This window comes from Nicotiana sylvestris, chromosome 9, assembly GCF_000393655.2.
Source record: "Nicotiana sylvestris chromosome 9, ASM39365v2, whole genome shotgun sequence".
NCBI lineage: Eukaryota > Viridiplantae > Streptophyta > Magnoliopsida > Solanales > Solanaceae > Nicotiana > Nicotiana sylvestris.
The window spans coordinates 192,895,525-192,965,902 of NC_091065.1; the positions used below are offsets into that span (position 1 = coordinate 192,895,525).

The following is a 70,378-nucleotide window of genomic DNA, read 5'->3' on the forward strand; positions in this document are numbered from 1 at the left end:
TTCGATCAATTTCAGTAAAAATAGCACGGGCTAGCCAGTTTTCGGAGTGGTCATTCAAAAATAGCCAGCATCTGCAAAGTCATTGAAAAATAACCACTATTTTGCTGCAACACGGAAAGTTCCAGCATAATATACTAAAGTTCCAGTATATTATGCTGGAATTTCAGTATATTATGTTGGAGTATTTTCCGAATTTTGAACAGTGTTTTCGTTAAGATTTATCTTTACATGAAAAGTGGCTAAATTTCAATTACTTTTGAAATTGTGGCTATTTTTGAATGACCACTTATAAACCTGGCTATTTTTGAATTTCTTAATTCCTATAACCCGTCCAAATATCTCCAACACACCCGTTTCATGGGGGAATATTTCCGCAATAATAAAATATACGCATTAATAATCTATGATGATCTTAAAAAATAAGCTATAGCATATCAACAAATGTCATTATTGTTATGCCGACCACCAGGTCGTGAAGCCTTCCCAGGGGATGTTTGATTCCTACCCTACACTATAAATATTTCTTATGCCAATTTTGCTTTCGGTTTGAACTAAAATTGTAATGCATTTTGCTTTTATTACAGCTTTCACAATGTTTGTTGGTATTACCTTCCCTTTCTTCAATGGGCTGCTTGGATTCTTTGGAGGATTTGCTTTTGCCCCTACAACCTATTTTGTAAGTGATTTTCAATCTTTTTCTTTTCTTTTTTTCTTTCATTTTTTGCTTTGTGGATGTTGTAATGCATTAATTTTCAAAGCCTCTCTCTTCTTGAAGCTTTAAACATTAGGTTTTATTTAATTTCTATTATATTCAGCTCCCTTGCATCATGTGGCTAGCAATCTGCAAACCAAAGAAATTCTGTCTCTCTTGGATTATTAATTGGATAGGTACAACTTAACTCTGCTGATAATTGCATACGACTTTCGTTATTCAGTTCAGGTTATATAAACCGTCAGTATAAAGAATTTATTACACTGTCAGGTCACCATCTTGAAAATAAGAGAGGCTACCTGCTAGAACAACTAAAGTTGACATGATAATATAAAAATTCTTTGTAGTAAACGGTTTAAATAACTTAAATTCCTCCCTTTATAGCTTAAAATAAAAATCTAAAATGAAATTTTGATGACAGATTTGCATTATTCTTGGAGTATTATTGATGATTATAGCACCAATTGGTGGCCTAAGATCCATAATCATGCAAGCCAAGGGCTACAAAATCTATACAAGCAGCAACATAAAAGCCTTCGTCATACCAATTTCCTGAGAGAAGTCTAATAATATATTACGGGCGCTGATACTGCGTATTGTGAGTTGTGACTATAGTATAGTATTTTTTTTTCCTTCTAATTTATTAAGATGTGAATGGCTCAATGATCCACAGATCCATTCTTGCATTGCTAGTTATAGTGAGAAAAACACTTATAAAGGATAAGTACATCATATTATATTATATTATATAGCAATATTTTAATTATAGTGTATACGAGAGTTATCACATAAGGGTATCGATATAGACTAAAATATTGGTGCCTACATAATGTGAATTACACTTGTTCCTTGTTGAATGTATAGTATATGATTTTCAAAATGTTTAAATCGTCATGAATTACTTCACTGATTAGCTTAAGATTTTGGATTAATTGGATTGGATTATTTCACATTTTACTAGTCTTAATAAGTCTGTTTTTACTATCACATCTCTCTTTGTCATTCAATTACTGAGGATTTTTCTCCCACTCTACTCAGCCCATCGCCACTACCTCTGCTTCATCTGTTTCAATTTATGTGAATCTATTTTTTTTTTGGTCCGTTTAAAAAAGAATGACCTATTTCTAAATTTGGAACCAATTTACTTTAAACTTCCAATTCTACCCTGAGAAGTTTTTATAACCACACAAATACTCTGGATTCCTTTTTGAATTGTTTAGGACCACAAATTTCAAAAGTCTTCATTTTTTTTAAATTTCGTGCTCAGTCAAACAGGTTCACATAAATTGGAACGGAGGGAGTAATATTATTGTAGCCTACTCACTCTCTCTGCTCCAAGCAGTGGCTTAGCCACCGTATGCTAAGGGGTGTCTTCACCGGAAAATTGTACTGTTTAACTGGGTCAATTTTTTTTTTTATGTATATATACTAAGTAATTATATTGACTTCCCTTATTTCTTTCACTGTGTTTTTCTATATTTTGACATTCTTTAATAAAATTCCTGGCTTGATCACGGGCTCAAAGCCCATACTTCAGCCTGTTGAGCCTACTATAGCTCCCTAAACTTCAGATCTATTCTTCAGCTGATTTCTCTGTTCATTTTTATCTTCTCCAAAAATAGATGAAAGAAGAGCAAAAAAGAAAATAATAAGAATTAACCCATTAAACTCTATATATTACTTCATCCATTGAATTGGATGCTCAAATTTTTCACAATTTAATTTGAAGCCTCTCAAGCAAAAGAGATTGGAGATGCGAGGTAAAAGAACCAGCTTCAAACACAAGAAGGCTAAAACATAGTTGTCGATCAGGGCGAAGCTATGTTGGGAATTGACCACCCTTTGCCGAAAAATTATATTACGTATAAGGTAAAATATTACTTGTTATTGATTAAAAATAGACGTTCAACACCAATGCATAGCCCCTGGCAAAGGGTGTTCAAATTTGAACACCCTTATTGAATTTTCTGGCTTCGCCACTATCAATCAAGATAGATACATATATAATTATATGTATATATATACCAAAACTACCATGAGAAAGAACGACAAATATATACATATAGTTGTCATTAATTATACATACAGGTTCAGAGTGTATAATGAGAAAGAACGACAAATATATATATATATATATATATATATATATATATATATATATATATATATATATATATATATATATATATATATATACCGAAACTACCATGAGAGATTATGGTTTTAAATATGATAATATTTTTGTGACTATAAAATCATGCCATTACGAGTAAAGATGAAATTTAAAGTTATACAATTTCCAAACATAAAAAAATTTCATCCTTTTTAAACAAATTAAAACGAAAAGAGTGTTGCATAAAATGGAACAAATTAATTAAGGAGTCCGGGATATCCAAAACTTAAGAAAAAAAGACTGAGTACTCTTAAAGACCCGAGCTAGCTAGAGCATTCTTTTCACAACAAAAAGAAAATATTCTTCTTATGGGGTACATATTTTTTGAAAATAGACAAGTATGAAAATCTTTCCTAATTAGGAAAAAATTAAATGACGACGAATTTGAAAATAACATGATGTAATGAGATAGAAATTAAGTGAAGTGGTACGTTATCAGCAACGTAACGTTCTATTTGTTTCTGTTGAACAAGGCAAACAATTAGAGATATTCATTGTAAAAGGAAGGATATATAGGGTTGTAAAAATTGAATTTTAACGTAATTTTCTGAAGTTTGGGAATAATTTGATTTGAAAGAAATTGAGAAAACAATACATACGAGTATTTAAAAGAAGCTTTGAAAATTTTACATTATATAGGAGTAAATAAATAAATTTGTCGTAATCAACTAAACTATATTAATAGCATAACATATTTATACATCAAGAGTGTATGACTTAATTAAGACTTGATAGTATATTTTGTTACTCTTTAATTTAATTCAAATGGAGTATAAGAAGTGAGGTTAACAGAAATTCAGCTGATCAAGCAACATTTTCTCAGTTTCACAAATCTTGATTTCCAATAATGTCCCCTAACTTTTATAGATAGAGCTTTGAACAAGAAAGTGCATCATCTTGAGCTAAGATAAGAACTCTCGAGCTTAATCAGAAGTTTTGGTTCGAACCTTGAGAATAAAAATTTTCCGGAATACTTACCCTAATATACCTTACGTGGGACCAATCTGAAACAACAACAACAACACAGTATAATCCCACTTAGTGGGGTCTGGGGAGGGTAGAGAGGCTGTTTCCAAATAGACCATCGGCATCCTTCCCTCCAAAAACTTCCCACCTTGCTCTTGGGTAGACTCGAACTCACAACCTCTTGGTTGGAAGTGGAGGTTGCTTACCATCAGAACAACCCCTCTTATCTGTGGGACCAATCTGAATTAGTTGGAATCCCAAACTAAGTACCGACACCTAATGAGAAGGGAAAAGTAGTATTACTATTATTATATGGGGTCGTTTGATTGGAAAACAAGTCATCCTATGATTAATTATTCCGGAATTAGTTATTCTGGAACTAGTTATTCCACTCTCCCATATGGATAAAAAAACGCTACAATCTTGGGATAACTAATTCCGGAATTAGTTATACCACGATTTTATTCCAACTAAAGAAAGAATAAACTCATCTCAAATTTAATCTCGGGATTAATCCCTCGCAGCAAACGAGCCCTATAAGGTTACCTGCGCGTTGGCTTGTGAGTAGTATTCTTTCTTGCTTGGTGAAGGGGTTTAGTTCCTTTAACGACCCAAGCTAAGTGCAGCATTAGAATCAAACCTCCATGCAAACCCTCCAAACTCCATTTTCCACACATCACAAGGCATTGTTCGTGAGTTTTTCTTATTCTTCCATGTATACACTAACCTCACAATGCATGCAAAAGCTGCAGGTAATTCTTCCTCTCTTATTTTCTCCTTCACAACCATCTTCACCACCATCTCCGCCGTCACTCCTCCGTCTTCTAGAGGATTCACCATTCTCCGGTACGCCGGATTCACCCACCGCACCCTATCTGAGCTATCCGACACGAGCCCTGGATACGTGTCCGTCTCCAGATTCTTCATTTTCTCCATGTCCGTACTTCCTAAGCCTTCACTATCCACAAATATGTTTGTTATTCTATCCACCATCACCCAAGACTCTACCATTCTTGGTGTCTGCGTTGTCACCTGTTGAGACATAATTTTATAATTAATTAAGTGAATAAAAATGTGTTTCGCTAACAACTTAAACTTTTTGATTAAATAAACCAAAAAATTCAACATGATATATATCAGCAGAGGGGGAGCTTGGGGCGCAAAGAGGTTCATCTGTACCCCCTTCGCCGGAAATTACAATGTTATACAAGGTCAGAATTATGTTTAATGTGTGTATATATATATATTAGATAATGAATTCTCTTGCTTTTTTGTATTTACTTTTTTATATATTTTGAATCCTCTTAGTGAAAATCATCCTTACGCTAATATATATTAGTGCAATCATAGGTCATATATAGGTTCGAATCTCAACAAAACCCAAACAACAAGAAAATATATATGTTTGACCCACGAAAGAAAATCAGAACATGTAAGGAGGTGTGTCGAGACATAAATTATATAATTAAGCAATAAAGTGTGATATCTGTAACATATAATTAAACTTTTAGACGAGACGATCACACAATTTAACACTACCTTCAGATCTAACCGATCCGTTGAACTGAAGGCGGATATACCATTATTATCATATTCATGAAAACTCATCCATTGGGGTTGATCTAGCTCAGAGAAAGAGATTTCTTTTTGAAAAGAAACGTTATCTGTCGGGTTTGTAACACTGCTGCTACTCTCCGGAAGTAACTGAAGGGTTACAATAGATCCATTATTATCAGATCCATCTTTTCTTTCTTCTTTCTCTGCACTATTCTTACACTTCCTATTTTTCTTAACTCTAACGTACTTTCTCTTCCCTCTTCGTCTGCTAACCGGTTCTGCCTTTTCATTCTCCGGTTTAGAACCCGGACCTGAACCGTCGGCGACCGGTTTCGGTGCAATCGGCCGGAATCTTAACATTATCCGGTTCATTATCATCCTATCTTGTGGTCCAACGTGGCATCCATAGGAGGGCCCACTATTCTCAACATCCATGGCTGTTGCAGAGCGCTGTTGAAGAGTTATTTTTAGATTGATAGAGTGAGATATGACAATATTTTGAGCCAATTATCATAGTTACACAACTCATGTTTGTTTTAGGGCAAAGTTGAAACAGTAGTGACGAAGATGATCAAGGTGGGGCCTAAGATTAAAGCAGCGTATCGAACGAAGGATGTAGTTATTGGTGTTGTACGTAAAAACCAATCAGAAGTTGGACACATATAAAGCACTTAGGAAAAAAGAGGGACACGTATTTACATTGATATAAACAATGTTTGAGTACTTTTGATGGGATGTTCTAGTAATTAGACGCGTGGCTTTTGTTCGAATTTACTGAACTTAACTAACACACGCTCCCTGGTTTGTCGTGAGAATAACTTCATCTTGTTGAAAGAAGCTACTTATTTGACCCAAAGGTATAGACATATTTAGTATAGAAGCTATGAGTCTGAATCCGTAAAGTTTAAATTCTGTCTGTCCCTACGGATCAGAGGTGGAGCTAAGATTTCACGGTGAGTTTAAATCCGTAGGTAGCTTAGTGAGTGATAAGTTATGTGTCTTTTTGTGTTAGATAATTTAACAAACTTCATATGAGCACCACATAGAGAACCTGATACAAAACCTTTCTATGCTCAAAACAACAAGTCAAATATCTGGCACAAGTTTCAATAAAATCAGTTAAGGGAATAACAAAGGGAACAGGTGAATATCAGTTCCTCCGGTCAAAGTACAAATTAACTCTTATAATTGTTAAAGTTGTTGCACTGTTGAAGCATGTTGTGTACCGAACACTCCTTTGTATCATCTTTGATGACCTCACTTATATATTACCAACATGAGGAAAGGGATTACACACACTTGCAAAACCTAAAACATATTTTACTCTCAAGTGTGCAACCGCCTTCATTCACTCCAAGGAATTGAAGAACAAAACAACATAACAAAGTGGCATTTGTAACTCCTAGGCATTTGTAACTCCTACTCAACTTATTTAGAAACATTTCATAGGGCACTTTGTAAATCATAAACCTTGTGTTTGTGTTGACTAGAGTTAGTCAAAGTGGTTAGCTTTGTAATAGAGTTATTACAAAGAGGTTTGCAATATAGTTTTAGAAGTTAATTTCGAGGTTACAATAGGTTGTAATCTAAAGTTGCTCAGTTAGCGAGGTTGAAATCCTACGAGTGTAGGTCATGGTTTATAATTCAGTAAGCTGAAATTTTTTCATGTAAATATTATTGTATTATTTACTTACTGTTGTGTGTTCTGTGGAAACTGATAGAAAACCAGATTCTCTATGCAATTTGGTGAACTCTTAGTTTACGTCACCAAGCATTCATGCTAAGAATTAAATAAATCCAGATTATGTTCAAGTGAACAAAAGAATGGTTCTCTGTAGCAAACTGTTGTGAACAACAATATGTAGACGACTCAAAAGGAATGACTATTCAAGAATGTGAAGATGGTAAGAAAGACACAAAAGTTTTGATTTGTTGTATCACGAAAATAAGTAGTAATAAAATTTCATATAGAAAAAGATAGGTAGGTGCACGAAGCATCTAAAGTTTACACAAGACGAGAAGAGCCACGCCCCAAAAAATATGATATAGACGGCCTATCTCGATTCAAGTATGCTGATTCCACGGCTAGAGAAGGAGGAGAATGATGTTGGGTATGGAGTCACCCAGCGACTGAAGAGAACGCTCTCCCATGTGGGCGTGGTGTTGGGATACTCTGAAATTTAAAGGGGGTGTGTGGTGTTGGGCCTCGTGGATGGTCGGATGACGTTTGGGGCCCAAGAAAATATTGGTTTCTGATTGGAGCATGAGAAAGAAGATCTCAGAGGTATTGAAATGGTAAATGCATTCTTCGTCCTTTTTTGTTAACAAGGGAGTCGCTATCCTTCGGGTACCCACGTATTAAATCACGCTCCTGTATAATAGCTCGCAAATTATAGAGAAGGATAAATCTCTAAATAATCTTCATGCGACGGATTCGATCGATATGCAAGTACGTTTCGAATCATAGACCTCCTATTTGGATAGAGTGACTATTTTCAAATAGATTCCCGACATCGTTCCCTCCAAGAATTTTTCACCTTGCTCTTGAGGAGACTCAAACTCACAACCTCCTGATTGAAAATGGAGAATACAATCCCTCTTGTCCAAATGAAGAGGACATAGGAATTATTGTTATCTTGAATTCTAATTGGTAGAATGTCATAGTAATGATCAAAGCTGAAAACAGTACGGAAGGAAGAAAAGGGAAAGGACTTAATTAGGCCGAGGTCAGGGGCAGATACAGAGGCGCCGGGATCATTTGAATGGAGTCGCATCAGAATTTGAAGTATATGAGTTTGGCATAATAATTATTTTAAGTTACTGAATTCTAAATTAATAATTTATATATATTCAATAAATTTCTTAGGATCAATATAGAATTTGAATCAAAGTTACTAGGTTCGGCAGAACCCGTAACTTATATACCGCCCCTGCATTTGAACCCATAACTTTTCGCGCAGATAAATTTATGAGAAAAATCCATTAAAATTATAACATCTCAAAATTCAAGCAAGGAATCAAGCTAGAAAAGAAAAGTTACCCCACATGATTCATGATTATGTAATACACGTAATTCAATTTTTAGAAGTCAAATTAACTAAGCGTTGAATGAAGGGACACCAACTTTATTTAAAGTTTAAGAAAATGAAGAACTCCGGAAATTACTTTATATACCAAAGTTAAAAATGGACTTTCAGCATGTAATAAGCGAGTATGCATTTGACATATAATCATTAAAGTATGGGGTAAAATTGATTTATAACAAATGGTCGAATGGTAACATGACATGTGAAATCGAAGATAGGCAAAAGACAAACCAAGTAATAACTAATACCGATACAACAAATGTACTGAACATCGAGTAAATCTTGAAGGGAGCGTAGTGAACGGAATCGAAATAATATTTCTATAACTAGACTATTCTTTGTAGATGCCTCCGGCGGAATCGAAATAATATTTCTATGTCATGCGTTACTTGCAAATATCATATTAAGAGGCACGAAGCTGTTAGCAATAATTGCAAGTGGTGTGCCAACAACTATTTTACTGTGAGACCACCCACTTTAGATTTGATATACCTCTTCAAACAACTTAAATAACCATCACAAATATATCAAAGCAGAGCAATGATGCTAAATTTATAAGGAAAGCAAAATTGATAATATGGGATGAAACACTTATGGCTAAGTGTCAAACGACCGAAAAAAATGCTCGGAGTTCTAGAGATATATTGGATATTAATGAACCGTTTGATTATCATTTAGATGATTATTGTATTATTATACATAAAATTTCTTTAATTAAATAAATTTTATTGTTCCTTCATATAAATAAATATTTAAATCATCACGTGTCATTATTAACGTGCAACGCACGTTGATAGATACTAGTACTATATTAAAAGCATGAAGGTCCTTAGCGAAATGCCGTTCGCCCTTTTTACCCTTTAAAAATCTATTTTACATTGGGTAATTTAATTTACTTTCCTAATGTTAGGACTTTAAAATCTATTCAAATTTTGCTTATTAAATTGTTCCATACTTGAACTATAATTCAATATATTTGAACAAAATATTTTTCTAATATTTAGAACTTTGAAATCAATTAAAATTTGCCATACTAAATCCTTCCTTATTTGAAATAAGTAAGAACTAAAAAATCCTAAATTTATTTACTTTGGCACTCAATCTTGGAAATTTTTTCTCAAGATTAGCTCTATTGTAGTACGGCAGTAATTATTCGAGTGTACAAATTTTATTCGACTTTTGTTTTAACAATTATAATATTATGTTCAAGGACAATTAGTACTAACATAAAGACATATATTCTTTATATGTCTACATAACTAGTCTTATGATACGCGCGTTGCGCGTGTACGCTATCTTAATGGGTAATATTTTTTAAAAACATACAATATTGATAAAAAGTTGCTTATATGTCAATTATTTGTCTAATTTTTATATGTTTAATAATCTATAAAGGACAATTATTTGTCTAACATGTAGAACTAAACCTAATTTAATTTTAACATGAATTTTATATTCTTGCTGCTTTTAGAATAGTATTAACGTAGTCTTTTTAGAACCCGTGAATTGCATAAAATTTTATTACAAGATAGACGCGTAGTTCTTTACTAATTTACTGAAAATAATTACTATATTTTTTCTTATTGATTAGAGTAATAGCACAATTTATATTTTCTCAACGAGAAAAAAAAAGCATCTTTTGTCGGTTAGTTGACTTTATTTGTGTTTTTTGTAATAAACTTAAGAATATGTAACTTTTGAAATAAAATTTTATGGAATAACTTAAATATCCAAGAGTTAATGTGTTCTTGCTAAAACTAAAAATGAAGTATAACTTGTGAAATTGAAGTAATGATATTCTAAAATTTGTAAGGATTTTTAAGTTGAATATATTGACTGACATGATTGAGGCTTATATGAGGTATAGTTTCTCTATTTATTTTGTTAGCTAGATAGGTTCAACAATTCCTATTTTCAAGAACTTATATTTTTTCTATAATTTTTATCTTATCACTCAAACATAATTTCTAATAGAATATTTATGTAATATTTTAATAGTTCATATTCATCGATATGGCATTCACGCGCAAGCGTTCGTCATTTTACCCTTTAGAATTAGCTTTTATATTGGACAAAATAGTAATTTAAGTTAGTTTCCTAAATTTAGAAATAGTCATTTAATTATTTCCTTAATATTTAGAATAATCACTGGAGTAATTTTTCTAACGTTTAGGATTTTGATCTAAGAAATCATGTTATTTAATTAGAATACTTCATATAAACTTTATTTAGATTTAAGGTATTGAATTTCAAGAATTCACGAATATTTTTTTTAATATTAGGTTTAGGACAATTTTATTTTCGTTATAAAAGTTTGGTTTAGTAGTCCTTATTTTCTTATTTCATTTAATATACTTTTAGGAGTACTTTTTCAAGGTTTACGAGTATTTCTTTTAAATAATAAAATATGTTGAATTATTTTTCTTATATTTAAAATTTTAATATCAACTAAATTTTTGTTATTAAATCATATTTGGGATAAAAACACATATCTAGCAATCACAGACATAATAATATCAATCAATTCCAATTATTTTAAAATTCAAGTATCAAGCTTAACAAGAAAATGAAATTATAAATTTGAACAACTTTTTGACTGAACATATTGACAAATTATTGAGAACTTTTATGGGGCAGTTTCTTCTTTTATTGAGTTAATTACATAAAATCAACATTTATCATTTTTAGAAAAATAAACTTTTATTTTATAGCTTAGACACAATATTTCAATATAATATCTATACGACTTTTTAGAATTCTTTTATCCATTGAGATAGTGTCCACGAGCAACGCGCGTATCATAAGTCTAGTATAAATTAAACTCATGATGTATTATAACTCACATATATTGCTAAGATTCTTGAACTTCTTCATATTTTTTGCAAATTTTTCAATTACTCTTTTGTTTTTAGTAAATTCTTAAAAACTAACATCTTTTTATATTTAAATAAAATTTACCTTTAAACTTTTAAGTATATCATTAAGAATATGATTTTACATTCTTACAAATATTCTAACATATTATATATCACAATTAATAAAAATATTTGCTGAATTAAAAAAAAAAAGGAAAAAAAAAGATAGCTCCACGTACAAGGTATCCCGCATTCATGCAGGGTCCGGGAAAGGGTCATACCCAAGGGCATACGCAGTAATTTTTATAAATGGTGTCGAAATTTAGAAGTACGAGAATAATAACTTCAATTATCATACTTCTAGACAAGAAATATTATTAGTTTGTTTGTTTTGTTGATTTTCAAGTTAGAAAAGGTTCTGGGTTCAATTCTACTTCATCACAATTTTTAACCATACAGAACAGACTCTCAAATATCTGTAAATAAATGTGCTAGTTGAGGTTCGAACCTCTACATATTAGAGCATCAAGCACATAACCACCACACCAAGAGATAATTTATGTCAACTAGTGCCATTTTCTTCAACTTATTTGTTTTCTCCTAGTAGTACACATATATTTAATAAAAAAATCCAACGAAGCAGTGTCGCGTGACCCTGCTTGGTCAAGCATGCACGCACCCGCCCATGATCGTACCCCAAGAGGTGTGATGTACAGTATATCTTAATAAAAATATTAGTGACTACTTTTATGGCTCAAATGTGCGAGTTATAGTGAGATAACGTTACCTTTGCTTCAATACAATTCGAATATATTGGTCAAACATGTTCCTATAAAGTCCAAATCCATATAGAACAAACCAGAAATAAACTTATGGCTACCACAACAGCCAATTGAAATAGTGGACACCCAACTGTATATATAACCACCACTAATTTAGTTCGAATCTCTAAAGTAATTCCCCGCCGTCGTAATTGGCGGCGGAGGCAGGATCTCCACAAAGGAGGGTTCAAATTTTTTTTTTTTTGTATTTAGTCGGAATTGAACTCATGACCTTACGTATATTTTGAATTCCTTTGACCACTAAACTGCACTTCTAAATTGTGTTAAGGAGTTTCAAAACTTAATAAATAGAGATAAAAAATATATTTTGATTCGGATAAACCTTGCGCCCCCTAAATCCGCCCATGGCCGCAACTACTTCCTCACATGGATACTACAAATTCATCCTCCTCCTCCGACCCAAACAGCGGATTCTGTTCAATAACCAAAACTTTCCACAGTCTCCGGCCACCTCTCTTACTTCCTCCAGAAGCTTCTCCTCTTTCCGCTGCTTCTTACGCACTCTCTCTCCAACAATGCCCCGATTCCACCGCCGCCGCCTTCATCGAATCCGCCACCGGCCGCCGCTTAACCTTCTCCGAATTTCGTACACGTGTCATTTCCCTAGCTTCCTCCCTTCAACACACATTCCGCTTCTCCAAAAACGATGTCGCATTTATCCTTTCACCGAATGCAACTCACGTTCCGGTTCTCTACTTTGCACTACTCTCCCTCGGCGTTATAGTCTCTCCCGCTAATCCTATGAGTACGGAATCCGAGCTGTTTAAACAAATTAAGTTAACGAATCCTGTAATCGCTTTTGCTACGTCGAGGAACTTCCAGAAGCTTCCTAAGTTGAAACACGGAACAGTTCTTATTGACTTACCGGAGTTTGAATCGATGATGACGAATACGGAGTTGAAATTCGAGCCTGTGGAAGTGAATCAATCGGATTTGGCGGCGATTATGTATTCGTCGGGGACTACAGGGGAGGTAAAAGGAGTGAAGTTGAGTCATCGGAATTTTATTGCAATTATTGCTAATTTTTATGCTCAGAGACAAGAGCGGACGTCGCCGGTGCCGGTGATGTTGTATACGGTACCGTTGTTTCATGTGTTCGGTTTACACTATGCGTTGAAATCGGTAGCGTTGAGTGAGACTGTAGTTGTGATGGAGAGATTTGATTTGAGGAAAATGTTGAACGCGGTGGAGGAGTTTAAGGTGACGCAATTGGTGGTGGCTCCGCCGGTTGTTGTGGCAATGGCTAAAGGAAGTGTTACCAGTGGCTATGATTTGAGTTCGTTGGTAGCGGTTGGTAGTGGAGGTGCTCCGCTTGGCAAAGATGTGATCCAAGCATTTTCATACAAGTTTCCAAATACAATATTATTTCAAGTAAGTAAAGTACCTTCATATCTAGTGGCGGAGCCAAGACTTTTACTAAGGGATTCAATATCGCTATGTATACATAAAATTTTGACATTACGTGTATAATGTAATTTTACTATGAAAGGGGCACCCTTGACTCTGCCCTGGTTCATGTCCGTGTAAGAATATGGGTGAAATTCTTAGAAAACCTTACTTTGCTTCAAAGACAATGTTTTCAGTATTGGAATGAGATGTGGCATCATGTAAAAAATGACCACATTTGGCCACATTAAGGATAAAATGAGAGGTTGCTCGAGATGACTTAATCATATCTAGTGTTGGCCTCCAAATACATCCGTCAATGGCTGTGAAATCATAGTCAATGTAGGGAGCTAAAAAGGGAGACTATGTGGACCAAAAATCATATGAAAGTAAATTATCCCGAAAACTCTTGAAATTCCTGCAAACCTAGTGAGGAATAGGAAGACGGAAAGAAAAAATCTATATAGGTGATACCAATTACTTAGGATTGTTTGTTAGATATGTTTGTACGTGTACGATAGGTCATACGTCTTCTAGGAGCCTTTGGTCCTATCAGAAATATAGTACTGAAAATATAAAGAACTCCTAGTACTTTATTTTTATTTGTATAATATTGATATGAGACGAGTCTAAATTAAGTGACATAATCCATAAAGATTTGTATAGCCGAACCAAGCCTGCTTGGGATTAAGAAGGCGCAGTTGTTAGTACTGTTTATTGAAATGAAATGACATCGACAGCGCAATGTTATACTATAATTCATATTGTCACACCTTGATTAGTGTAGCACTGGGGCTTATTTGATATTTAACTGATTGGTGTAAGACCAAATTCTCGATAAGCTAAGGAATTGCTTTTTAACATGTAACTGAACTTTGAGTCTTGATTTGAGGGTTATGGACTAACTGAGACAAGCGGGGCAGCATTTCGAGCTGCGACTACAGAAGAAATGCTTCGTGGGGATTCAGTGGGAAGGCTAATAGCAAATACTGAAGCAAAAATTGTAGATCCAGAAACTGGCATTGCTCTGCCTCCCGGTGAACAAGGAGAGCTCTGGATTAAAGGTCCAACCATTATGCAAGGTACCTTCAATTACAGGACTACTCAGACTAGTTTGAAATTGAGACAGCATTCCTTGTTAGCTATCTGCTAAGCGATCAAATGATATTGTGATACTTTTTTGTAGGTTATGTGGGTGATCCGAAGACAACTTCTGAAACTCTGGTGCCGGGTGGATGGTTGAGGACTGGTGATCTTTGTTATATTGACCATCATGGTTACCTTTTTGTTGTAGATAGGCTGAAGGAGCTAATCAAATATAAAGGATACCAGGTTCCGTTGCTAGCTTCCCTTGTAGTAACATTTAGCTTCTCAGGCATTTTACAATGGAAATGCCTGCTTATTCATGCTTGATTGTTCAGGTTGCTCCTGCTGAACTTGAACAACTTCTTCTGTCTCACCCAGATATAGTAGATGCTGCTGTGATACCGTAAGATTTTGCTTTTTTGTTTTCTTGTAACTTGCCTTGTATTTACTCGCAATCATCTGATGCAAGTAAACTAAAGCTATGAAATAAAAAAAAGGCCCGCCATTTGAAAAGATTATAACTTGAATGTTGAGAAAATGTTAGAAGTGGAATGCTGATGAATTTTATACACAAAATTGACAGATACCCTGATGAAGAAGCTGGTCAAGTGCCCATGGCATTTGTTGTGAGACGTACCCAAAGCTCTCCAGACAAAGAACAAGTGATTGATTTTATTTCAAAACAGGTGCTTTCTTTAACTATTTGATTTTAAGTAGACTACCATTTTCGCTCAAAAATCCCATATTATGCTGTGAATCGCCAAGTTCAATTCACTTGAAATATCATATATCTCACATATGAAAGTGAAACACATGGGATAAAGGCCCATGACCTTTGATCCTTGAACCAATTCCGAAGTGTTTAGTGTGATTGTCCACAACTTGCTAATGTGACGTTAAATTTTTGTTGCAGGTTGCTCCATATAAGAAAATAAGGCGTGTAGCATTTATTAGCTCCATACCGAAGAATCCATCTGGGAAGATTTTGAGAAAAGAATTAAGAGGGATCCATATACCAGAATCTAAGTTGTAATGCAGGTTCTTTTAAGGCGTTTTGCCTGTACATTATTCCATTGCTGCACTGCAAAATTCTCCAATTCAAAGATGAATAATTTCATATGATTTCTCGACAGCACAGTTGGCAAACCACTGTGAATGATTTTAAGAGAATGTTAAGTAGTAATAAGGTTCTACGTTCAAGAAAGCAAAGGTTTTAACGAGCTCACTATGCTAGTCATCCACTTGAAAGGTGGTGAGAAAAATTCCTTATAAACCAGTGTAAAATGTCATGATCATATATGCCTTAACCCAACATTAGAAAACCAAAAACTAACTTTTTTCAAGACCTAAGCCAACTGGAGTCATTTGCGGAAATAATAGAACAAATTTTGCTTTCAATGAATAGCTCTACCATCGTTTGACATATTTACTCCCAAATCTCAAACTGTGCTTGTCTCATATGTTGAATCTCTGAGGAACACTATCAAGATCATCAAAATCATATCTTTGTCTCTCCCTGCCAACCTGTGCAAGCAAATAAACCAAAAGTTAGTAATTAGAACATAATAAATGTCACATTTCTTCCCTTTGAGGCAGGGAGATGAGAGAATTCAGAATTAAGCAATTGGTGGCAGAGGATATTTAAAAACTCTTCACCTTCGCTAGGTACATAGGATCACAAGACATAAGCTCATCCAATGAAGTCAGCTTTTTTGACAGCAACATTATTCTGCAATGTAACAAAAATAGACTTTATTGCAGCTTCTATATGTACTACTTTTTTTCCCTTCATGCACTTGCAAGAACTGAATGCAAGGATGTCACACACCGTATAGGGGTGGGGTGGATGAAGTGGAGGTTAGCGTCGGGAGTCTTGTGTGACAAGAAAGTGCCACCGTTACTAAAAGGTAAGTTTTATAGAGCAGTGGTTAGGCCTGCCATGTTGTATGGAACTGAATGTTGGCCGGTAAAGAACTCACACACCCAGAAGATGAAAGTAGCAGAGATGAGGATGTTGAGGTGGATGTGCGGGCATACAAGGATGGATAAGATTAGGAATGCAGATATTCGAGAGAAGGTGGGTGTGGCCCCCATGGAGGACAAGATGCGGGAAGTAAGACTCAGATGGTTCGGGCACATTCAGAGGAGGAGCACTGATGCACCGGTGAGGAGGTGTGAGCGACTGGCTGTAAGTGGGCACGCGGAGAGGTAGAGGGAGACCTAAGAAGTATTGGGGAGAGGTGATCAGACAGGACATGGCGCGACTTAGGATTACTGAGGACATGGCCCTTGATAGGGAATTATGGAGGTCGAGCATTAAGGTTGTAGGTTAGGGGAGAGTGTGAATATTTCTACAGCACAATAGAGGGAGACTATCTAGTTAGGAGTTAGACTAGGAATGTCATTGGTCGTCTATTGATGCAGGGCTTTACCTTCTAGTTGTACTATACCAGCCATCTATTTCGTATTTCGTATTTCGTATTCTGTATTTCATATTTCATATCTCTTATATATTGTTGTTATTTTTATTACGCATTTTTATGGTACTAATATATCATCTCCTATTGCTTTTTTGAGCCGAGGGTCTCCTGGAAACAGCCTCTCTACCCTTCGGGGTAGGGGTAAGGTCTGCGTACATATTACCCTCCCCAGACCCCACTTGTGTGATTATACTGGGTCGTTGTTGTTGTTGTTGCACTTGCAAGAACAAGTTATGTCAACAAGCATTTCATTTTGTTGGCAATGACAAATAGAATAATCAACAAAAATTTCATCCTTGGTTACAAAAACCCATCCTAAAGTTATTGAACTAGGGTTGAATAAAACTCCAAACATATTCGAAATTCATGCATCATTAGTATGGGGAAGAAAAAGTTTTAACACATACAAATTCATTAGGACTTTGGATTTAAATCCAAACAGTTGCTAAAGTCACCAGATTGGAAGCGAAAGAATGACATAACTAAGAGAAAAACCATGCACATACTTCTTATAGCATTAAAAGTGAATATTTTCATAATCACGTCAGAGAAAATTAAAGTTCTTAGAGACAACAAGGCTCTTTTTTTATAAGTAGACACAAATGGAATTATTAGGATAATTTTACCTAATCAGCTCCTTCATTAACTAAATTATAATCGCAACAATAATGAAAATCTGACCTCTTCATTGATGAATCAATGTGTTCGATCATTGCGCATGTTTTATACTGCTCAGGATCCTCCAGGAATCTAACCATACCATCCTTCTGATTTATAGTCGCATATATTTCACCATCTTCAATCTAAAACCACATGTGAATAATCATGTCAAGCGTCAATTATGAAGCAAAACCCAGGTGCAGTGGTAAAAGAACTGAAACCTCCACCTACCATTTGAAGCACGTGCATCTCTGCCTCTTTAGAGCTACTTAGTTGGACAGTGTTGGCAATATCTTGAAGGGAGAGAGTAAGGTATGTTTGAGTTAATCGTTGAATATTGCGCTTATACATAGAAGAGACTACTTGCTTCACTAATCCAAGATTATTGTCCTGAAAAAAGAGATTGAAATGTAAACCCCTTAGTGATGATAGAACTGTGCCACTTCGACCTTGAAAACAAAGAACTGTGCCACTTCGACCACAGAGAACTTACACTTTCAAACTTCTCCATGTTTGTTTGAACAAATGTTTCAAGCTCAGAGATTTTCCCAGTGCCATAACTATTTGCCAGCTCCAGGTAAGGCTGCTCAAAGAGGGAGTTCGTTAGTAATTTAGTATTCGGGCCTGATAAACCTTAACCCAAGAAGGCAGATAACAAGAAATGTTTGGCAATCATGTCCCAGTTCTATGCTACAAGCCTACAAGTACTGATTAAACATTAAGTAGCCCTAATCATAAGAAATTTATTATTGGAACCTATTCAACATTTCTAACATCAATAATTGCATCATCTTAAATCATACAAACTTAGCAGTCCCTCTTATATTTGGTATGAGCAAATCAAGCAACCTGAAATCACTCTTTGAACAGTAGGAACTTTACCTGAGAGGTGGTCTTCAAATTTCTTTGGGCCACCGATGAAGTGTACTTGGGAAAACTGACGGAGAACTGCCATTAGACGTTAAGCACATTAGCACAATTTAATCAGGATAACTAACACCAGGCAGGATGATAGGTTCAGAAACAAACTGTCAATCCTTTTTTAAGGGAGTGGGGAAGGTCACAACTCACAGCATTTAAAGTGAAATTTAGAATCCGGAAGCATCTTAACAAGGAAAATATAGCAAGATTAAATGCAAACAGAAACTTGTCAGCCAGTGTGATTTGCCACATTTATTCTTTGAAAGACTTCCTTTCTTCTTTGCAACAGTAACTCGACTATGTCACTACCAATTGTTTCTTTTACTCTGCACTGACCTAGCGCTATTTTGAAATAATAAAACTTATTACCCTATTTTGAAAGACTTCCTTTCTTCTATGAAAGATCGTTTATCTAATCTAATGATGAAGTGACATTTGGTTATTAAAATCAAGTCTTACAGCTCAATCATCTTTTATACTGATTGTTCTTGGTACAAAATCATATACACAAGAACAGACTCTTCAGTTTTCACACCCAATTCAATTGCCATGCTTTCCGTATAGCATGTCTTATATAGTCCCAAGCACATATAAAACAAAATATATGGTCCTTTAGCTCTATACAGAAAGTCACTCTGTGTGGTTCACAACTAGATAAAATAGACGGATAATATCTCATCCAGAAAATAAGAAATTTATTTGCAAATGCCTATACATGCATACACTACACTGAAAAGAGATCAAATAAACCTCGCAAGCTGCCTTCAAGAGGTACGCCACTCTTAGATATTAGCCATGTGTACGGGAATAAACTAATTTCACCAGTAAACAGTAAGTTGAAAATGGTGATAAAACATACCTGCCCAAGACGAATGAGGGAAACCAGAATGTACTTCTTGTAAGATTCAACCGCTATAGCACTTAAAGTGGACATAGGTGCTGTCACAACCTTAAAGCAATAGTAGTTAAATCAGAGCAACCTTACAGCTATAAATTACCTAAAGCAAATTAGGAATTGGGAAAATCATTCTAACAAAAATAAAGACACTTAATGAAAGATAGCATAGAAGGTTTAGTCATCAAATTATTATGATTTAAAACATTGACATACATTGTGTAGAAGTTCCAAAGCTTTGCCAAATTGCTTTTGTCCAACGCAAATCATCCCCCTGTTAAGTACCAAATATCATCAGACATAAGCACGATACGTGGTCGATGCACAATCCACAAGACTGAACGATTGGAAGCATTTAACTAGAGGATATTTAAATTACTCTTTGTGATTTATAAGTTTGGTGCATTGCAGCACACCACATGGTTCAACAAGGGGTTAGTTTTTCCTTTACGTAGTCAAAACATTAAAGACAGATGGCACAACAAATGCACATCAAGAACGGTAATTGAGAGTATCTTTATAAAACAATGGAGCAACACCACATAAAAAGAGCATGCTCTGTTAACGATTTGGGTAAGTGAACACAATAATATGTGAGAAGTGGCTGCAAGACCACCATAATAACAATAACCTCAATGCTGAGGAAACTGACCCGTAGTAACAATAAAGAAAGAAGTCCCTTGGCTGATCAACCTCAAATATGTCATCCTCTAGTATAGAAACACCAGTTTTATAGCACTTTGCTAATACACAAAGAAGAAGGAAATCGGGATGCAAAGCTGTCAGCTGCTCAGAAGAGACTTGTAGCTTGCGAACAGCAGTCAGCATAGGAGCCACACCACGAATTGGTGCTTCTAGCAATATAACTTGATCCTTAAACCATCTACAAATAAATATGACTGCAACCACAAATTGACAACATATCTTAATACAACTTGGACCGAAAACCTGAATATTCAGAAGGAAAAAAAAATCTGAAGTGAAGGCTCATACATTTTTCAGGTGCCAAATGTATTTGCTCGACAACACATGAATTGATAAATCTTGCAACAGAAACGAGTATTCCATTAGCTTCCTCCTTTGAAACTGGGCCAGACAAGATCGCCTTCCTGTTATAGCACAGAAGCGAGTTTTTAGTACACCCGGAAGTTGACATAACTAGTTCCATAAAAGTCAATAGCAAGTAAGAAACAATACGAGAGAGAGAGAGAGAGAGAGAGAGATTTAAACGAGACACACATGAGATTGCCTGCAATATAGCTAGATAATATGACCATTACACGATTTTTCCCTTATTTCTTACACAATTAACGCTATGATGGACTACGTAAATTTTAACCAAATAAAGTATCCACCTTGGTCATCATAAACTGTTTCACAGGGTACCTGCTACCTCCCGTTAGTATAGGCATCACGAAACTCTACAACTTAGGCAGATGGGAAGAAATCACCAAACACCCAGTATTTATGTCTTCCTTGGTATTTGAACCCTTGTCACCGAAGTTTGCACACTCCATAGATCACTAGGTTGCACCCTTGGGTGCTACCTTAGTCATCATAATTGTGCCACTTAATCATATTAATTTCAAGCCACCAGAAAGTGCACAATGTAGCTTGTAGCAAAAACAGGGAACAATATATGCATTGTCTAATATCTAGTAACAAAGTTAGCACGAAGGGTTTTCTACATCTACCACAAAACTCCATTTATAGCACTTCGTCGGCATGTGGATTACTCCAAGATTATCAATAACTTGTATTAAAAATCCCCCTTTTTTGGGTCAAATCCTCCTTGAGGCTGCGTTTGCACATTACACCATACCTCAAGGGCAGAGCTAGAGGGGCAGAAGGGGGTTTGCCTGAAAATTACGCTGCATCTATAAGGTCAACTTTTATATATATATATATATATATATATATATATATATATATATATATATATATATATATATATACATATTAAGGACTCAACGGAGTTAAGGTATGTTAAGGCTAAACCTTTAATGAAATGATGTGTGTTTGATAACGAGACATAAAGATAAGTTCATATATATATTAGTAGATGTTGAATCCCCTTGGCTTCTTGCCTTCTTCACGTGATAACTTTTTTTCTATTTTGAATCCTTTGTTGAAAATTCTGCCTCCGTCACTGCCGGACTCATATATTTATATCCAGAAAAACACTAACTTCTTCATAAGATTACTAACTTTTGCACTATTGCATCATTTTTTTTTATTCTCCAACCTCACATGAATATCACAAACCCTAAATTGGATCCGTAAGCATATGAAATAAAGAATAAATAACATGGGTACATGCAAAATAAATCCTTCAAAAGGAACTTACAAGAAATAGAGGTAGCCGAGGGAGTGAATAGAAGGGTCAAGTTCAGCGAGCGAAGAAACTACGCTAGTCGACTCGGAGTGAAGTAACTCTTCAGATTGTTTGAGAAGGTTGTGAAGATGATTAATGTCTGATAAATTTCCAGAAAGCCCTTGGATTTGAGCCACAAGAGATTCAACAGAATCCATGTTCAGATTCATCTCTTTCCTCTTCTTCTTCTTCTTCTTCTTCTTCTTCTCTGAATGAATCTCTGCTACAATGCAATTGATCAAAGGATTCAAGGTGCAATCCACTAATGCGGGGCTCGACCAGTTTTTGTAAAAGGCTTATGATTCCTTTAACACGTGTCTTCTTGGTATGACCGAACTCCGAAGGTTTTACAAATTTTCTTTTTGGTAAATAAAATATTAGAGAAATTAACTTTAAAATATAACGCTTTGGTGCACAAAACATTTAACTTTAAAATATAACGCTTTGGTGTACAAAATATACCGCATTAACGCAAGGTTTGAAGAAAGTTCACAACCCAAAAAACGTGATATAAATAATCTATTCTAATGCAAATACTAGTGATTACTTTCACGACTTTGAACTTGTGATCTATAGGTCACACGAAAAATTAACTTCAATTAGCCGGAAAAATTATATTATGTACAATTAATGATAATATATGTATATTGGATAAGCAATATAAATATTTTTGGTCGGGTTCTAATGTGTAACCTCACCAAGAAATTACGATAAAACACTATATAATATTAGAGAAACTATCAGCTATTCCCATTTATACGTAGCATATTATAAAAATTGGTCAATTCATTAAATATTACTAATGTTAGCCAACTAAATATTGTAGCAAAAAAAAGGTCAAATCTTTGTTTTTTTGAGTGGGTGTTATTAGAATAGATTGGGTACATCATAAGGAGTTTGAATCTCAGTTTTGGGATGATTTTGCGGAGTTTTGAGAAGGTTTGAATTGAAAATTCAAAGTAGAATATGAAACATGAAAAGAAATAATATATGTATCATTTGTGTATCACACATGTATCATATTTGTATCAAATGTGTATCACATGTATTTCCATGTATACTTGTATGTGTGTATCATATTTGTATCAAATGTATATCACATGTATATACATGTATGTGTAATACATACGTGATACATATTTGATACATGTGTCGCAAAAGAATTTTTTGAACTCTATTTTAACTACGAATTTTGATACCAAATCAGTCCAAATCACCTCCAATCTTACTCAAAATTTGTATATTGACTCATATATATGTTTTTAATGAATTTCAACCATACCCATTGAAAAAAGTCCTTTCTTGCTTAGATTTTTGGAATCTTGTATGTGTATATGTGTATATATATTTCATCATCTTGTTTGTTATCTCATCCATGAAATTTTCTTTCCGTCTTGCATCTAATGTTGTTTATCACGCTTAAAAATATGGAAGGAGATCTTTGTGTGTGATTCTTGGAGAGAAAGAATCTTATTTATTTGGGTTTTTAATTTTTATATGTGCTTGACTTGTTTTGGTAAGTCTATGATTATTGGCTAGAGATTGGTAAATTGAAACTTATTTGGGACATTTATGTAAGATGCATATCCAATTATACGCATATAGATATATTTAAAAACAAACACTTTCTATAAAAATATTAGTTTGAATAATTTTTTTCATTTTTATAAGGTGTTGAGTATTCATAGTTTTCAAAAATATTAGTTATATATAAAGAGGAAAAAGAGGCTTGTACGGGGTCAACCGAGGATCAAGTGGGGAGCCTTGACTAAGGATAATGCTCAGGCTGATGGCTATGGGAGCCTGGAGTAGCGGGGACGCTAGTGTTATGTGGACAGCGACGGCGGACTGTATAAGGGAGACGACGAGAGAGGTGTTAGGGGTCTTGAAGGGTTATTCTAGCGGGCGTCGAGGTGACTGGTGGTGGAATAACATGGTCCAAGGTAAAGTGAAAGAAAGGAAAGCGACGTACCTTAAGTTAGTGGAGAGCACCAATGAGGAGCAGATGAGAGCGAATAGAAAAAGATGTAAGAAAGCTAGGAAGGAGACAAAATTAGCGGTCACGGAAGCTAAGACTGCTGCGTTTAGTCGGTTGTATGAGGAATTGGGGGTCAAAGGTGGGGACAAGTAGTTATATCTGCTAGCCAAGGCGAGAGAGAGGAAAGCTCGTGACCTGGATCAAATGAGGTGCATCAAAGATGAGAAGGTAATGTATTGATGGAAGAAGCCCAAATTAAGCGAAGATGGCAGACTTACTTTTATAAACTTTGAATGAAGAGAGGGGGATAGAGACATCATGCTAGGGGAACTGGGGTACTCCGAGAGTCACCAGGACTTTAGGTAATGTAGGTGTATTAAGGTTGAGGAGGTCATGATAGCTATTAGTAAGATGATTTGGGGGAGAGGGACCGGACCAAACGAAATTCCGGAAGAATTTTGGAGGTATGTGGGTAGAGCAGACTTGGAGTGGTTGTCTGGGCTGTTTAATGTTATTTTCCGGACAAAGAGGATGCTAGGTGTAACGACTCGGCCTGTCGTTCTGAGAGTTATAGCCTCGATTCCCCTATTTCTATTTCTTTATGTGTTGTTCAGCTATGTTGAGTTGTATCGAGTTGGTAGGTTTGGGTTCGGAGTAGTTTTGAAGTGAAATGATCACTTAGTCTCTTAGTTAGAAAGCTAAGTTATAAAAATCAACCGGAAGTTGACTTATGAGTAAACGAATTCGGATTTGGATTTTTATGATTCGGTTAGCTTTGTTGGATAATTTTAGACTTAGAAGTGTGTTCGGAATGTAATTTGTAGGTCTGTGGTAGAATTAGGCTTGAACTGGCGAAAGTTGGAAGCTTAGAAGTTCTTAGGCTTGAATTCAAAGTTGATTATGTATTTTGGTGTTGTTTTGGGTGTTCTGGAGGTTCGACTAAGTTCGGTTAGTGATATATAACTTGTTGGAATTATTGATTGAGATCCTGAGGGCCTCGGGTGAGATTCGGATAGGTTTGGGTTGTGTTGCGCTCATTTTTCTTATGTTTCGACATTGTTTCTTCAAGCATAAATGATATCATATTGAAAAATGAGCTCTGATTTCTTTTTTTGATTAAAACATTAGATCTGTATCGTAATTATGGACCCGTATCAAAAAGAATCATCGTATTTGGATATCGTATGAGGATTTTATGGTCATTTTACTAAGAAATAGGTTGCCAGATTTTTCAGAGTAATTACAAAATTGCCACTGACAGCGTATTTAAAAATCTGCACTATTTGCAAATATTAAAACCTATATATCTCATTCATTATAAGGTCAAATTGAGTAATTCAAAAGCCTAACTTGACTAGAATTTTACAAGAAATCCATTGGAGGTATAAAATATGAGTTTCGGGATTGTTTGGCACAAGAAACACGGCAGAATAACTGTCAGAAAAATATATAAAACTAGGGTTTGTTCATTCGGTCATATTTTGATTTGGGGAGCTTGGATTTGGGCGATTTTGGAGGCGAGTTTTACCATATGGATTGGGGTAAGTGTTCTCTACTCGGTTTTGGTTATATTTCATGAATCTATCATCGTTTTTGGATTTTGATTGATGATTTCAAAATGAAATTGAGGGAGTTAGGGTTTGAGTTTTGGAGAGTTTTAAGTGAGGATTTGAGGAACCAAACGAAGTCCGATTTTGATGAATTTTATATGATTAGACTCGGGAGAGGACGAGGATTATTATTCTGTCATTTTTGACTCATTCTGAGACATGGGCCTGGGGGCCGGATTTTGGTCGATTTCAGATTTTTGGCATATTTTATAGTTTTTATTTTGGAATTCAATTCTTTAGCACATGGTGATGGTATTAGTCTAATTATGGTTATATTTAGAGTTTTTGGAGACCGAGTCCAGAGACGAGGGCATCCCAGAGTAGGATTTTACGTTGTTAAGGTAAGTAACAGTTTTAACTCAGGCTTTGAGGGTATAAACCCGGAGAATTTGATATCGTGCGACTGTTTGGAGGTGATACCCACGCTAGATGATGGGCGTGTGGGTGTATACCTCGAAGGATGGAGACTTGATCCGTCCCGTGAGGCCTCATGATCATCATCTGTGTTTATGTAGTTACTTGTTGTTGAACTTGTCTGCCTCTATGTTAGAGATCATGCTTTGGCTTTATTCATGCTCACATTATTTGTACTCAGTCATAGAAATTATTGTACATGTTTACCTCAGTTTTTATTATTTGTTAATATGTTGTGATACTTGATGTGAGTTGTGCCCCCTTATTTGTTAATGATGGTGAGGCTAGTGAGGTACATGATTGAGTAAGGCCTAGGGCCTGGTTGTGAGGATATTAATACCATAGTGTGTGAGTTGTCCGCGTAGCACGTGAGTTAACTGTGCGGGTCCAGGTATTAATAACATAGCGCGTGAGTTGTCCGTGTAGCACGTAAGTTGACTGTGCGGATCCAGGTATTGATATGGTAGCACGTGAGTTGTCCGTGCTTGGCGCTAGGGCTTTGGGAGCCCCCCGGAGTCTGTACACACCCCTAGTAAGCGCAGAGTGTTGAGTGTTTAGTGCTGAGTGCGAGTGATGGAGTGAGATTGCGGTGAGGTTGCATTTATTTTTGTTGTTGCTGCATTTACCTGTTAATTTCTTTGTGGCATTTGTTGGTTTTATAGAATTTACATGTTTATTCATGTGTTATTGTAAATTGTGAATATAAATAATTGGATTGTTTTGCTTGGCTCGTCACTACTGCTCAGTTCCTTAGTTATATCTGTTACTACTGAGTCGGTTGTACTCATACTACACCCCGCACTTTATGTGCAGATCCAGGTGAGTTAGAGCGCGGCGATCGTTGAGTTCCGGTCGGCTATCTTTGGAGACTGCAAGGTGGCTGCTAGCGTCCGCAGGATCTTGTTACTCTTCTTGTCATTTCTTCTTTTGGACAGTTAGACAGTTTATATATCTTAGTTTATAGTTGTAGACGCTCATGACTTAGTGACACCCCGATGTTTGGGACTCGTTTCCATATTTTATATTATTTATATTTAGAGTTGGTTTAGTTTATCAGGAATTAAATTATTAGAAATATTTTATTAAATTCTTATAATCAAATTAGCAGTAATATTTTTGGAATAGGCTTGCCTTGTAACACGATAAGCGCCATCATGACCATGGTAAGATTTTGGGTCGGGACAAGGTGATATCAGAGTCTAGGTTACATAGGTCTCACGAGTCATGAGCGGGTTTAGTAGAGTCTTGTGGATCGGTACGGAGACGTCTGTACTTATCTTCGAGAGGCTGCATAACCTTTAGGAAAATTTCACATTCTTGAATTCTTATCGTGCGATATTGATTCAGGTTGAAGTGTAACTCTTTGAATTCCTTCCACGCATTCGTAAGCGCATATGAGCGCTCAGTATCAGTTGTGCAACGACGACTTGTGATTCCCTGGATGAGGTGCAAAATGTGATTTATATGTGTTGATATTGGGCTAGTGTGGAGGACTTGAGGCCGGGTTTTGATTGTAGATTGAGCACTGAGGTGTTGATTGTGTGAGCGTGTGCTTGTGGACCTATATGTCCGGTAGTATCCCTATTAGTGGCTGGATGGATACGCGATGAGTATTATGTGACCGCGAGACGATTTCATATGATTTGAATGTGACAAGAATGTATTGCTGAAGGTTTCACCTATTTGAAACTCCAGGTATGTTTTTAGACTCGTTCGAGGACGAACGTTTGTTTAAGAGGGGAGGGTGTAACGACCCGGCCTGTCGTTTTGAAAGTTATAGCCTCGATTCCCCTATTTCTATTTCTTTATGTGTTGTTCAGCTGTGTTGAGTTGTATCGAGTTGGTAGGTTTGGATTCGGAGTAGTTTTGGAATGAAATGATCACTTAGTCTCTTAGTTAGAAAGCTAAGTTAGAAAAGTTAACCGGAAGTTGACTTATGAGTAAACGAATTCGGATTTGGATTTTTATGATTCGGTTAGCTTCGTTGGATGATTTTAGACTTAGAAGTGTGTTCGGAATGTAATTTGGAGGTCCATGTAGAATTAGGCTTGAATTGATGAAAGTTGGAAGCTTAGAAGTTCTTAGGCTTGAATTTGAGGTTGATTTGGTGTTTTGGTATTGTTTTGGGTGTGTTGGAGGTTCGACTAAGTTCGGGTAGTAATATATAACTTTTTGGAATTATTGATTGAGATCCTGAGGGCCTCGGGTGAGATTCGAATAGGTTTGGGTTATGTTGCGCTCGTTTTTCTTATGTTTCGACGTTGTTTCTTCAAGCATAATGATATCATATTGAACGAATGAGCTCCGATTTCTTTTTTGATTGAAGCATTAGATCTGTATCGCAATTACGGACTAGTAGCAAAAAGAATCATCAAATTTGGACATCGTATGAGGATTTTATGATCATTTTACTAAGAAATAGGTTGCTAGATTTTTCAGAGTAATTACAAAATTACCACTAATAATGTATTTAAAAATCTGCACTATTTGCAAATATTAAAACATACATATCTCATTCATTATAAGGTCAAATTGAGTGCTTCAAAAGCCTAACTTGACTATAATTTCATAATAAATCCATTGAAGGTATACAATACGAGTTTCGTGATTGTTTGGAACGAGGAACGAGGCAGAATAGCTGTCAAAAAATATATAAAACTAGGATTTGTTTATTCGGTCATATTTTGATTTGGGGAGCTCGAATATGGGCGATTTTGGAGGCGATTTTTACCATATGGATTGGGGTAAGTATTCTCTACACGGTTTTGGTTATATTTCATGAATCCATCATCATTTTTGGGATTTGATTGATGATTTCAAAGTGAAATTGAGGGAGTTAGGGTTTGAGTTTTGGAGAGTTTTAAGTGAGGATTTGAGGGACCAAACGGAGTCCGATTTTTTACGAATTTTATATGATTAGACTTGGGAGAGGACGAGGATTATTATTCTGCCATTTTTGACTGATTCTGAGACGTGGGCCTGGGGCCAGATTTTGGTAGATTTCGGATTTTTTGCATATTTTGTAGTTTTTATTGTGGAATTCAATTTTTTAGCACATGGTGATGGTATTAATCTAATTATGGTTAGATTCAGAGTTTTTGGAGACCGAGTCCAGAGACGAGGGCATCCCGGAGTAGGATTTTACGTTGTTAAGGTAAGTAACAGTTTTAACTCTGGCTTTGAGGGTATAAACCCTGAGAATTTGATATCGTGTGACTGTTTGGAGGTGATACCCATGCTAGGTAACGGGTGTGTGGGTGTATACCTCGAGGGATGGAGACTTGGTCCGTCCCATGAGGCCTCATGGCCATCATCTATGTTTACGTAGTTACTTGTTGTTGAACTTGTTTGCCTTCATGTTAGAGATCATGCTTAGGCTTTATTCATTCTCACATTATTTGTACTCAGTCATAGAAATTATTGTACAAGTTTACCTCAGTTTTTATTATTTGCTAATATATTGTGATACTTGATGTGGGCTGTGTCCCCTTATTTGTTAATGATGGTGAGTCCAGTGAGGTACATGATTGAGTAAGGTCGAGGGCCTAGTTGTGAGGATATTAATACCATAGCGCGTGAGTTATCCGCGTAGCACGTGAGTTAACCGTGCGGGTCCAGGTATTTACCATAGTGTGTGAGTTGTCCGCATAACACGTGAGTTGACCGTGCGGATCCAGGTATTGATATGGTAGCACGTGAGTTGTCCGTGCTTGGCGCTTGGGCTTTGGGTGCCCCTCCGGAGTCTGTACACATCCCTAGTGAGTGCAGAGTGTTGAGTGCTGAGTGCGAATGATGAGTGATGGAGTGACATTGCTATGAGGTTGCATTTATTTTTATTGTTGCTGCATTTACCTGTTAATTTCTTTGTGGCATTTGTTGGTTTTATGGAATTTACCTGTTTATTGTAAATTGTGAAAATAAATAATTGGACTATTTTGCTTAGCTCGTCACTACTGCTCAGTTCCTTAGTTATTTTTGTTACTACTGAGTCTGTTGTACTCATACTATACCCTGCACTTTATGTGCAGATCCAGATGAGTTAGAGCGCTGCGATCGTTGAGTTCTGGCCGGCTATCTTTGGAGACTACAAGGTGGCTGCTAGCATCCGCAGGATCTTGTTACTCCTCTTATCATTTCTTCTTTTGGACAGTTAGACAGTTTATATATCTTAATTTATAGTTGTAAACGCTCATGATTTAGTGACACCCCGATGTTTGGGACTCATTTTCGTATTTTATATTATTTATATTTAGAGTTGGTTTAGTTTATCAGGAATTAAATTATTGGAAATATTTTATTAAATTCTTATAATCAAATTAGTAGTAATATTTTGGGAATAGGCTTGCCTTGTAATAGGATAAGCGCCATCATGATCATGGTGAGATTTTGGGTCGTGACACTAGGTGGTGGAGATGGAGTACGATGATTCCGTTGAACAAAAACAAAGGTGATATCCAGAATTGTAATAACTATAGGGGCATCAAGTTACTAAGTCATACCATGAAAGTTTATGAGAGCATGGTTGAAGGAAGGGTAAGCAGGGCGGTGTCTATATCAGAAAATCAGTTCGGCTTCAAACCGGGTCGTTCTACTAGAAAAGCTATCCACCTTATAGGAGGTTAGTGGACCAGTACAAGGATATGAAGAGGAATTTGCACATAGTATTTATTGACCTAGAGAAAGCGTACGACAAGGTCCCTCGGGACGTTCTTTGGAGATGCCTGGAGGTGACAGGTGCGTCGGGATCTTACATTAGGGTGATAAAGGATATGTATGATGGAGCTAAGACTCGGGTTAAGCTTATGGGAGGTGACTCAGAGCTTTTTCCTGTGGTTATGTGGTTACACCGGGGATCTGCACTTAGCTCATTCTTATTTTTCCTGGCGATGAACGCACTAATACACCATATTCAATGGGATGTGTCATGATGTATGTTATTCGCTGATGATATAATTCTAATTGATGAGACGCGAGGCGACGTTAATGAGAGACTAGAGGTATGGAGGCAGGCCTTGGAGTCTAAAGGTTTAAAGTTGAGTAGGATTAAGACGTAATATCTGGAGTGTAAGTTCAACGACGTAACTAAGGAAGCAGACGTGGAAGTGAGGCTTGACTCATAAGTCACCCCCAAGAGAGAAAGTTTCATTTATCTAGGGGGATAGGGAGATCGACGAGGATATGATGCATCGCATTGGAGTGGGGTGGATGAAATGGATGTTAGCGTCTGAAGTCCTGTGTGATAAGAACGTGCCATCTAAACTTAAAGGTTAGTTCTATAAAGTCGTGGTTAGACCGTCCATGTTGAATGGGACTAAATGTTGGCAAGTCAAGAATTCATATATCCTGAAGATGAAAGTAGCAGAAATGAGGATGTTGAGATGGATGCGCGGGCACACTAGGCTCGAAAAGATTAGGAATGAAGATATTCGGGAAAGGGTGGGCGCGACTCCTATGGACGACAAGATGTGAGAAGCGGTGCTTAAATGATTCGGGCACGTGCGGAGGAGAAGCCTAGATGCCCCGGTTAGGAGGTGTGAGCGGTTGACTTTGGTAGGTATGAGAGGAAGTAGATAACGTCTAAGAAGTATTGGGGCGAGGTGATCAGACAGGACATAGCGCGACTTCAGATATCCGAGGACATGGCTCTTGATAGGAAGGTGTGGAGGTCGAGCATTAGGATTGTAGGTTAGGGGGTAATCGATCGTTTTTCCTATTTGTACCGGCTAGTCTGACAACTGCTAGCGGCTTATGTTGTGTTCATACTATTTTTTTTCTTTTTCTTTCGTTGTCCATAGTATTGATATTGCCCTTCCATTTATTCGTTGTCTCTTACGATGCTGATATTATTTTTCTGGATGTTGTTACGGATTTATTGTCTCTTTTCATTATCTTGAATCGAGGGTCTTTCGGAAACCGTCTCAGGGGTAACGTCTGTGTACATTCTACTTTCCTCATACCCCATTAGTGGAATTCCCGAATAAGACTTAGAGGTCGTTTGGTAGAGTGCATAACACAAAATAATGCTTGCATTAGTTTTGTGTATTAGTAATACCTTGTTTAGTACACTTTTTCAACCTATGTATTACTAATACAAGCATTAGTTATACATCCTATTTGGTATTATCCTGTGTATAGCTAATGCATAGCAAAACCATAGTATTAGTAATACCAAAGCTATCAATGCATGCATTAGTATGTCTAAAGACCAAATTGTCCTTAAGTCCCTTAAAACTAAAAAATATAGAGGGCATTTTTGTAAACAACTAATTTTTTTTTTAAAATTATGCAATGCATTTTAGTTTTTAATACACCGCATCAAACAATGTATAAAAAAAAATCTCTGCATAACTAATGCTTGCATTATTAACACATGCATTACTAATACACCATATTCAACATTATTCTTATACAATCTACCAAACGACCCCTTATAGTATGAGCTACTTCAGCTCGTGTTCACTTCCCATTTGGAGATTATCGAAACCAGGATATGGCTCCTTCTGCCGGAGAAGATAAACACAGTAAATCTCTCTTTCCCTTCTCATACCATATAATTTCATTTGTAATTTATACTCCAAGCAAAATTGAAGGAAAAAATATTCTTTTTCTGTAGGTTCTGCGAAGAGAGTCGCAGTCATTGGTGCAGGCGTCAGGTTTGTTGATTTTACAATTCTGTTTCAAATTTGCTTCTGTAGCTTTTGCAATTGTTTTATTCTCTTTCAGATTTCATTTCTGTTGCTTTTGCAATTGGTCTATTCTCTTTCAAATTTTGCATCTGTAGCTTTTGCAATTGTTATATTCCGTAAATTACTCTTGTCTTGCATGTTCTGCTGTTCTAGTTCCTGCAATTGTTCCATCTCATGAGTTAAATTTACCTAGTTTTACTGATAATTAAAGAAAAAGTTTATTTTACCGAGTTTTACTAATCTTTTGTCATTGCTCATGGATAATATAGCTAAGAATGCAAGTTTATGTTCATTCAAACTTCAAAGTTATTTAGTTTTACGATATAATTAGATGCCTCATATTTGATAATTAATTGAAGCGATGTTGACAGATCATATTGCTGTTGAACCTCTTTTGGTAGTAAATTATAAAAGGTTTAGTTTTTATAGATTGATGCTGTAAATTAACATTCAGATAAATTAAGAGACGACGCATGAGTTTAGTAACCCAACCCTGTTACAATCGGTTAAAGACACTGAACAAATTTTGTATATGGTCAATGGATATAACTTAGCTGAAACACCAATCTTAAGTCGGTAATTTTAGAGGTAACATGTTTCACTTCAAAGTAAACATTTCTTTTCTAAAAACCATGGTAGAGTAAATCGAGGCCTTTCATTATGACAGAATGAGGTCATTAGTTTTTTTAAATGTTATTGTTGAGTTCTATTTCTTGAGGTTAAAATGGTGTTGCAATATAATGTGTTATCATTTTCTAATTTTTGTTTTCCTTTTTGATCCTTTACTTTTCAAGTTATTCTTTCAAGATGCCGCTAACTTATTTCGTATTCAAGTGGGCTTGCTGCAGCATACAAGTTGAAAATCCATGGCTTGAATGTGACAGTATTTGAAGCAGAAGGGAAAGCTGGAGGGAAGTTACGTAGCGTGAGCCAAGATGGCCTGATATGGGATGAAGGGGCAAATACTATGGTCTGTTAATTCCTACTTTTCCATTTAAATTCTGTGAATGTCAGTGGACTTTCGGATTCTTTGTTTCCAACTTAGATATTCTGTTCTGATGATAGTAAAGAAGTGGCTTTTGACATTCTGCAGACTGAAAGTGAAGGTGATGTTACATTTTTGATTGATTCTCTTGGACTCCGAGAAAAGCAACAATTTGTAAGGTTTTCTGCTTTTTTGTGTCATTACCTCATAAAAGAAGTCTTTGGTTCATTTTTTGTCCTATTGGATAAGCTATAGAACATCGAAAGCTTTGACGAATTTAGACTTCAAGCTCAGGTTCTATATGGGCTAAATTTGAATGCCTGAACTGCTTCTCCAATCTTTCTCTGTGCAGCCACTTTCACAAAACAAGCGCTACATTGCCAGAAATGGTACTCCTGTACTGGTAAGATTGGTCCATGGCAAGCTTAACTGCATGTTCCTGCACTGCTCAGTGTCACTTCCATTCTTCTGATATGGTTCTTTTGGAGTTTTATGATTAATCATGTCCTAAGCTTGATTTTTAATTTCAGTTACCTTCAAATCCAATTGATCTGATCAAAAGCAATTTTCTTTCCACTGGATCAAAGGTATGTTGGTCATCCAACTTTTCTGATTTAGATACAGATTTTGCCATGTTCATGTTTGTCTTTCAAATTGCTCCTTTGAGAAGTATCTGTGAAACATCATATGTGGCTCGATGTGAGTTGCAATTGCATATCCTCAAGTCTTGTTAACCCTGTTTGAGCCATGAGTTGATCTTTACCATAGCTCAGCTAGAGTCGTGCGCCAAAATTTATTTCTTGTATTAAGCAATAAAACTTCTGTATAGATCCCTTCAACTGCCTGTAAAATGCAGTTTAAATTCTTTGTTGTCGTACTATTTTTTCTTTTAGAGTTTCTAGTTATTTCAAAATAAAAGATCGTAAACTGCCTGCAAAATTATTAAGAAGTTTAATAATTGTAACTTTGGCTTCATTAAAATTGTAACTTTGGCAATTTAGCCTATGTACCTTTAGGTGATCATTTCTATCAATCAACAGTTTGTTGAGGTAAATACAGTTGGGGCTTTTGATTAATCTAGGAAATATCATGAAATGTTTCGTCTCGAAAAATGGTTTATCCAGTTAGGTGATTTCTTGACATGTAGACCTAAATATCAGTGAACTAATGTGGTTGGTCTAAGTGATTTAGACACACTACTTCTGGATAGAGTATCATATTCCGAATATATTGGTTTCTGAAGTTCGGATTCAACCTTGGAAGTTTTCTTTTGGAGTTCAAAATAGTATATAGCTTTTTGCTGAGTAGAGGAACACCCGCAGCCCATAACAGCTTGAATTCAATGTGTGTCATCACGTCGGACGTAAAGTAATTATTAACAGTGAATAATGCACTGAAGACCTTGATAAAAATGTATAACCATCTGTACATTCGTTTTTCATCTTTATATCTCATTTCTTTTTTCTATTCTTTTGTAAGCAATGATGGTTATTTTTCAAGCATATTGTCTTATAAAATATCTTCATAACTGCAGCTTCAGATGCTTCTGGAACCAATATTATGGAAGAATAAAAAGCTCTCCCAGGTGTCTGACTCACATGAAAGGTATATGACGCGGTTCAACCTCTCCATGAAATTCCATGCTTTTCTGATGCTACTTTATTTCATGTTTAATAGTTCTTTTGTTGGGAAATCTTGGAGGTCCAAAGCTTTTAATAATTGTGTAGTAGATACTTGCTATTCTCGATAATCAAAAAATTAAATTTGCATGTGAATTTCAATTTGAGTTCTCAAATTGTAGAGCATCTGTCAATTCCACACTTTCGGTTTTAGTTTGCAGACTGAAACTGGTTTCCTCTGTCCAATTTTTGTGTTAGTTTCAATGTATAAGATTGTCCATATTGCAGCACCCAGAAGTCAATTGCTGTCAAATTTGGGACATGTTACCACCCCATTCTGGCCTCATATACATTTCAATGGTCTTCAGCCTACTGCTTATATATTTCACTCTGCTGAGTTTACAGCTTTTATGATCAGATGATGTGTTGGAATTCAAAGGAATTTTTTTCTCTCTAAATGCACAAGATATTCTACCTGAGCTAGTATTGTGCATGCGCTTTCTATTATTCAGTCCTCTTGAAATCTAGCCTCTCCCCGTTGTTATAGCAGCAATTCTGCATGGACATGTTATCTGTTTCATAATCTACATGCTGATGGTGATTTTCTTATTAGCTGCATCAGATTCGCATGCTCTTGCACGTAGTGATAAGTACATTTTCTTTGTCCAGTATGCCTTCTCAATCTCCAAATAAATCATATAGGCAAGTTAAATTGACCTGGTTGTGCTTTTTCGTATTATATGCAGTGTCAGTGGATTCTTCCAGCGTCATTTTGGAAAGGAGGTCTTTCCTCACCTTTGATTGACTTTATCTCTATGTTCCTCGAATCTTCTGACAGTCCATCACAAAAGAAAATCTTGCTAACTTTAATTTAAGATCAGCTATACATGAACATCCATTTGTTTATTTGTTACCTGCTAGGTTGTTGACTATCTAATTGACCCTTTTGTTGCTGGAACGTGTGGTGGTGATCCTGACTCGCTTTCAGTGAGTATTCATTTATATCACTTGTTTGTCCATCCTATATTTCTTTGAACAAACATCAGAGGATAAGATAATGAGGTCAATATACCTTTGTATAGTTACTCAAGTATAAAAAGTAAAATGGGGGAGGACAATTTAAACTTGGTATCTAGCTAGTTTGTTTCATGAGCCATATATTAAGATCATGACTTTTTATCTGACATCATTATTGCTATGACTCAATTTCATCTCTTCCTTCTGATACAGATGCACCATTCATTTCCAGAGTTGTGGAATTTAGAGAAAAGGTATGTACTTCCAAATTTCCGCCATCACATGGGCTGGCAATCATTCTCCTTGCTTTCTTGTCCTACAGTTGCATGGGTGCTACTGTAAAATTCTTAATTTTTTTTCTTATAATTGTGGTGTCCGAGCCAACTTTTAGCACCTCGACTAAGATACCTCCTACCTCCCACCAGCAGAGGACTAATATAAAATCGTTGTGTTCATTGAGAATGCAGTTTGTTGAGAAATTCATTTTATCATGCAAATAGCCCTCTTATGGCACTTTGTCAATACTTGCTAGGTTTGGCTCAGTCATACTTGGAGCTATTCGATCTAAGTTATCCCCTAAAAATGAAAAGAAGCAAGGGCCACCCAAAACTTCAGCAAATAAGAAGCGCCAGCGGGGATCTTTTTCCTTTTTGGGCGGAATGCAAGTAAGTATACGTTAGTTCTCTTTTTCCTCATGCATTGAAGGTAAAGGGCAGAAAATTTAAACGATCATAACCCCATTTTTTATGCATCATGTATCATCTGAGCGCCGCCCATCCATTTGGCGCCAGAGATGACTCGTCTAAAATTACAACATGAACTTCAGACACTAGTTCTGAGTTGCATTTCTTGCCCCTGTTTGCGTGATTTCTTACATTTAAGCATAAGAGGTAGGTATAAGGGATGATATACCAAACTTGACTACTTCGACCCAATTCTCTTAGTCTTTTTCAATGGGCGTTGTTATTCATAAAAAAATTATTCTTAATGATAATCTATAATTCTTTGGGTGAGAGCTAGATAAAATGAGCAGTCAACTACTGTCATCACTGATGTCTTTTAGAACCTTGATCCTATGATTTCTGTTAGTCATCTTTCATGTTATTGTTATCTCATCCAAATGCTTTGCAGACACTTACTGATGCAATATGCAAAGATCTCAGAGAAGATGAACTTAGACTAAACTCTAGAGTTCTGGAATTATCTTGTAGCTGTACTGAGGACTCTGCGATAGATAGCTGGTCAATTATTTCTGCCTCTCCACACAAAAGGCAATCAGAAGAAGAATCATTTGATGCTGTAATTATGACGGTGAGAAACTGGAATGATTGAGTCCTTGTATTTGCTTTTGTACAACTAGCTTCACTCAAGCTCAGTCTCATGACATGTGATTGCTCAATTCTTGTGATGACGGACTCACAAATACCTGAGTCCAGTGCAGATGTCAAATGTTGCCGTTATTGACTAAGCTTCTGTAAATTAGGCCCCACTCTGTGATGTTAAGAGTATGAAGATTGCTAAGAGAGGAAATCCATTTCTACTCAACTTTATTCCTGAGGTTTGTGCTTGTGTGGCTTTTTGGTGTTAACGTATAGTATAGACATTCTTGTTTTGTGAAATTAACCTCTTTTCGACAAATCAAAATGTGTTTCCACATGGTAACGCACTTATTTCCCCAGTTAATGCTTTGAAAAGTGAACATGCAAGGTAAGTCGGTCTCATTTCCAAGAGGAAAAAGGTGCACAAGCACTATCTACTTGGACTCCTATTTTCCTTCGTTGTGTCTTGAGAAGAGATTATATGAAGGACTAAATCTGAAGCTATATGTTATGTACTGTGTATATATGTATGAACTGTTATGTTCATTGGCACTGTTGCGGTCTAGCTGACCATATGATGTGCAGGTTGATTATGTACCGCTATCTGTTGTTATAACCACATTTAAGAGGGAAAACGTAAAGTATCCCCTTGAGGGTTTTGGGGTTCTTGTACCTTCCAAGGAGCAACAACATGGTCTCAAGACACTAGGTAATGCGTACGTATTAGATTAAAAATTATATAGGCAACTGGAAACTGTTGTCCCTCATTACTTCTGAACTGCATGCAGGCACCCTCTTCTCTTCTATGATGTTTCCAGATCGGGCACCAAACAATGTTTATCTCTATACTACTTTTGTTGGTGGAAGCCGAAATAGAGAACTTGCAAAAGCCTCAAGGTTTCTAAACTTTTTCAATTTTGTTGTAATCTGCTCTACTTTATTCCTACTACACGTTAATGATGATGTTTCGGCATGTAAAATTGCTATATTCCTGTATTCACAGGACTGAGCTGAAAGAGATAGTAACTTCTGACCTTAAGCAGCTGTTGGGTGCTGAGGGAGAGCCAACATATGTGAAGTACGTGAATTCCTAGTATATAGCTGACGTAATTCAGCATATGTAGGCTTTGGTTTTAGAAGGTTGAGATTCTGAAATGCTGGCTATTTCTTTAATTGTAGTCATCTATACTGGAGTAAAGCATTTCCATTGTACGGGCATAACTATGATTCAGTCCTAGATGCAATTGACAAAATGGAGAAAAATCTTCCTGGATTATTCTATGCAGGTAAAACTTCTATTTTCTTTCTTTGAAATAGCATCTTCCATTTTTTCCCCGTTGATGCAGCTTCTTTTTGACGAGGAAGGTTCACACTGTACTCTCTGCTAGAGGTGATGTATCATGTAACCTATAACTTAGTAAAAGCTAAGTATGTTCATAGAATTCTTTAGCCTAGCATATGCCGCCTTCATATTGATTTACTTGGCAAGAAAGCTGAAGCAGACTTTCCACTGATCTTAGTCCCCAGTTTAAAAAAAAGTTATTGCCGCACTACTTTAACATTGAAGGATTGCGTATAGGTGTTCCTAACACGCAACGGAAGATAATAACAATCCTAGGTAGATCTTTTCGTGTTTAAAATTTATTTACATGTCAAAGATCGGATCTAAGACGTACCTGGTGAAGAGAGTCTCGTTTCAAAATTTCTTCGATAGTGCGAAGACTCTATGTCTATCCACACCGAAACTGATCCTTGCTATCAACTCTTTGATCAATGAAACCCGCGAACAAATTGAACGAAAAACTTGTGCTGAAATTTTTCTCAAAAATCTCAACTCAAATTAGAAGAACAAGAAACACTTTTCTTGTAACTGTATTTTCTCTCTTGGCTTTGTATTGCAATTTCACTTTCACAAAGTGGTTTTTCTTTTCAAGAAAATTATATGGCAAATTTTTTCCATCACCCTTTATGTAGCATCACCTATAAACCCTTTTCCTATTTGGTTGAGGTAATGATTTACTTAGGGTAAAAATTTATTCCAAAAATAAACTTATGGAATTTTCCATTGGAGAAACGTATATACCATTCCTAATCGGAAACGTGCGTCGGCTTGTCCTTTAAGGACGTTCCAATTCAATTCCAAATCGGATTGGATTGTGAAAATTAACTAATATTTTATATTAAAAAATATCAATCCCATTCTTAATGGGTTTGAGCTAATCTCACGTCCACTTTTGGACTTTGTTATCCATTCCAATTCTAAATTGGATTTCCAAATAAATTTTTATTAATATACTATATGCACACTTTGTGCAAATAAATATTAATTATATATATCACATATATATTTTAACCAAGAGATATAATTTATTCTATTCCAAATAGAAAACTTCAATTCGTTCACAATATTAATTATAATCTCTGTGCTAGCAAAGAGTATAATAATATTTCATTTGGACTAATAACTAAATCTATTTGACTAATTAAATTCCTTAATTTAATTATCAAATAATAAGTTAATTAATCCTTTAGCAAAGATCAGAATACTCGTTAGTATGCGACCCCACAGGTTCAATACTAAATCGGTAGTAAATTGATCACATCAATATACTAATCAAGGGTGGCGTCTAGCAACACTCCCTAACAACCGGATAGCATGAAGTATACAATTTACTCTCAAGAACCAGTAGAAGAATAATGTAGTAATTCCTTCTGTCCTTATAGCTCTGGATCACCCTAGGATATGGTTCAACTGTCAAATCCTAATAGGCGACCAACTATGTGTTCATGTCAAATATAATCGACTATTGAATGACCTAAGAAACTCATTTTTTCTTTCATTCAATTGCCCTGACCAAGGTCTTAGTTTGGTCATTTATAATTCATCACAACATGGAGCTTAAACTCATTACCAAGGGTTGACAGATTCCATCTTGATCAATCACTAATTCTACAAGTATTTAATCATACCCAATATCCTTTTCAACTATCGCCCTAGGGCCATAGGTGTCTAGTATCAAAGCACAATAAATAACTTGTCAATTACTGTGACGATCTCAGGTCAAAGGAAATTTTTACATCACATTCTTCAAGAAAATATCCTATTGACAGTTTATGGTAATTCTAACCATTAGGAATTATCCAATGAGTCGGTTCAATGATCATATCTCTATATGCATCATCTATCTATGTGATTTAGTTAATGAGATCAACTAATCTTTATCCATAAAGACGATCACATAAATATTGATCTAACCGGATTACTAATGTCCAAATTAATAATCCTACGATCAAGAACAAATTTAGATTAAATTATAAGAAACTTTACTCTCATTATCATAATCTCCATCACGATGACAAGTCTCAAAATTTAATCAAGGACCTTATCAAGTTAATCAAACAATTAAAAATAACTATGATAAAAGAATATCAAATGCCATATATTTTTATATCAAATAATGTTCACAAAAATATGTTCAAATCATCAAATATGATATTGGATCTAGGGCATATCTACTATATCTCTAACAAACATGTCTCCTGTAATGCTAGGTAACCACAGGGGGGGATTGTCAGTTGGCAAAGCATTATCTTCTGGATGCAATGCAGCTGATCTTGTTATATCATATCTTGAATCCGTCTCAACTGACTCCAAAAGACATTGCTGAAATCTATTTTCTCATGCAGGTAATACTTCATCTCCCTCTCGTTCTTTCTGTCACTAGTTCTACTACATCTGCTGTAGCTGAAACAAAATTTTCCCTTTTCCCCACCACATTCTCTATTTCTCTGTCGAATTTGAGTGTAAGTTGCCTGTGTCCAGATTTTTGACACTTCTTAAATGCTGATTGCTAATTGCATCTCAATCCAAACACTCATTTCCTGCAGCTTTCTAGATTGCTAAAATCGCTTAACTTTATCGCACAAGGTGCAACTTTGACATGTAGCGGAACTTTGACATGTAGCCCACGACACAGCTCAAGCCGCAAATCAGTCCTTCACGGGGAGTTGCATTTCTGCAAAAGGCTCCCCAGACATGGTGACACACTTGTTCTATAGCTCTTACTGATAGATGTGCTGAATCTTCAGCATATTAAAACATAGGCCCTTTTGGCTGCTTTTGTCTCTGATGAAATTTGTAAAATGGTTCCTACCTTCCCCCCCTGCGAGTTGCCTTCTTAACTCTGCGACCATGTTTGTCAATATTTAATCCTACCTCCTCATTATTTTGTGACCATCTAGTTATTATTCATAAAGGTCGGGCACGGTTTATAAAAAAGTGTGGTTCGTGGTATACAACAACAACGATGACCCAGTATAATCTCACAAGTGGGGTCTGGGGAGGGTAATATGTACGCAGACCTTACCCCTACCCCGAAGGGTAGAGAAGCTGTTTCCAGGAGACCCTCGGCTCAATTAACCAACTCTCATGATTTAGTCCTGAATGGTCTAATGGTGAGTGATGAGCTTACTTGCGTGCCAACAGCTAATCTATAGATACTCAAAATTACCCTCTTTAAGCTCGCAAGTTCCTTTGAAGTATGTTCCAATTTAAGAGCAATAACTACTCCCGTCGTTCACTTTTACTTAACATGTATACTAAAAATAGATTTTCATTTTTACTTGTAACTTTACGAGAGGAAGACAATTTTTTTTTCTCTTGTTATATCCACAGTATTTGTTACTCATTTCAAATTATTTTCTTCAAATCTAATAAAATATGCATAAATTAATATGAGTATCATAGTAAATTATGCATTTCATTTATTATTTTTTAAGGAGTGTGAAAAGTCAAAAGTGAACAGACTACTAAGTATTTCGTGGTTTTCAATAAAGGCATGGTCTGTGTAACACGTGACTCCAAAATCGAGATAAAATGGTCCTCCTAGTAATTAGCGAAAATGAAAAGGAGATTATTAGTAGCAGTTTTGTCTTCTGCCCACTTGGGGACCTTGGTATTTGAATAATTTAGTTATTAAGCATTCACTTTTCGTGTTTATTTAAAAAGGAAGAAGATAATATATTGATAATATCTAAAAATTAGATATGTTAATACATTTGATTTTGGTATTTTATACGAGGACGGTCCTAAATCTATTTGTCTTTTGAAACAAATTAGAGGTTCTTTGAACAAGAGTTTTTCTAAATCTCTAAACAAGGTTATTTTGTACACTGTAGAGTATTGCTCCCTCGTGAACTGAATATTCAATAAAAAGATGAAATATATCATACGAATATTGACACCTTTTGATTCCAATTATTTAACGTACCACCCAAATTTCACAAGTAAGTTTTATAAATCTATAAAGTCGGTGGAAACGTCCAAAACCAAATAAATTACAATCCTAGGCATACCCCACTCTCATCATCAATAAGTTCATTCCACTTCTTGATTTAAAAATATTTAAATTTGCTCTTGCGTTTTCTTGAATTGAGTAATTTTGTCTACTGTTACACTCGTCTAAACGGCCTTTTTATCCTCAGAAAATTGGGGTAAGGTCTCCGTACATACTATCCTTTCCAAACCTCATGATATGGGATAAGACTGGGTATGTTGTTGTTGCTACATTCGTCGTCTAATCTTATTTTTGTCATTAGAAAAAAGTAAACAAATTTGCGAACGACAATTGTATGAATGAAATTGATGGTAAATTGAGCAATTTCGAATAATAAATGGGCAAATTAAAACCTTTTCTCTTCCATCTTTGTGGACCTTCAGCTAGAGGTGGGCATATATCGGGTAAAACCGATAACCCGAACCGTTAATTCTTTGTTGGGTTATCGGTATTGAGTTATTGGGTTAACGGGTCGGTAACAGGTTAATTTTTTTTTTATTGGGTTATTGGTTCGGGCTCGGTTTGCATTTTTGTTATTGGGTAAAAATCGATAACCCAATAAGAATGATGTAATTTACTAATTTACCCTTAAGTATATACTAGGGTTATTTATTTTCCTAATTCCCTCTTCACTTTTCAGTCTTCACTCTAATCGTTTATTTTCCTAAATAAAGTATATAATTTACCATAATACTCATATTAATTTGTCCATAGTCTTAATAGATTGGAAAATGAGTAATTAATACTAAGGGCAAAACAGAAAAAATAAATTATTTTTTTCTTTATATGTGAAAAGTGATCAGTCAAAATAAAAATTTATTTTTAGTAAACGTGACAATTAAAAGTGAACGGAAGATTATTTGTTTATTTGTTATCATTGTATGTTGTGATTACAGCTTCTACTTTTGGACAAACGTAAAAAGCCATTTAATGTTAAAACCCAAATGAATAAAGTAGTTAAAGAACACGACACCCACCTACCCTCCTTCACTCTATCTTTGTTTTTTTTTTTTTCCATTTTTTTAATTACTCCCTTCGTCTTATGTTATCAATCGTGGTAATTAAAAATAGTCATATCAAATTATTTGTCACTTTAAAAGCTTAAGACAAATTGATTATCTTTTTCCTTTTTTACCCTTAGTACTAATTATCCGTGAAAGACTACAAACACCTCAATTATGGATAACTTTGTTCAAATACTAATGAAGAAAGATTAAATATTAAGACATGAATAAGAGTAAAGTAGTCAAAATCTCATCCTAATTAATTTTTTTAAGGAATGTGTGCAAGAGAATCATGACAGATAATATGAGACGAAGGGAGTACTACTTATTATTACCTCTATCCTAATCTATGTGACATAATTCGATGTACGACAGTCAAACTATTTAATTTTCGGTATAAATGCAAACATAAAACTTTCAACATCAGCAACAATATAATTCTACAAGTGAGGTCTGGGGAGAGTAGTGTGCAAGCAGAGGCGGAATTAGAATTTTTACGCGACGGGGCCATATTATTCTGCTCAACCAGTGTTTAGTATTCAGGGTGCCAGCTGCTTTATATTAACCATTTTCAAGGTATATATATATATATATATATATATTCGGTTGAAGTTTACGGGATCCAGTGATCTCTCACTCATACACATCGGTGTGCCTACCTTACCCCTACCCTGAATGTAGAGAAGTTATTTCTGATCAATGGAAAACATAAAAACTTTCAAAGTTTTTAAAATAAAACTTACATATCACTTAATAATTAATAAAATTATATAAAAAATTATTATAAGTCACGTAAAAAATTTCAATCAAAGAAGAACTCGACTTCAATTAATAATTGTGTTACATAAAGTGAATAGAGGGAGTAGTTATTAGTATACTAATTTAATTCCCATTATCAATAGGAAAAAGACATTCTTTTCTCTGCTCACTCTGCACTTCTCACTCACAGACTCAAGAACTCAAAACAACCCCACCTGTGCTTTTTGGTTGTTTTACTCATATTGTCTCTCACGGGCTCATGACTGATTAATCATTTATCCTTTTGCTGTGTAAAGACAACCATCTTGGCCTTCCTTTTTCTCACATTCCTTTGATTTTCTGGTGTTGTGTTCTATGTAAGTCTAAACTTTCTCATTTTTCCAGTGAAAATCTTGATATTAATGGAGACATTTTTTAGTTGTTACTACCTCCTTGCTGTTTAGTCTTTTTTTCTTAGTCCGAGCTGGGGTTACTCTCATTTGGCTCTGTTAGTTTGCCAGTCTGCTACTTCAGGTGTTCACTCTCTGTCCAATATGCTTTTATTGTTTCTGTGGTGACAAAAGTCTTGTAGAGGACATCTGATTTTCCTTCTATTGTTTGTTTGCTCTTCTTTCCTTAGATTGATTTTCTTATTCTGCAACATTTTTTTTTTTCCTGTCTAAGATCTTGTGTGTAGTACTTAATGTGCTCTAAAATGTGGTTAATTTACTTAAGCATTCAAAAGTTAGAATTATGAAGTCATTGGGAACTGATTTGTGAAGGAGAAAGAGGCGTTGCTTGGACATAGAGCATGTGCAAGCATAAGGACTGTTAATGAATAACTCGAGTTTCTAAGTATAAAAGGGCAGTCCGGTGCACAAAGTATCCCGCCTTCACGCCAGGGCCGGATGTAGTGCTTTACCGACAGGTTCAATTGAACTCATAACTTTCGACGCAGAGCAAAAATTTATATGTAAAAATTCATTAAAATTGCAAAAATAGTAGGTATAACCCATAACTTTAGAAATACAATGGGTTCAATGCTAAAACCCTTAAAAGTTGAACCCATAGGGTTTAAATCTTGGATCCGCCTCTGGTCACGCAGGGTTTGAGGAAGGGCTGCGCTGCAAGGTGGTGTGATGTAGGCAGCCTATCCTTATGTAAGTATTAATGTCTGATTCCACGGCTCAAATATGTGAAATCATTTAATTCTAGAAGTTCTACTAACTTGAAAATGCTACTTGGTTCAATTGCAATGTGCATGTGGGAAAAGGATAGAATGAAATTAGTCTAAATTTGGAATCTTTTGCTCTTATAATACAGCTTGAAGAGGTGTTTGGTATTCATTTTGTGCAGGCCTATATTGCTCAATTGAAGACCATTCTTTATCTGTGTTTCTAAAATCATGGTTTTGGGATTGAAGGGCAGAACTAGGAATAGCCCCTCAGTTCAAGTCGAATATCTAATCCATATTAAGGAGATTAAACCTTGGCCACCGTCGCATTCATTGAGAACGCTCCGTGCTGTTCTAATCGAATGGGAACACGAAGATAAGCACTCTGGATCTACTAATCAAGTTGTTCCATCGTCGGGAACTGGTTCTGGTATTGGTGACGGGAGAATTGAATTCAATGAGTCATTTAGACTTCCCGTGACACTACTAAGAGAAACTTCGCTTAAAGGTGGAGACGGAAACGCGTTCCAAAAGAATTGCGTAGAATTCCACTTGTATGAACCCCGGCGTGATAAGACCGTGAAAGGTCAACTTTTAGGAACTGCGATCATTGACTTGGCAGATTATGGTGTTGTTAGAGAGAGTTTGAGCATATGTCCCCCTATTAACTGCAAGCGAACTTATAGGAACACAGCACAGCCTCTTCTTTTCCTGAAAATTCAGATAGGTGAGAGGAGTCGTGTGAGGTCATCCTTGAGGGACAAGTTAAAAAGAGAAGCTTCAATGGACCGAAATGGTTCTCTTTCTAGATTACTGAGTGAAGAATATGCTGACGAAGCTGAGTTTGCTTCATACACTGATGATGATGATGATGATGTTTCCTCGCATTTATCAGTGCCTGTTTCTTCTTCAACTAACGAATCAAACTATGGTTCACCCCCTCAAGAAGAGGTATAGTGCTTACTTTTCTATCAATATCCCTCTTTTGTGCATTCATTTATATCTGAATGGTATTCTTCCTTTATGTTACTTCCAAAATGCATGACATAAGTCCTTTTGCAGCAATTTTGCATTCACTACATACTATGCATGGGCGGAGCCAGGGGGCGGAAGGGGGTTCATATATGTAGTAGATGTCGAATCCCCTTAACTTCTTTGTATGTTTACTTCTTTATAGTTATATAAGATGCAATGTCCACTGCCACGGCATGCATTTTAAATCAAATGCACTCTGCACAAGTTTGCATCTTTGTAACATTTGGTGATTGTATTATATTGTTTTTCCAATGTTATGAATATCTCAGCTAGTTTGATAGCCAGCTAGCATATGGTTGCAGGATAGATCCGAGGGAGTAAAAAGTAGCCCTCGACGAGATGAAGACGAAAATGTCCTTGATTATAAGAAAAGGCTTGCAAATATGGACGAGACGCCAGAGACAAAATCTCTACCTAGTTTGAATGGAAGTTTGTCGCACTCCTCAACTGATTTGTCCTCTGATCTGGCTTGGATTTCAAAGAAAATTGGTGGTTGTAGTAGCATTCAGTATTCGACATCAAATGTGAGTGATATAACTGAGGAGACACAGAATGCCTGCATGATAATCAAACAGGACAAGCAAGTACAATGTATGGAACAAATACCGGTCAATGGCGAAAGTGTTAATGAACAATCCAGTCGGCAGAACTCAGATCCAGCTGAAAAAGCCTGTCCTATTCCGCATATCACAGATGATAACAATAACTTTGTGAGCACAGTTAGTAATTTCTCCGATAGTGAAATTGAAGAGAACACTTCCACTCCACCTGTAAATTCGCTGTGTGATGATGCAAGAGCTGCGGTTACCAAAAATGGTTCTGTTGATGGTGAAAACAGTGAGGGTTATCAGCAAAATGAACAAGGAAAAGAACCTATGGAAGATGAAGGGCAATGCAAAAACGATGAGTCAATCAGTTGCTATTCAGAAGAGGATACTGTAAAACATGATTTGAAGGAAACTCATGCAATTTCTGCTTACAGGGACAGTTCCGGAGCAAAGAGTAGTACCCCCGATAATGAGATATTAAAGCATGTAATGTCAGTCAGGTCATCACCAGAATCAAATAGGGGTGACGGATCTGTCGGAAGTAATCAGCTTTTAGTACAAGACACTCTGAAAAGTGCTCGAGGTTTTTCAAGCAATGAGAGAAAAGATCAAAAAGCGAGTCCAAGGGACACAACAAACATTCTTTTGGAAAGCAAAATCCATAAGTTGGAGCAAAGAGTAAAGATGCTTGAAGGAGAATTGAGAGAAGCTGCTGCTATTGAAGTTGGCCTTTACTCAGTTGTTGCTGAGCATGGATGTTCCATGAATAAGGTCCATGCTCCGGCAAGACGCCTGTCCAGGTTCTATCTACATGCATGTAAAGAAACCTCCGTATTGAAAAGGGGAAGTGCTGCTAAAAGTGCTATTTCTGGAATATATTTGATTGCAAAAGCATGTGGACATGATGTTGCTAGGTACTTTTCAGTTTAAGGTTTTGCGGAAGGAAGTTAAGCTACATGCACAAGACAGTTATTTGTTTTTCTTCTAGATATTCACTTATTTTTTCTGACCACAGGTTAACTTTCTGGCTATCAAATTCAGTGGTGCTGAGAGCAACTATAACCAAATTCCATGGGCAGCAGCAGTTACCTCTTTCTACTGAAACTATGCTTGGAAATTCTGTTGTCACGGACAAGAAGAAGTTTTCCCCACTTAAGTGGGAATCTCACTCTAGCAACGGTGTAGAAGATGATATTTGTGATAGTTTAGGCAATTGGAAGGACCCTGTTACATTTATAAGAGCACTTGAAAAAGCAGAGGCTTGGATATTCTCCCGCATCATTGAATCTATTTGGTGGCAGGTGCACAAAATGAATCTTAAAGATGTCATTTATTGCTTTTGAATCTGAAGAATCAGTAACCTATCAGCTAACTCAACTCTGTTTTATTCATTTATTTATTTCTTCAGACTCTCATTCCACATATGCAGTCTGGTGCTGCAACCGCAATCTGTAATAGCATGGGTTCCGAGATAAACAATGTTTGCAGTAAGACGTCTAGTTCAGGTGCTGAAGAGCATGTAAATTTTTCCTTGGATCTTTGGAAAAAAGCCTTGAAAGATGCCTGTGATAGGATTTGCCCTGTTCGAGCTGGCGGACACGAATGTGGCTGTTTGCGTTTGCTCTCTAAATTGGTACAGTCTGGCCCACCCTTCCTTCCATATTGTACATGCTCCTATTTACGTAATCATAACATGTTATTATCTGTCTTTGTTTCACTTCTCAAGAAAATTTGACTACTAATTAAGTAGTTGTTAGTTCATATACTAATTAGTGTCATATGTTAAAAAAGACTACCAAACACGAACTTCCTTGTACTGAAGAAAAGTAGATTTGCTTATGTTAGAACCAGCATTTCCTGTCTTTCTTTGGATGGGTTTAATGCAGTTCAAACTATGATATAGATTTTGGTCCATTTTGCTGCTGATAAATGTTCTTGAAACCAGATAATGGAACAATGTGTGGCTAGATTGGATGTAGCTATGTTCAATGCTATCCTTCGAGAGTCTGCTGATGAGATGCCTTCAGATCCTATATCAGATCCCATCAGTGATGCCGAGGTGCTTCCCATTCCAGCTGGAAAAGCTAGCTTTGGGGCAGGTGCACAACTGAAAAATGCGGTAAGGATCATGGTTGAACGTTTTCAATTAGTGTTCTAAAATGTAGATATGATTGTTAGTCTGCTGCTTACCTTGACGGGTTATTTTGCCATTTGTCACTTCTCTCCCCTATTACCCCAAGAAAACAAACATTTTTTTGTTCATAGCAGATGTGCCATACTAATATTTAGACTTCCTTATTTCCAGGTTTCCAAATCCGACCCTTCGCTCTCCTTTATTTTTCTTCCCTCATTCTTTTACCAATTTTTACACCATATTAATTTTCTTTTAAGTCACATTCTGCAAACTCTAAGATAGTATTTATCCGTTGATTATATATATATATATATATATATATATATATATATATATATATATGATGATGATGATTTTTAAATCACATTGATTGCAGATAGGGAATTGGTCTAGATGGCTCACTGACCTTGTTGGGAACTCACTACACGATGAAAATAGAGCAGATAATGATGATGATGGGAGTGAAGAATATGATACATCTTCCAAATCTTTCTATCTCCTCGACGCACTGAGTGATCTTATGATGCTTCCAAAGGATATGCTGTTAAGTAGGACAATAAGAAAAGAGGTTTGTCCTCAAAACCTTGAAAGCATCATGATTTTTGCAGCCCGAGTGCTTGTATTTTTCTTTCCCCTTATTTGTGCTCTCTACAGGTCTGTCCCACATTTGGTCCAATTATAATAAGAAGGGTTCTTAATGTTTTTGTCGCGGATGAGTTTTGCCCTGATCCAATACCTGAATGTGTACTTGAAGCTCTTAACACAGAGGTAAGCTCATCTCTTTGACTTTGTTCATTTTGTCATGCTAGAACCAAGTCTTTGTAAATCAGATTCTGCTTATGATATTTTTCTCATTAGGATCCTTTTGACGCGGAAGAAGATTCAGTCATGAGCTACCCCTGCACAGCAGCTCCTATAGCATATAAGCCACCTTCAACAGCTTCAGTGGATAGTCTATTAGGTGACATTAGTAGCCATTCTAAGCTGAGACGGATCGGATCTTCAGTGCTCAAGAAGTCATACACAAGCGATGATGAGCTCGATCAAATGGATATGAACTTCATCATTTCTGAGGGCATTGAAACTTCACCACTTGCAAAATCCAGTAGGATATTGAAAGGTAATGTTGATGGAAATGCTGTGAGGTATCAACTCCTTAGGGAGGTATGGATAAAGAGTGAATTATGATTTTGATCTGTAGTAATTATCTTTATAAAGTAAAAAGAATGTTTGCCTTCTTTTTACTTCTGTTAATAAATATTTGCAGCTAACGCAACTGCTGTATTCCTTCTCATTTTCTACCTTAAAACTAGAATATATCTTACGTATGAACAAGCTCAAAAATCTTCTGTCCGTTAGGAAGGAAATATTTATATTCTAGACTAAAAAATTCTTGAGGACCTGTTTATTATTCAAGGATTCCAAGTAACTTTTTTTTTAACTTAAACCCGAATTTTTTTATAAACAATTTAATCATCTTTTGGTTCAATTTTTAACACCTGTTTACTTTATAAAGTTGCATGTTAGTTTTCTTAATCTAGTTTTCAAATACATGAACTCAACTTTTAGAAACAAATTAATCATCTTTTGGTTCAATTTCTGGTATTACTGAAGTTGGATTTTGATAAGAGCAGTGTCACAGTCAGATGGCAAGAAATTTTTATTTTTGTTAAGAGTTGGCATGTCTAACTCAAATTATCAACATCAGGATGATACAATAAGTACGATTGAAGCGCAATGTGTGCAGCTTTTTACAGCTCCATTAATAGAAAAAATAGCCAAACTTTGCAGAACATGACACAATCAAGATTCATTTGGGTGCCACAGCACGAGCTAATAAACGTAGCATTTCCATGGGGTTGAAGTATTACACACAACACAAGCATTCACCAAAAATAAGCTTTGTAGAAATCTATATAGAGAGAGTATTATAAGCTTGTCTGATGCTCACATCTTGATGTTTCTCTCTTCTGGCAGATAAAACTAGGTTGAACTCTTTTAAACAAAAAAGAAAACAAAATTATGCATATTCCCGCCCAAAACTTAAACTTTGTTCACTCATATTTCCTATACCTACTATGCTCCCAAAAAGAATGAAGATCAGCAGAAAATCAAATTAGCATCCTGCACTCAACTGTGTAGAACCAACTGCAGTCCTGTGCTGAAGATGCAAAGCAGCCAAAAGGCCTTGCCATGTTTCTCCAGGTCCTCCAGCCACTTGAAAATCAAGGAGCTTTCTCTGTTTCCTGTAGTATTCTTCTAGCGGTTTGATCTACATAAAACAGAATGATGTTGCGTATTAGTTGATTTTGTAGTTCAACCGAGAAAATACTGAGTTATGACTCTGTACAACCACATTTAGAATGCTGACTAGCAAGAACATGAGAGCTGAGGAAATTTTGAACCAAGATCATGCAATTAGTTTTATAGCTCTAATATATAAAAGAAAATCAAACTGTGTATTTAAAAAAGTTGATCACATGCACTGCCACCTCCAGGGTACTGACATAATTATAGCTGAGTAGGATAGATGCAAAATCATCTTTGAGACATTAACTTGTTTAAGATATCGGCATGAACAAAGTAAAAGCACATGAAGAAGATCAGGTAAGAGCCAACAGATGCCAGAGCTCAAGAACAATATGGCATTGCCATTTAAACAATTTCAGCATGGTTTGTTCAACGAACAATCAGGTACTCAGTATACTGGCAGATGATGTACATGCATATTTGCATCTGTGTGATTCAACAGGAAATAGTATTTACTTGCACATCAAGAATGCTAAGAAAGGCAATCTCTAATCCTATTCATCAAGAATACTAAGAGAGGCAACCTACAATTCTGTTCATCTCAAATTATGACGTCAAAATTTTTCTAGTGTTTCCATCTGTAAAATTTCAGGAAATCGGATGGGTACCTGCTCAGCATGCACATGCAGCTTCTTTCTCGAAACATCAGTCATGGTACTTGAAGGCCTAAAATGACCACCCTCTGACTGAAGACTCATATTAATTCCAGAAGTCCTGCGAAGGAATTCCAGAGGTGAATAAAGCCCAGTACTTTTGTCTTTCTTTGACATCCCACTCTCAGCACATTTAAGATTCAGAACTAGATCTATGTCCACAGTTTTGTCCAGGGTTTCCTGCAGGAATAAATGAGAAGAGTATGTAAATCCAACATGTTTCGACATGAATCATAAAAAATAACATAAAATAACAGTCCTTTTCAAACAAAATCTGAGAGAAGTAAAAATAAACACTTCATACACTTGTTTATTATTAGACAATGCAGATTACTACAAAGTGAATAATCTTGGCCAAACACTATCTATCTCAAGATAAAGAAACAGCATTCAGAAAGTAGCAAACACCAATCTTTTACGGACTCTTCTCATCAATTACTCCCTCCATACCTTTTACATGTAAATTTGCTATTTTGTTAGCTAAAAGACCAACTAAATGCTGAAACTAATATACCAGTTAATTCAAAATCTCAAAACAAAACTTGAACTGAAATGACTATAAGAATTATATCTAAGGTACTGGTTAGATTTTCAAAATGTTTATTTATTTACTAAGTAATTAACACCACCATGAACAAAGCTACAAAGTTCGATCAATATGTTCAGTATGGACTTTAACTTCTGGAAGCTTGTGCATCCCAAGAAACTCAACTGTTCAATGAAACTAGTGTAAATGAAATGGAAAGATCGAAGATAACGAGAAAAAGAAGATGCCACTAAAATTAAGTCCACACAGAGAGGGAGGCTATACTTACAGCTTGAATCTTTGATCGAGGAATTCCATCCAAGATGAATCCACTTTCACCCCTGCAATAACCTTCTTCTAGCCTCTTTGACAACAGACCAAATATAACATCTTCGGGAACAAGTTTTCCCTGATTTACAGCCTCTGCGATCTTCATAACAAAAATGAGAGGTTTTATTGGGTGAAACAAATAAAAAGAAACAAAAGACTAATGCGCGACTATCTTACAACAAAAGAATGTACTCCTGTACTCAATTTTTATATGACAAATTACTATTTGAGAAGCCAAACAGAATCTTTGCACGTTCAATTACTCTGACTAAAAATTTGGGACTTAGAGTTCATCATTTCTGACTACGTAAATTTTATTCTTTCTCAATGTCTTAATCTCACCAAAAATTAAATGATTTCGACCCTCTAATCTGAAATCGATATTCTTTGGAGAAAGTTAGTTTATTTTTTATAAAGCTGAAACAGAGAAAGTAATAAACAAAACTGTGACCAGTTAAATCAATCTTTTATGCTTTAATTAAACTAGTATGGGCCAAAATATGGATTTTTCATATTCATTTACTCCATTCAAGCTCATTTTTTTCTATACTAAATAATCTGTCAAAATAAGACCAATTAACAACTAAAAGTACAATTTTTTTCATTAGCCATTGCTAATGAAAAAGAGAGATAAGACCAGCTCAAACAAGCCTATATACTTCAATTTCAAACTAGTAGGGATCAATTATATGAATCTTTTGGTATTCGTTCCCTCTATTCAAGCTCATTTCTTTCTATTACTCCCTCCGTCACAATTATCTGACACTCTTTCTGTCTTTCCTTCTTAGTCTGTCCCAAAAAAAAATATACCTTTCTATATTTAGAAACAATTTCACTTCAAAATTTTCATTTACCCTTAGTGGAATGATTTATAATCACACATATATATGACTTATTTTAGACATAAGTTTCAGAAGTCTTTTTTTTTCATAACGACCGTGTCAAATCAAACACTATCATGTAAATTGAAACAGAGAGAGTACTAAATAATATGTCAACATTAATACCAGTTAAACTAAGAGAACAATTTTTTCCTTTTAAGAGCTCAATAAGACCAAAAAAAAAACAGAAATAAAACAAATGAAAACCTGCTTATAGAGGGAAGAACGAGGGTGAAGTTCTTGACGAACGAGTGAGCCCATAGAAATATGAGGAATATCTAGAAGCTTCGAAAGCCATTGGGCGTACACGTGTCTCTGAGCCATAGGATCGCCCATGATCACCCATTGTACTCCTCTTCGTGGAACTGATCCTTCAGATTCCTCCATTACCACTGGACGTACACTTGTCTCTTCATAGTATTCGTAATCATCGTCGTAATCGTAGTCGAGCTGAGCTGCAGCTGATCCGTAAGACTGAAGAGATGACCGAATAATATGTGGCTGCGCCGCCGCTCTCAGACGGCTGAGCAATGCCATCGTCGAGAGAAAGAGGGTTTCTCTAAGGAAGGGGAAATTGGGGTTTTAGAGAGTCAGAGATGGCGGAATGAAATTTTAACCCTGAATGTGGGGTTTATTTACGAGAGTGCCATGAGTTGAATGACACGTGTCAGGTAATAAACGGTGGAGGAGATGAATAGTGGGTCCCGTAATATTATGTGAGGGGGAGGCGGAGGGAAAATTGCAGTCCACACGACTGGGGAGAGAGTATGTGGTTGAATGACACGTGGACTGTCTCCGCTGCCAATGTATTTGTTACTCGACCGCGTCCACTGGCATATATAATGAGTAATTCTATCCATCAAAAATTCAAAATTTAATAAAATAAAACTAAATTATCTAGAAAATTATCTAGATGGCGGATATAAGAATTGTGAAATTCTAGAAAAAATTAAAAAAAAAATATTCAAGTTGAAAAATAGAGTTATTTTTGGACATGAATACAATTTGGAACTGTTTTTAATTTTTTGTGAGTGCTTTGAAGCGAAAATTTTGAAAACAACTTTCTGGAGTTTTTTAATTTCCGAAAAATTCTGAAATTCAATTTCAAGTGAAATTTAAAATTTTCATGGCCAAACACTGATTTCGAAAAAAATTAAAAAAATTCTAAAAAAAAAAAAATTTTATGGCCAAACAGGCCCTTAATTTCTTGAAATTTTTACTCGCTTCAATAATGATTAGGTCACAATCTCCTATCATACATCGACCTTACTATGCAAGTAACTATTCATCGTAATTCTCATGTAAACTTCAGCCATTTTTTTATTACATGTTCCTTCATGTACTAGAAAACCAAAATTTTGATTTAGTTTTGAAAAGAATTAAAGTTTGAAGATTTTAAAAAAATGGTAAATTATATTTGTTAAATTTTGTGTTAATATCTTGAAAAACTTACTTGGGTTTGATATTGTTTTTCTTTAATTTCTAAACAAAAATGGCCCTTATAGCTGTAGTTAAAAGACTAGTAAAGTAATAAGAAGCTTTGAAATTTGTATCATGGTCAAATTTGCTTAGCTTCTTAAAATGAAATATGCCGTCCAATACATAACACGTTCAACGTGACTTAGTATTCAGTGTGTCCAATGGTGTGAAAAATGCCATATAAAATAACACCCATGCTTCATATTCTCAACTAGCAACATGTTTTAAAATAATGCAAAAGGCTTAGATAAATGAATTTATATATACATACATATATCTTTAGTTGATTATTTCCTTCTATTTTTTAGGAAATTCATAATTACTATATATTTGGGAAAACTCGTTGTCCTAATGAATCTATATATACAAAAATGAGGAAGGGCAAAGGCGAGACAATGACTATGGTTCATTAGGGCGTTTCTGATGAGCCCAAATTTTTTTAAGTGACTCGGGACCGGTCTCCCAAATTCATGAAGATGTTGTGGGATATACCCCAAGCTTTCTGCATGGGTTCGGATCACCTAAAATTTTGTCTCACAATCAAAAACGATCTAAGGAATAATATTCACCGCCTCGCCAAGACTGTTCCTCTTTTTTGGCGTTTTAGTACCATAAAATTGGAATTCCGCGTGATTCCTAAATTTTCGTATGCTATAGCCTACGCGCCTGGACCCAGCTCACCTAAAATTTTGTCAGACCATAAAAAACGATCTAAGAAACAATATTTACCGCTTCGCCAAGACCGTTCCTCATTTTTTGGTATTTAGTGCCTAAAGGCCGGAATTCCGTCTCATTTCCAGATTTATGTGTGCTATATAGCCCACGCTTTCTACATGGGCCCGGCCCACCAGACCAGTATTGCCTAAAATTTTGTCGAACCATCAATAACGCCCTAAAGAACAATAGTCATTGTCTCGCCATGATCATTTCTTGTTTTTTGGTATTTTGGGGCAATAAAACTGGACTTGCGCCCGACTCCCAAATTTTCGTGTGTTAGCCTATGCCTTCTGCATGGACCGGGCCCACCGGACCCGGATTGCCTAAAAAATTTTGGACCATCAAAAATGACCTAAGTAATAATAGTTATCGCATCGCCATGACCGTTCCTCATTTTTTTACATTTTAGGGCCATAAAATTAAAATTTTGCCTCATTCCCAGATTTTCATATTTTATAGCCCATGTATTTTACATGGGCCCGGGCCATCAGACCCGGATAACCTAATATTTTGCCGGATCAGCAAAAACGACCTAAGGAATATTAATCGTCGCCTCGTCATGACCGTTCCTCCTCTTTTGGAGTTTTAGGTCCATAATACCAAAATTTCGTTTGATTCTCATATTTTCGTGTGTTATAGCTCATACCTTCTGCATAGGCCTGGGCCACCAGACCTGTATTGCATAAACTTTTGTCGGGCCATCAAAAACGACCTAAGAAACAATAGTCACCGTCTTGCTATGACCGTTCTTCTATTTTGGCATTTTTGCTCCATAAGACTGGAATTCCGCACGATTTTTAAATTTTCGTGTGCTTATAGCTCATCCCTTCTGCATGGGCCCAGGCCACTGGACCCAAATCGCCTAAAAATTTATTGGACCATAAGAAACTACCTAAGGAACAACAGACACAGCCTCGCCATGACCGTTCCTCATTTTTTAGTGTTTTAGGACCATAAAACTGAAATACCACGTGATTCCCAAATTTTTGCATGGGCCCGGGCCACAAGACTCAGATCACTTAAAATTTTGCCCGACCATCAAAATCGACCTAGTGAATAATAGTCACCGCTTCTCCATAATCGTTCCTTATTTTTTGCGTTCTAGGGCCAAAACATTAGAATTCCACATGATTTCAAGATTTTCATGTGCTATAGCCCACGCCTTTTGCATGAGCCTGGGCCATCGCACTTGGATCGCCAAATTTTTGTCGGACCATAAAAAACGACTTAAGGAACAATAGTCATCGCATTTCCATGACCGTTCCTCAATTTTGGAGTTTTTGAGCTATAAAACTGGAATTCTATTAATTTTCCTAAATTTTCGTGTGTTATAGCCCACACTTTATGCATGGGCTCAAGCCATCGAACTCAGACTGCCTAAAATTTTGCCGAATCATCAAAAACAACCTAAGGAAAAATAGTCACTGCATCGCCATGATCGTTCCTCATTTTTTGACATTAGGGCCATAAAACAGAAATTTTGCCTGATTTCTAGATTTTCATGTTACATAGCCCATGTCTTCTACATTGGCCCGAGCCACCAGATCCGGATCACCTAAAATTTTGCCAGATTAGAAAAAATGATAGAAGGAACAATAGTCACTGCCTCGCCATGACCGTTCCTCCTTTCTGGCGTTTTAGGGCCATAAAACTGGAGTTCCGCTTGATTTTCAGATTTTCGTGTGCTATAGCCCACATCTTCTGCATGGGCCCGATCTACCAGACCCGGATCGCCTAAAATTTTGTCAGACCATAAAAACGACCAAAGGAACAATAGATACCACCTTGCTGTTACAACCCATATCCACATGTGTTAGTTCATGCCATATATTAGTTAACATAAATCCAAGAAGGAATTATCGTTGAGATGATAAGATGTCAATCCTATTGGTCTTAAGTGATACAAGAGTGTATAAGGGTGATTAACCAGTATTAGAAGTTAAACGAATCAAGGATGTTGTAACTCGTATTTTCAGGTAATCTAGCGGTGCTTAATACACTCAAGAGGTCATTTATTAAGGTATTTTAATCATATAATATCCGTATCATAAGTCTTGAAGTCAAACGAGTTATGAAACAAAAGTCGACAAAAGTTGTCGCAACTTAGGTTCATAATTTTACTTAAACATTAGGTCAAATATTTCTAATCTTTTCTCATACTTTACAAGGAATTACGGGGTGATCTACCAACCAAATTAAAGATCTATGAGTCTAGTTTCTAACGCATTAAACCGTTCATCGATACGATCTCGGAGTAGATAGATATTTGCGTTTTCGCGAGACTGCGCCAAGCACCTCTCTATGGGGCCCACTAAGGCGGTTTAAGATATTTGGACCTATATAGGATGCCTCCAACCCATTTTAAGTCATTTCTTCTCACTATTTTCAGACCTTAGAACCCTAGGAACATCCTCTCAAGGTTCTCTCAAGATTCAAGACCCAAAAAGGGGCAAACAACACAAATCAAGTGTCGGGAATTCCGTGGCGCTAGTAAGTCTCTTGTTCTTCTTGTTGTTGCTCATTTTTGTGTCGTTCCAGCTTGTGTGGGAGGTTGTTTTAAAGGGTTTATGTTCTGTAAATACTCCCTCATGTTCTTAATATCAATCCTAGGTGATTTCAAGCCTTCTAAAGTGATTCTAGTGCCGAAAAACACTAATTGATTGCTAGTTTCGCTTTTTTGTTGTTGTGGCAGCATTGGAGGGATATTTCATGGAAATTTAAGATCAAATTAGAGTTGTTCTTTCTATATAAAGGTAAGGAAGCTCTTACTCTATATGTATTTAAGATTATCCAAGTTGCGGCTAAGCCATTGAAGCTAGAACTTGTGAAATATATATCGAAAGGCTTGGTAGTAATGTTATTGTTTTGTGGACTGTTTTGCGTTGTTGTTGGGCTGCGTATTTTACTACTATCTTGTGGAGTTTTGGAGGAGGAAGGGTGTGGAGAAACACCATATATATGTAGGGTTATGGGCTGATAGTTATTCATAACATTTCCAGGTTGTTTGACACGACTACGGTGGTCGTCGTATGTATGGAGTGATTAGGCTGTGTGTAGACACCGGATTTTTGACCCTCCCCGAGGATTTTCACATTTTTTAGCATAAATATGTAATTTAGGTCTAATATGCCTATTTTAACTATTTTTACTTTATTTCGTTGCAAAAAGAAAAATTACAAAAATATATATACAAATTTTAGTTTATGTATTTCTCATAAACTTGAAAAATACAAAAATTGCACTTTATTTTTGTACTTTATATAATTTCGAAAATTACCAAAAATATAGTTCTATTAATGTTTTATAGTCATTTTAAATTTTGAAAAAATACAAATATGTTACTTTATATTTTATCTTATATAAAACGAAAATTACAAAAAAAATTGTTTTATTAATATTTTATAGCTATTTTAAATCTTGAAAAACATATTAAAAATATATAGTTTTGTTTAAATATTAGTCTTATTTTTGTAGTTATTTTGTTTACATAGGGTTAGTCGAACAACGTTGTGTTCTTAATCGGGTCCGGGCAAAAGAATAATATTCGGGTTCAGTTTACCCGCTTTTAGGCCTAATTTCGGACCTAGCCCATAATAATCCGAGTCCACCACACATGAGGGGACACACGTGGGGAACACGGACGGAATCCCGTACACGAGGAACCCCACCACGCGTGGGGAACACAAGTCTCGAACCCCACCACGCGTGTGGCTCATTTTTCTGGGCAAAACCATTACAAATGCACGGTCAAAACACATTTTGACAGGGGAGGACTTTGGAAATTTGGTGGAAACAGGCACTATTCATTTTCTTCTTCCTGAAGAAGAAGAAGAAAAAACCCTACTGGCTCACGTCCGAAACAGAAAGCAAAACCACCATCTCTCCACCATAAACAACACCACCAAACGACCACTCCGTCACCTTCCCCGGCACCCCTACTGTCGACAACCACCCAACCAGCCCCCTCCGTCGTCGTCGCGACTAACTCCCCCACTGCCCAAAACCAGTCGCACCCCGTCGTCACCAGCTTCCAACCAGCACCACGACCAACAGCTCCCCCCCTTGTCGTCAAACAACCAGCTGCCTCAAGACCACCGTCGAACCACCAGCTTCCCCTCGTCTGCCCCACCAAAAAAAACCTACAAACCCACAACATCGTCCCATCTCCCCGCTGCTCCCTCGTCGTCAACTGAACCAGTCACACCCCCACGACAACCTGCTGAACCAGCAGAATCCGGCGACCATCGTCATTATCTTCTTCGTCATTCAGCCCGTCGCCCCCTACTGCTGCTTCGTCGTTAGGGAGGCAGTTGTTGCTGCGTCGCCGCGCTGCCTAGAAGCTATCGCCACAGTCCTCTCCTTCGCGCCACTAGCTCCCTCCATAGCTGCCCTTTCCTCACATCCAACGACCCCTTCTGCTACAGCTTCACTCACCAGTTGCTGCGTCGAAAAATCCAGCAGCAACTAACCTCTCAAAAAATCCAGCAGCGGCAACAGTTCTTGGTCCGAGCTTTCTATTTCCATCGAGGTCGTCTTTGGTTCGTCGTGGTCCGGCACGTCGAGGTGCTGTCCGAGGTTCCGTCGTTGTTCTTCGTTCAGAGAGGTCCGGCTTGAGTTCCGTCGGGATCACTGTTTATCGTTCTAGGATTGTCGAGGTTCGAAGGTTGGTGTTCTTCGTCCTTTGTTTCGTTTCATTCGTTTTGCATATTGTGGTTCAAGGCAAAAAATAAGAATATTCGATATTTATGAATGTCAACAATGCAATTTTTTGTTGTCGTGTTAAAAATGTTTATCCTATGTTTAGGCTTAAAGTAAATGTGAGCATATGAACGAGGTTATTCTATTTTTCATTTTTACCATGGATATTATTACCTGTTAGAATCGTTGTTTTTTTGTTTAACCTCGGATGATTTCATTGGTAGAAAATCGTAGTTGCCTTAAGTTTGCCCTCAAATAATAAAAACGAGACGAGCTTCGCCACATAAAAAATGTACAAATTGCGGAGCCCTCACAAAACATATGTATTAAATACTTAGATTCCGGTACGGGCCGATTAGCAAATTTCACGGCCCTACCCAAAATAATAATGCGCCAGTTGCTTTAGGCGCGCCTTTAATAATTTAATTTTCTTAAACTCGGGTACACATTTATGTGACCCAAATCCAAATCTTAACGGAGTCGAAATATGTCTCTAGTCACGGGCGCATTGATTGTGGCGTGGCCCGAGATGCATTTCCATGACGTTGCAAATTCTTAAAAAATAATGAATGAGACGAGCCTCGACAAACAAAAATATAGAAGCTGCGGGGCCCTCTAAATGCATATATATTAAAATACTTAGAATCCGGGACAGGCCGCTTAGCAAATTTTACGGCCTTCCCCAAAATAACAATACGTTAGTCGCTTTAGGCGCGTCTTAATAATTTATTCTCCTTAATTCGGGTGCACATTTATGTGACCCAAATCCAAATCTCAACCGAGTCGAGATATGTCAATAACCACGGGTGCATTGATGTAACGTGGTTCGAGATATGTTTTCACGACGTTGCAAGTCCTATAAAATAACAGTGAATGATAAAAGCGGTTAAAAGATAAAATTGGCACATAAGTTCACATTTGTATAAAATCAGATAATCAAGCCGAATATAACAGTTGAGCGACCGTGCTAGAACCACGGAACTCGGGAATGCCTAACACCTTCTCCCGGGTTAACAGAATTCCTTATCTAGATTTCTGGTACGCAGACTGTAATATAGAGTCATTCTTTTCCTCGATTCGGGATTAAAATTGGTGACTTGGGACACCCTAAATCTCCCAAGTGGCGACTCTGAAATAAATAAAATCAATCCCGTTTCGATTGTCCTTTAATTGGAAAAACTCCCTTGTACCCTCTCGGGTGCGGAAAAAGGAGGTGTGACAGCTCTGGAATTGGAACCCAGAATCTCTGGTTCAGGGTTCAAGAATTCGAGCTTAAAATAACTGTTATAGTTGGCTTTATTTATTATCTGATTTTTACATGATATATGCTTAATGTGCTAAATGATGTTTTTACCGCTTTAATATTATCTGAATTGTGTATATAAAACTGCTACGAAACCCTTCTTTCTGAGTCTTCTGAATTTATGGTGTACACGTGCGCGTGGCCCACCTTTCTGTTAAAGTCATACCAAATCAGACGAAGTTGGGACAAGTAACTAGGCCGGGTAGACTTTCGTGCTCCCGGTACGTTGCCCCCACTTCGGCTCAAACTGTCCGTTTGGGTAAGCCAGGTTTAGAACAATATGCCTCAGGTTTTTACCTAGAATAACTCAACTTCATGCCGGATCCCTAGTGAGAGCGTTTATTTGCATCATGTGCATTTGACTTAGGGGACTCAACACAGGGGTTGGGTCCGTCTAGGACAAGCAACCTGAAAATAATAGACCATCTTTCGGCATCCTATGTGTTACATGTTGTATTTAGTCAAGGGCGAATAAGTCATTTGGTCATGTCCAACATGGTGTTATTTCAATCAAAGCATGGGGAACATTTGTGGAATCCAAGAAGCCTTGGAATTCCCTATGTCCCCCACGCTGCATTTTGGGAAAAGCACATGGGGAACATTTGTGGAATCCAAGAAGTCTTGAAATTCCCTATGTCCCCCACGCTTCATTTTTGGGAAAAGCACATGGGGAACATTTGCGGAATCCAAGAAGTATTGAAATTCCCTATGTCCCCCATGCCACATTTTTGAAAATATAATAAATATAAAAAATAAAATATATATGTATATATATATATAAAAAAACATTGATAATTCAAAAGAAAGATTGTGTATGTTTTCATCATCATCCACAAATTAGAAAATAGTGGAAAAGAGGAGAAAATAACAGTGTAGAGATGTGACTACTTATTGTTAGGAAAAAAAAGCAAATGTCAAAGTAGTGTCGAAACTCTGCCGAAATTTTGAGAAAATAAAAAAAATATGTCTTATTAGTTTGTTTTATTAAAAGCGGAGGAAAAAGTAGAAAAAATCATCATTGTTTTGTCTTGTTTTTCTAAATAAAAAAAAGTCTTGTTTTTAAAATAGGTTTATTTATTTGTTTATGAAAATGCCGAAATTAAAATAATCCAAAAATATTTTCCATTATTGACTTCTTTAGAAAGTCTTTCTAATTGTTTTAAAAATATATATATATATGTATATATATAATATATAAAAAAATCCAAAAATATTTTGATTCTTCTTTCAAAATTGAAAAGAAAATTCAAAATTCAAAAATATTTTGAGAAGCATTTCTTTTATTAAAAGTAAAATTCCGAAAAATACTTTCTTCTTCTTCTTTAGAGTAAAAAAAAAAGCAAATGAAAATTCAAAAAAAAATATATCTTAGAAGTATTTCTTTTAAAAAGAAAACCGATCAAATATCCAAAAAATACTTCCTTTCTTCTTTTAAAGTAGTTCTTTCACAAATTCACAAAAAAAAAGAGTTAGTTCATCTACTTATTCTTGATTACCCGAACTACGCGGGTTTGATTCTCACCGGATGTGAGATACGTAGGCAACCCTCATCGGGTCCAACCCCACCTTTTCAAAAGAAAAAAAAAGGGAAATGAATGTTTTATGTTTTCGTTAATTTGTTTGTTTGTTATGAATGAAAAATAATAGTCTATTTGATTGTCGTGAAAAAATAACAAAAAATAAATAAATAGAAAATGGAAAAGGGTCTTCTCAAAAATAGTTTATTTGCCCGAACTACGCGGGTTTGATTCTCACCGGATGTGAGATACGTAGGCAACCCTCATCGGGTCCAACCCCCATTTTGCTAAAAAGCCATAAATAAATAAATAACAAAAAATATATGTCAAATTTTAATTTAGGTGATGTTGTTTTGTCATAAATAGCCGAATGTTCCCGAAAGGGACGCCGGAAGGCTGACTTTGCATAAACAACCACCTTTGGGTCATTTTTTTAAGACTTGGTCCAGTTGACCCCCACAGCCTAAAAATCTTCGTCCCCGAGACGTTAAAAGGTCGTGTTTGCAATATTGACTTTTCTAAATTCAAAAAAAAACGATAAAAAGGGTCATAAATAAGCCAGGTGATTCTGCTTTGTCATAAATAGCCGAATGTTCCCGAAAGGGACGCCGGGAGGCTGACTTTGCGTAAACAGCCACCTTTTGGGTCATGTCTAGGAGTTTGGTCGAGTTGACCCACACAACCTTTAAAAGCTTCGTTCCCGAGGCACTGAAGGGCCGTGTTTGCAACCCCAGGTTTTTTTTGTAATTTTGAAAAAAAAAACAAAGAGTCGGCGGCCAGGTGAATACTGTTTGAATTTTGTCATAATAAGCCGAGCCAGCTTCGGCCGCGTCTTAAATCCGTTCTTGCCGAAATAGCCTTAGAGTATCTTTCAGTTGTCGAAAGGTTATTTTCGTAAAGGAATGGACAAGTTTGTAAAGTGTTATAAAATAACCCTCCCCGGCCTCAAAATTCATGTGAAAGTTGGAAGGGGCCACATTTGCAAAAATAGCCGTTCGGTTGCATTTGTCAAACGGGGAAAGGAAGCTGACCTTTTTGTTTTTGAGTTTGTAAAACTTTTGATTAGAATATGTGGGTCATTTGATTTTCGAGTTTGTAGGTCATCTTCAAACCTTTGAAACCCAGTTTGTTTTAATATGAAAATTGAAAAATTGTTTGCTATTGTTTATCTCTTATTGGTCCGAACTACGCAAGGTCTGATTCATGCCGGGTCATGATACGTAGGCAATCTCCATAAGATTCGACCACAACAAAAAAGGGAAAAAAAAAAGAATGAAAAAAAACGAAATGAAAAAAATGAAAAAATGAAAATGAAAAAAAAATGAAAAAAAAGAAAGAAAAAAAAGAAAAAGAAAAGATGTTGTCAATAATGAGGACCGACTGAGTCCATTCTAACCTGTTTGTTTTGCAAATAAGTTAAGGTGGTTGGTTTGTGGTAAACCGGACAATGACACCCAGAATCCTTTACTTGCACCTCCTGATGCACACTCTGCGGGGATCAGGCCTGATGACGGAAGCATTCGAGTCCTATTGGGAACTTGTTGACTAAGGGTAATGATATTGAAGTTGGCAATGGTCATTGCAATACTAATGCAAAGCTCAGTGGCTACGATGCCAAGTTTGATAAAATGGGAGGACGCTCCGTTCCTTGGTTAACAAGAAAGAAGCAGTTGGTGGCTTATTTTGTTGTCATTTCTGTTGTCCGGATTATTAAGGTTGTAATTTGGATTTTGTCCTGTGTCAAACCTTCTTATCTTTCCATTTTGTCATAGCAATTTGTTTAAACTTTGTCCAGTCTGTGTTAGGATTTTATTCTGGTTGTTTTGTTTGTTTTATTATTCAAACCATTTCGCCGGTAGTCTAATACAAAGCCGGTCTTTTGTTAGTTCCAGTCGTCTTTTGTTTAGTCCTTTTATCATTTCGTTCAATGCCGATTCTAGGGACATGACATGCGCACCCAGTTTGGGCCTAATCTTAAAAGTTAATCATAAAACCCCGGAAAGGCGATCAGACCATTTAAAGAAAATAAGGACGGTTTGAGATTATTCAGAGCTCGAGTCATGTGGAACTGGGGCAAGTTAAGCACAAAGAAAACCGTTAAAAGCAAGATTCGCCAAACTGACATGAGGGTCGTTCATAATAATGAGAATGAGAGTGTCGCCCAACGGTGCTTTAGAAGTGACAAATGAACAAACAGATGTTGAACATAATTGTCAAGTCCAGCACCATCGGAAGAGACTATAAATCTATTGTTTAATTGTGTTGTTTGCACTTGGCATGTCTTGAAGACTGGAATGACGAAGGCATTTTGTTCTGCTACCCAAACACTCTATCCTTCGTTATCGCTTTTGAGCCTTATTTATTTTTCTTTCATAACCCCTCGTTCGGAATCAGTAGCAACGAAGAAAAAAAAAGAGACAAAGAAAGAAAACAACAACGAAAAAAAAAAGAGAAAAAAAACGAAAAGAAAAGAAAAGAAAAGAAAAATGATAACAAAAACAAAAAGAAAGCCACAAGAAAAAAGAGGAATTGGGAACTACGTTTGACCTGATTCCTCAAAGAGGATACGTAGGCGCTTCACGGCTCGGTCATAGTTTTGAAAAATGAAAAAAAAAACAATTAAAATATCCCCAAGCAAGAAACTGGGGCAAAAGTTGCGTTTGTTGTAAATAAATCTAATTCCGAAAGTTGTAATTAATAACCCAGAATCGATGCACTTTTGAGCCTTTAATACCCTTTCTTTCTAGCCCTATCCAAAACCCACATTACGGTCCAAAGAAAGACCTTCTGATCAGTCTTCAAAAGATGCCAAGTCAGACAAATGAAGAGTCTTACCGGCGAACATAACATTCTGTTCCACAGCAGAAAGGACTCTAATCTCCAACAGAAAGAGTCATACCAGAAACACTCCAAAATCCCCAGCTGGAGAGAGATATAAAACGAGAGAGTCTTATTGGTGAAAACCTTCACAGGCACCATAAGGCGATGAAAGCTGAGAGAAAACCAAAATGAGAGAGACTTGATAGTGAAAACCCTTCGGGCACTACAAGTCGAATAAGATTGAGAATCAGAGGGGGAATCGCCAATGGAAGATCTTGAAAGATGATTGACGGCAGAGGATAGGCCACATACGCATGTCATGGCCATTAGAGTCGGTATCTGCGTTTGATAGATTTTTATTTATAGTTTCTTTTGTAAAAGAGTCATTCGTTTCCTTTGTCTTTTATTTTGTTTCTTTTATCTTTCTCCTTTCATAGAAAAATTCCCCAATAGAGTCTGTCGGGCCAGAACAAGTATGAAATGACTTCAAATATGCCATCAGCTTTTCAAGATGAGATCTGACTAGTACATCCAAATGGTATAGTCAGCAAGGAACAAGCGCGAGGCCAGTGTCAATAAAGATATCCCCAGCAAAAGGGAATTGACAAAAGGATTGACGAGCGTCAAGAGGGATATCCTTGCCAAAACCAAGGTTATAAACCTCAAAGACAAGGCCCGTGAACAAAGCAAGGAGAGCAGTGAGCATGATTCGGCGAAATCCATACTAGACTAAAAGGTCGGGGAAATGCCAGTTTCCAAGCTATGCCACAAAAGAAGAGGGATATCCCCCAACAGGAAGGGATTATCCCCAGCACATAATATCATCCCCAACAAGTCGTGGAACACAGCGCAATGAAGGAGAAAGGGAAAGTCATCCCAATAGGAGTATCACAGCCAACCACCATGTTTTAAACTAAAAAATTTTGTTTGATTTGAAACAGGTAAAGGAAATGGCATTGATGCAGAAACGCATGCCACAAGGGATATTATCAAACTGAGGCAGAAAATTTTCCTTCCATTTAAAAAATTTTCTGGAAGTCAGGTACCCCCAGCTGATAACATTTTACCCCCCAACAGGTAAGTAAATAATTCCCCAACAGTGTTATCCCTAGCAGTTGCGAGGAGTCCAACACAAGGTTGGAAAGTCGGTATCCTTAGCGGTTCCTTTCGGGGAAAGGCAAAACGACTCTCAAGAGAGGTAGTCTTCGAAGGAAGAAGCTATGCAAAAAAAATAAAAAATAAAAATAAATAAAAAGATAATAATGAAAAAAAAAAGAAAAAAAGGGTAAAAAGTCATCCCCATCTAAATAATCCCCAACAGTTTCGAGGGAGGACAACACAGGTAAGTAAATAATTCAAAAAAAAAAGAAAGCGAAGGTTTCATTAATAGGAGACGCACTTCCTAGTTTGAAATCATTAGAGTTCCACCCATAGGAGATGCATTTCCTCCTAGGTTTGTTTTAGTTTCACCCATAGGAGACGCATTTCCTCCTAGGTTTGTTTTAGTTTTACCCATAGGAGACGCATTTCCTCCTAGGTTTGTTTTAGTTTCACCCATAGGAGACACATTTCCTCCTAGGTTTGTTTTAGTTTTACCCATAGGAGACGCATTTCCTCCTAGGTTTGTTATAGTTTCACCCATAGGAGACGCATTTCCTCCTAGGTTTGTTTCGGTTTCACCCATAGGAGACGCATTTCCTCCTAAGTTTGAGTTTTACCCATAGGAGATGCATTTCCTCCTAAGATTGTTTTAGTTTCACCCCATAGGAGATGCATTTGCTCCTAAGGTTGTTTTAGTTTTACCCATAGGAGACGCATTTCCTCCTCGGTTTGTTTTAGTTTCACCCATAGGAGATGCATTTCCTCCTAAGTTTAAGTTTTACCCATAGGAGACGCATTTCCTCCTAAGTTTAAGTTTCACCCATAGGAGATGCATTTCCTCCTAAGTTTGTTTTTACCCGTAGGAGATGCATTTCCTTCTAATTGTTTGTTAAAGAAAAAAAAGAGAGAACAAGGAAAGAAAAAAAAACAAGACCTAGTCTGATGAACCTTCTCCTAGGATCAAAATCTTAGTCTGACGAATTTTTCTCCTAAGATAGAGACCTAGTCTGACGAACCTTCTCCTAGGATCAAAATCTTAGTCTGATGAATCTTTCTCCTAAGATACCAAAAAGAAAAGACCTAGTCTGATGAACCTTCTCCTAGGATCAAAATCTTAGTCTGACGAATTTTTCTCCTAAGATAGAGACCTAGTCTGATGAACCTTCTCCTAGGATCAAAATCTTAGTCCGATGAATCTTTCTCCTAAGATACCAAAAAAACAAGACCTAGTCTGATGAACCTTCTCCTAGGATCAAAATCTTAGTCTGACGAATTTTTCTCCTAAGATAGAGACCTAGTCTGACAAACCTTCTCCTAGGATCAAAATCTTAGTCTGACGAATTTTTCTCCTAAGATAGAGACCTAGTCTGACGAACCTTCTCCTAGGATCAAAATCTTAGTCTGATGAATCTTTCTCCTAAGATACCAAAAAGAAAAGACCTAGTCTGATGAACCTTCTCCTAGGATCAAAATCTTAGTCTGACGAATTTTTCTCCTAAGATAGAGACCTAGTCTGACGAACCTTCTCCTAGGATCAAAATCTTAGTCTGATGAATCTTTCTCCTAAGATACCAAAAAGAAAAGACCTAGTCTGATGAACCTTCTCCTAGGATCAAAATCTTAGTCTGACGAATTTTTCTCCTAAGATAGATACCTAGTCTGATGAACCTTCTCCTAGGATCAAAATCTTAGTCCGATGAATCTTTCTCCTAAGATACCAAAAAAACAAGACCTAGTTTGATGAACCTTCTCCTAGGATCAAAATCTTAGTCTGACGAATTTTTCTCCTAAGATAGAGACCTAGTCTGACGAACCTTCTCCTAGGATCAGAATCTTAGTCTGATGAATCTTTCTCCTAAGATGCTAAAAAAGAAAAACGTTTGAAAAAAAATTATTATTGAAAAAAAAAAGTCATTTTTTGCTATCTTAAGATTATCATTGTTTAGTTTTCTTAAAACCAGGCGCCCACCTGTATAACGAGAGGAATACTTTTAGTCTTTAAATTTCTTCCCAGGCGCCCACCTGTATAACGAGAGGAATACATTTCAGTCTTTTTCATTACAAGTGTTGAAGTTGGGAGCCCGCCCATAGAACAAAGGAATACATTTCAGTCCTTACATTTCAAGCATTGAAGTTAGGCGCCCACCTGTATAACAAGGGAATACATCCTAGTCTAGTGTTTAGTTCACTCTCAGCACTGCATCAGTAGTATCAGTGGGCTACGATTTTGCTAACGACTCACAAACCTTCCCAGTGCAAACTGGGTTAGGAAATTTCATTTGTGTTGTTTGTTTTGGTTGTCAGGAGCCTGCCTGTAGAGCGGAGGTTGTTGTACGCCGAAGATTGAAGAAGTTAGGGGTCCGCCTGTAGAACAGCGGAACATCGTTCAAAGTCAAGCCGCAACCCATTGGAAGGCAGAAGGCTACGATAGAAGTCCCCAACACTCAATCCAA

General features: G+C 36.4%; 7 protein-coding genes across 11 annotated transcripts; 4 read left to right on the forward strand and 3 right to left on the reverse strand.

Annotated features, from left to right (window-relative positions):
• Window positions 1–3,761: 3,761 nt before the first annotated feature.
• On the reverse strand, window positions 3,762–6,007 carry LOC104239354 (uncharacterized). Of its 2 annotated transcripts, XR_714109.2 has the most exons (3): window positions 5,391–6,007; window positions 4,398–4,883; window positions 3,762–4,078 (listed from the first exon to the last, which is right to left on the reverse strand). XR_714109.2 is itself a non-coding variant. In XM_009793973.2 (2 exons), exons 1-2 carry the CDS (start codon window positions 5,841–5,843, stop codon window positions 4,455–4,457), a joined length of 882 nt encoding a protein of 293 aa, XP_009792275.1. In that variant the 5' UTR covers window positions 5,844–6,007; the 3' UTR covers window positions 3,762–4,454. The 2 variants fall into 2 exon arrangements, 1 of the variants encoding a protein (XP_009792275.1); XM_009793973.2 differs by having other exon boundaries at window positions 3,762–4,883.
• A 6,495-nt stretch (window positions 6,008–12,502) lies between these two features.
• On the forward strand, window positions 12,503–15,793 carry LOC104239352 (4-coumarate--CoA ligase-like 9). Its single transcript, XM_009793972.2, has 6 exons — window positions 12,503–13,562; window positions 14,470–14,659; window positions 14,764–14,909; window positions 14,999–15,066; window positions 15,247–15,349; window positions 15,577–15,793. Exons 1-6 carry the CDS (start codon window positions 12,558–12,560, stop codon window positions 15,694–15,696), a joined length of 1,632 nt encoding a protein of 543 aa, XP_009792274.1. The 5' UTR covers window positions 12,503–12,557; the 3' UTR covers window positions 15,697–15,793.
• Window positions 15,794–15,891: 98 nt separating this feature from the next.
• On the reverse strand, window positions 15,892–22,279 carry LOC104239351 (COP9 signalosome complex subunit 3). Its single transcript, XM_009793971.2, has 11 exons — window positions 21,967–22,279; window positions 20,613–20,728; window positions 20,272–20,518; window positions 19,836–19,893; window positions 19,584–19,673; window positions 18,686–18,751; window positions 18,297–18,386; window positions 18,035–18,193; window positions 17,825–17,946; window positions 16,320–16,392; window positions 15,892–16,187 (listed from the first exon to the last, which is right to left on the reverse strand). Exons 1-11 carry the CDS (start codon window positions 22,161–22,163, stop codon window positions 16,119–16,121), a joined length of 1,287 nt encoding a protein of 428 aa, XP_009792273.1. The 5' UTR covers window positions 22,164–22,279; the 3' UTR covers window positions 15,892–16,118.
• A 1,503-nt stretch (window positions 22,280–23,782) lies between these two features.
• Window positions 23,783–24,124, forward strand: LOC138878772 (uncharacterized). Its single transcript, XM_070158467.1, has one exon. The coding sequence runs from the start codon at window positions 23,783–23,785 to the stop codon at window positions 24,122–24,124; it is 342 nt and encodes a 113-aa protein (XP_070014568.1).
• An 8,292-nt stretch (window positions 24,125–32,416) lies between these two features.
• LOC104239350 (protoporphyrinogen oxidase, mitochondrial) lies at window positions 32,417–41,858 on the forward strand. Of its 2 annotated transcripts, none has more exons than XM_009793969.1 (19): window positions 32,417–32,516; window positions 32,609–32,648; window positions 33,516–33,651; window positions 33,775–33,840; window positions 34,019–34,069; window positions 34,197–34,253; window positions 35,201–35,271; window positions 36,032–36,068; window positions 36,207–36,272; window positions 36,516–36,556; window positions 36,835–36,967; window positions 37,434–37,613; window positions 37,786–37,860; window positions 38,207–38,330; window positions 38,410–38,518; window positions 38,625–38,699; window positions 38,801–38,907; window positions 41,174–41,308; window positions 41,510–41,858. In XM_009793969.1, exons 1-18 carry the CDS (start codon window positions 32,486–32,488, stop codon window positions 41,287–41,289), a joined length of 1,515 nt encoding a protein of 504 aa, XP_009792271.1. In that variant the 5' UTR covers window positions 32,417–32,485; the 3' UTR covers window positions 41,290–41,308; window positions 41,510–41,858. The 2 variants fall into 2 exon arrangements, with proteins under 2 accessions (XP_009792271.1, XP_009792272.1); XM_009793970.2 differs by having other exon boundaries at window positions 41,550–41,637.
• A 2,978-nt stretch (window positions 41,859–44,836) lies between these two features.
• Window positions 44,837–50,883, forward strand: LOC104239349 (uncharacterized). 3 transcript variants are annotated; one of them, XM_009793968.2, is made up of 10 exons: window positions 44,870–45,076; window positions 45,805–45,859; window positions 46,056–46,824; window positions 47,211–48,370; window positions 48,472–48,757; window positions 48,865–49,089; window positions 49,402–49,575; window positions 49,967–50,158; window positions 50,245–50,358; window positions 50,449–50,883. In XM_009793968.2, exons 3-10 carry the CDS (start codon window positions 46,105–46,107, stop codon window positions 50,776–50,778), a joined length of 3,201 nt encoding a protein of 1,066 aa, XP_009792270.1. In that variant the 5' UTR covers window positions 44,870–45,076; window positions 45,805–45,859; window positions 46,056–46,104; the 3' UTR covers window positions 50,779–50,883. The 3 variants fall into 3 exon arrangements, with proteins under 3 accessions (XP_009792268.1, XP_009792270.1, XP_009792269.1); XM_009793966.2 differs by lacking the exon at window positions 45,805–45,859 and having other exon boundaries at window positions 44,837–45,076; XM_009793967.2 differs by lacking the exon at window positions 45,805–45,859 and having other exon boundaries at window positions 44,870–45,233.
• Window positions 50,884–51,475: 592 nt separating this feature from the next.
• On the reverse strand, window positions 51,476–54,848 carry LOC104239348 (probable adenylate kinase 7, mitochondrial). The gene is made up of 4 exons (XM_009793965.2): window positions 54,498–54,848; window positions 53,369–53,509; window positions 52,509–52,733; window positions 51,476–51,862 (listed from the first exon to the last, which is right to left on the reverse strand). Exons 1-4 carry the CDS (start codon window positions 54,825–54,827, stop codon window positions 51,707–51,709), a joined length of 852 nt encoding a protein of 283 aa, XP_009792267.1. The 5' UTR covers window positions 54,828–54,848; the 3' UTR covers window positions 51,476–51,706.
• Between the last annotated feature and the right edge of the window lie 15,530 nt (window positions 54,849–70,378).

Bases quoted from the DNA above. Each gene is read 5' to 3' on its own strand.
- LOC104239348 (XM_009793965.2), bottom strand. From the start codon at position 54,827: ATGGCATTGCTCAGCCGTCTGAGAGCGGCGGCGCAGCCACATATTATT. The intron at 52,734-53,368 runs GTAAGTATAGCC...TTATTCCTGCAG, and splicing joins CTCGATCAAAGATTCAAGCT to GAAACCCTGGACAAAACTGT. The intron at 51,863-52,508 runs GTACCCATCCGA...TGTTTTATGTAG, and splicing joins TGCATGTGCATGCTGAGCAG to ATCAAACCGCTAGAAGAATA.
- LOC104239349 (XM_009793966.2), top strand. From the start codon at position 46,105: ATGGTTTTGGGATTGAAGGGCAGAACTAGGAATAGCCCCTCAGTTCAA. The intron at 48,371-48,471 runs GTACTTTTCAGT...TTCTGACCACAG, and splicing joins TGTGGACATGATGTTGCTAG to GTTAACTTTCTGGCTATCAA. The intron at 49,090-49,401 runs GTACAGTCTGGC...TCTTGAAACCAG, and splicing joins TGCGTTTGCTCTCTAAATTG to ATAATGGAACAATGTGTGGC.
- LOC104239350 (XM_009793969.1), top strand. From the start codon at position 32,486: ATGGCTCCTTCTGCCGGAGAAGATAAACACA. The intron at 32,649-33,515 runs GTTTGTTGATTT...TTCGTATTCAAG, and splicing joins GTCATTGGTGCAGGCGTCAG to TGGGCTTGCTGCAGCATACA. The intron at 38,331-38,409 runs GTAATGCGTACG...AACTGCATGCAG, and splicing joins ACATGGTCTCAAGACACTAG to GCACCCTCTTCTCTTCTATG.
- LOC138878772 (XM_070158467.1), top strand. From the start codon at position 23,783: ATGGCTATGGGAGCCTGGAGTAGCGGGGACGCTAGTGTTATGTGGACA.
- LOC104239354 (XM_009793973.2), bottom strand. From the start codon at position 5,843: ATGGATGTTGAGAATAGTGGGCCCTCCTATGGATGCCACGTTGGACCA. The intron at 4,884-5,390 runs GTAGTGTTAAAT...ATGTCTCAACAG, and splicing joins CGGATCGGTTAGATCTGAAG to GTGACAACGCAGACACCAAG.
- LOC104239351 (XM_009793971.2), bottom strand. From the start codon at position 22,163: ATGAATCTGAACATGGATTCTGTTGAATCTCTTGTGGCTCAAATCCAA. The intron at 20,729-21,966 runs GTAAGTTCCTTT...GTGCTATAACAG, and splicing joins CTCGGCTACCTCTATTTCTT to GAAGGCGATCTTGTCTGGCC. The intron at 19,894-20,271 runs GTCAGTTTCCTC...GGTACTTAACAG, and splicing joins TTTCTTTATTGTTACTACGG to GGGGATGATTTGCGTTGGAC.
- LOC104239352 (XM_009793972.2), top strand. From the start codon at position 12,558: ATGGATACTACAAATTCATCCTCCTCCTCCGACCCAAACAGCGGATTC. The intron at 14,660-14,763 runs GTACCTTCAATT...ACTTTTTTGTAG, and splicing joins AGGTCCAACCATTATGCAAG to GTTATGTGGGTGATCCGAAG. The intron at 15,350-15,576 runs GTGCTTTCTTTA...TTTTTGTTGCAG, and splicing joins TTGATTTTATTTCAAAACAG to GTTGCTCCATATAAGAAAAT.